The 71,311-nt window shown below is 48.5% G+C and overlaps 1 protein-coding gene and 2 long non-coding RNA genes across 4 annotated transcripts; 1 reads left to right on the top strand and 2 right to left on the bottom strand.

The window, feature by feature from the left end:
• The first annotated feature begins 12,629 nt into the window (after positions 1-12,629).
• On the top strand, positions 12,630-19,256 carry LOC130684965 (uncharacterized). The gene is made up of 2 exons (XR_008999406.1): positions 12,630-15,637; positions 16,450-19,256. It is a non-coding gene; the product is annotated as an uncharacterized LOC130684965 (long non-coding RNA).
• A 3,933-nt stretch (positions 19,257-23,189) lies between these two features.
• On the bottom strand, positions 23,190-30,515 carry LOC118925983 (uncharacterized). Its single transcript, XR_005030270.2, has 3 exons — positions 30,364-30,515; positions 29,573-29,889; positions 23,190-29,326 (listed from the first exon to the last, which is right to left on the bottom strand). It is a non-coding gene; the product is annotated as an uncharacterized LOC118925983 (long non-coding RNA).
• A 13,366-nt stretch (positions 30,516-43,881) lies between these two features.
• On the bottom strand, positions 43,882-67,083 carry CD34 (CD34 molecule). 2 transcript variants are annotated; one of them, XM_036912404.2, is made up of 8 exons: positions 66,926-67,083; positions 57,204-57,386; positions 56,163-56,416; positions 55,046-55,126; positions 46,842-46,992; positions 46,542-46,594; positions 46,039-46,203; positions 43,882-45,359 (listed from the first exon to the last, which is right to left on the bottom strand). In XM_036912404.2, the coding sequence occupies exons 1-8, from the start codon at positions 67,002-67,004 to the stop codon at positions 45,174-45,176; spliced, it is 1,152 nt and encodes a 383-aa protein (XP_036768299.2). In that variant the 5' UTR covers positions 67,005-67,083; the 3' UTR covers positions 43,882-45,173. The 2 variants fall into 2 exon arrangements, with proteins under 2 accessions (XP_036768299.2, XP_057363996.1); XM_057508013.1 differs by having other exon boundaries at positions 45,217-45,486.
• Positions 67,084-71,311: the final 4,228 nt, after the last annotated feature.

The following is a 71,311-nucleotide window of genomic DNA, read 5'->3' as shown; positions in this document are numbered from 1 at the left end:
TGCCTTGGGGATCTGTCATGTGGTTCTCTTTTCTCCGTGGCACCATGTAAGGCTGAGAATGGAGGAGAAATCAGCTGTCTTCATCTCAGAGGTGGAAAGGCCACCATCAAACCCACCCTCATCCAGAGAATCCAAGACCAGACACTCTAACAGCCCCCCACGGCTACTAGCTAGGTTTTAGCTAAGGAAAGGGGAGAATGCCATCCTCACCTGATACAGTAGCATATGAAGAGAAACGAGTGCCATCAGGAGGTAGGTGGAAAGATGGAGCCTCCCCCGCCTTCAGATGCCACCTGGGATGGGCTGAAATTCTTGCTGTTATTGTGAACATGCAGCAACCAAGGAAAAAGGGGGGCAAAGGCCTCTACCTTGTGTGTCCAGTTCCAGGCATGTCACAGACGCTGCTGGGTCCCCGGAGACAGGGAAAGTAGTGACTACACACAGCACACCTACAGTCCTTGGGAGGCTGGCCGAGCCACCAGCTCTAGTTAACTACTGAGCTCTTATCAAGTCCCTCTGATTCTTCTAAATACTTCCAACACCTAAGACAACACCAGACGCACAGTGTATGTTCGTGCTGCTACTAAATCCAGGACAGGAGGAGAAAGAGAATCAAAATTAAATATAAGATATGGTTCATAACCAAAGGACTTCCTAAAATAGCTTGCAGAGCTAACATTATTTGGGAACAGTTATAAAACAGCCTGACTGCAAGGAAGCTTCTCGTGGACCGGGACTGCGTCTCACAGCCCTTTATGCCCCCACAGGTGGCATGTACACGTCTAGTCATCAACTGCCATCTGAGCGGGCAGACAAACGCGGGAATGGAAATGGAGTACGACATCTTTGGGGCTTATTTCTAAATATCCGAACTATCAATGTTTACCTTTCATTTTCAGAACCATAAAATGCCCAGATACTACTGAACTGACCACTTTTAACCATGAGGCTATACTCAGAATTACTATCACCTTTGTGCTAGAAATAATGTGCCCCAGCAAGCCGCTTCCAACATCTAACCTCTGTCCCACCCTGGGCTACCGTCTCTCTTTTTCTCTCTCATGCACAGAATAAGTTGCAATGTTAAAAAGTGGCAGGAACTCTTTGTCAGTAAACTTTGCTCCTTGGCCGAGATGATAAAGCCAAGTTATGCCATGGAATGCACCCCTCATCTTGCTCCTTTGTAACCTGCTCAGACCCCTAGAATCCGGCCAGTAACCTCTAAGACACGGCCACCTCCCTGGGGCCTTTAGGAGGACAGCAGGCAGAGGCGACCTCCCTCTCCCACAGCCCTGACCCCCACTGACTGCCAGATGAGGAACAGCAGTAGGGCTTCCGTTTGGCTTAGAGCCCTTAACAGAGGCCTGGCTTCCTACCAAGGTTGTCCTCCGTCCCACCAAACATGAATGCTCCCTATGTCCCCGTTCTGAGAGTGCCTTCAAATAAGGCCAAGCCCCCATCTTTTACATGTCCAAACAGCATCCTTCTGATCAGGAACATGGACCACAACATCCATTAAGCACCTGTCAGATGTCATGTCTGGTGTGCAGCCCTCAGAATGCATCACAACCCCACTGAAGTCTTCACAATGGCTCTCGTAAGCCAGAACTGCTATTCCCTCCATTTTACACGTTAGGAACTGAGGAGGTTGTTCAAGGGTGAACAGCCAGCAACTCGACTCACAAGCCCAGTCTCAATCACTGTGCTGGACACGCTAGCGACATCCCTTTCTCTTTAGGGGACTTCCTCCGAATTCCTGTCCTTTGTTGATGAACTACTTCCTATTTTCACACTTGACGACCCCTGGTTGCAAGGCGGGGCTAACCATGCTTCCTTATTAAAAAAAAAAAAAAAGTGCTCAACATACATTTTTGGTAAGTATTTTAAAAATGAGCAGTACATTAACTCACTTAAATGAGGCGTAATGCATGTAACACTCCTTTCAGTTCACAAAGTCGTTTTATGCCAAACCATCCCATTTCACCCCCCTCGAAGCCCTGTGACGTATATACACAATGACCCCCGTTTGCAGACGAGCCAGGTGAGCAGCAAGGCGAGGGGAGTCGGCCAGGACGGCCCAGCCAGCAGGTGGCGGAGCGATCCACGGACCCCGGGCCTTCCGGGAGCCAAATCCCTGTGCTTGGGGGCACAAGAGGTGGCGGAGCGTCAGGAGCCACAGCAGGGGCTCGGGAGGCAGGAAGACACATATTTACAGCTGCGTGACCCAGGGCAAGTTAATGAATCTCGTCTCAGTTTCTTCATCCATAAAACAGTGCTAATAACAACTGTGACACACGGTTACCTTGAGGATTAAATGAGGTACCGTATGCAAAGCACTTCGCGCGCTGGCCAGCACCGAGTACACTCTCGTTGAATGGCAGGTGCTCTCATTACACTCCTACCCGGGCAGGGGGGGCTAGCATCTCCTGAACTCCCTGTGCCCCGAACAGCGGTCACCACAGACAAAGCTCCGCACAAAGCTGGGGCTTCACAGGTGGGCCGAGCGCACTGTCCCCGGACCCAGCCCCTCGAGGAGCTGCAGCCAAGCCCCCCAGGACCCCTGGAAGTAGGCCGTGTGCGCCTATTTGCTCTTCTCACCAAGGACGGGCCTGTCCCCAAGCCCCGGGAGCGGAGCCCTGGAGGCCCAGGGCCACAGGCAGGGCTGGACAGCCACGCAGGTTCACACAGGCCATGACCTGCGCTCACCGCCAGGAAAGCTGGGGCCGGGCGCCCCCAGGACCTCGGTCCCCACCGGCAGGGGCCAAGGAGCCGAGCAGCCGCGCGCAGGCCCTGGCCACCCACAAAATGGCCTCCACAGTCGGCCTCACCCCTCCCTCCCCCGGGCCGTCGGGGCTCTGCTCCTGGGGCTTGAGAACAGGCCCGTCCTTGGTGAGAAGAGCAAATAAAAGCGCATGGCCTACTTCCAGCAACCTCACTGTTTCTCACTTGGAGATTAAAATAATAAATACACAGGCACATGGAGGCTGGCGAGCGCAGGGGGAATTCGGTGGCATCGGAGCTGGGCCCAAGGCGTCACGCAGCACAGGGCCACCTGCGGGAGGTGTGTCAGGGCGAGCAGAACCCCGCGGACAAGCAGCCGGGGACGGTCAGGGCTGGGCTGGGGGTCCCAAGGGCCGGTCCGGCTCCCCTGGGGCTGAGAAGGGAGGGGGAGGGGCGGAGGGCTCCCTGCCCGCTGCCCACACGGCTCGTGACTCCCGCGGGGCAGCCCCACTGCCTCCCAACCGCTTGCCCTGCTAGCTCCAGGCTCTCCCTTCTTCAGCCCAGTCTGGATTCCACTACCAGTATCTTCCCCAAAGTCCTGTACCATCACATCCCTCTTCTGCTCTGAAGCCTTCCATGGCTCCCCAGTGCCCAGCCTAGGCATTCTCCTAGCCTTTGAGGGCCCCTAGCATCTGGTCTCAACCCACCCCTCCAATCCGTTTTCCCATTTGTCCACACTGCACCCTCTAATACTGCCTAACTGCTCCTTCAGTAAACCTCCCTCCTACACATCTCCACATATAGTGCGTTTTCCCCTCATCTCAGCCCAAATCTGAAGGCCACTCACTGTTCTCTGAACACATACTTGCTGAATGTCCACCATGTACCAGGCATGGGGCGAGGCACCATGGTCAGGGGGTCGAACGAGCCCACCCACACTGCACAAATGTGGCAAGTAACCTAAGATTGACACAGAGCACTTAACATGATCCAGACGCTATTTTAAATACAGGCTCATTTAATCCTTCCAGTAACCCTATGAGCCAAGCGCAGTTACTACCAGTCCCGTTTTATAGATGAGGAAAATGAAGCACAGCAAAAATAAGTAAAACTTACTCAAACACCATGAGACAAACTTCCCTGGACATTGGGCTTCCTCAGAAGGGGGGTTGCTGTGGGCCCTGGGGCACAGCAGGGCAGCCAGAGGTGACCAGTCATGATAGAGCCGAAGGCAAGGATGGCCCCGGTCAGAGCACCCTCACTTCTCTCAACAGATACCCCAGAAGTGAGTACTTCCCATACAGAAAAGAGATGATTGGAGGGGAAGGTAACCACCACCCAGGGCCGTCCTGCCTCATTCTAAGAAAGCAGGAAGCAGGAAGGCGTATGAGTATGAGCAGTAGCCGCTGCCATAGTGTGAGGTCAGGACGGGGAATCCAAATTCACTCAGCACCTACATTTACCCCAGGCCCCTCAATGCACAGCTTAACCCCAGATCTGTTGCGGGCTCAGTGACTTCAGCGTCTGACCTCTGGCAACAGCTGGGGAGGGGGGGTTCTGGAGTGTGGCAAATGGCATCTTCTTTCTGTGTCTGCATGGCCGGGAGCCTCTGCGTGGCCAGAAGATTCCGTGTGCCCTTGCTGCCTCTGTGCCTGTGACAGGGAAGCCCTCCCTCCACATGGGAGGGCAGCAGGGGGAAGCTGGCATGAGGCACAGGCAGGCGTGGAGCTCTGGGGCTGCAGCCCTCAGCCAGGGGCACGGCCACCTGGTACCAACCCTCCTGCCCGCCAGGGCTGTGTGTGCGGTGGGAGGGGGTCAGGCACAGCAATATGGTGGGGGGTGGGGAAAGAGACCAACCCAAGTGTCCTTTCCTCCTCCTCCTGTTCTCTCTCAGTAGAAATCCCAGCCAGGGAGTCCCTGCGCCCCACAAAGGCCCGGGCAGCCTGTGTTCTACTGCAGCCCCACTTCTTCCAGCAACTCTCGGGGGGCTCTTCCTGACCCCGGCAGGAATGTGAGCTCCGTGGGGACACTTTGTAAATTGATGAATCCCCAAGGCCTACGATAGTTCTTGGAATACAGTAGGTACTCAATACACACTTGGAGAAAGCACGCATCATCATGTCCACCTTACAGGTAAGAAAAGTACATTTCCCAAGGTTACACAGCTAGTATGTAACAGAGCAATGATTCCCATCTAGGACTTCCCGGGCACAAAACACACCATATCGTGCAATCACTTGACACTAGCATTTTCTGAGCACCTGACACAGGCAAGATGCTCCACAGGATACACAGGATGGTCCCCCAAATCAAAGCATGATTGGAGGCCAATTATGTGCCAGGTGCTGAGGAGCAAAAAGTCATGGCCTTTCTTTAAAGACTGTGTGTGTAAACACATATGCATACATATGCATATGTATGTACAAGCATATATATATATACATACACACAGACACACACAATGTAAATGCTCATGCAAACACATGCTCCCTGTATACATAATATATGTAAATACCATGTATGTACACAACTAAATGCATAATTCTTTTAAGCCACCACTAGGCAGTATGGGGGAGCCCAATGATTAAAATAGCTAAGAAATGCAGTAGGAATGTGGAGGGGTCAGAATTCACTGTACACGAAGTCTTCATGAAGGAAGCAGAAGCAAGGGGGGCTCAGAAGAATCCAAAATTTCCAATAAAAATGGAAGGAACAAAGACGACCTGAGGGGTAGGAATGATGTGCAGAAAAGCATGGAAGTCTAACCGTGCAGGCTCAGGGAACAATTTGTAGAGAGGTCTGACTGGCCCAAGGTTTTTTTATTCCCTTATTTATTTTTTTAAAACATACACCTCTGCTTTTAACTGTTTTATATTCTGTGCCTATCAGTAATGTTTTATTTGAAAAAAATTTCCAGTGTAGTAAAAAAAATTTCTTTGGAAAACCACTGCTCCAATTCCATGTTACCCTACAGGTGAGAAGCTGGACTTGCCTACGGCCCCAGAGCTAGACTGTGGCAGGACTGGGGATGGGCCCCAGGTTTCTGGGCTGCCCATGAGGTAGGTGTCCAGGACACTGTCAGATCTCATGTGGTAGAATGAGGGGAGCAGAGAAGGTGGATGGCTAGAGACTGAGCATCAAGTGGGCTGGGCCTCGGCACCCTGACCTGTAAAGCAAGGGGTGCCAGGTCCCTCTCGGCAATGCAGGCCTAGACTGGGACATTATCTGGGATACTCGGGTCTCTGCAGCAGAGGCCTCCCCTCCTGCTGGAGAAGCCAGAGCTTTTTCTACTGGAAGTCATACTTGTTGGTCTTTTTCCTGCTTGGCTTGTTCTGACACGAGGAAGAGGCTAATCGTGGCAGAGCTGCCTAACACACAGGGCAGCAATGCCCTTCCTCAAGCAGGGGGGCAGCCGACTCCAGAAAGGGAGGAACTGGATCTAGGAGTCTGACTGGTGAGCAGCTGACCTCTCTCCTCTGGCATCCCACGGGAGCTGCCTTCCCTGAACAGTACTGGCTCTGGAGGCGGACAGGTTCCATTTCCACCTCCACCTGTTACTTAGCTGAGTGATCTCAAGAAGCGTCTATATGGCTCTGTGACTCAGTTTCCTCATCTGTCAAACACAATTATCCCACAGCATTAATGTAAGACTTAAATGAGTTAATACATAGAAAACACTACAGTAAACAGTTACTATTTTATAGTTTGTACATAAGGTTCCCTGAAATGTGATCTCTTAGGTGCCAGGCCACACTAGGCCGGATGCTGAGCTCTCGTGCTGTGGGTTGGCATAAACAGTGATGCCAGGGATGACACAGGCACAAGCTTGTACAGACCCAAAGCCTCCTTTGGGGTCTTGGCTTCCCTTTCAGCATCTGAGAGAGAGCTGGAGGTGGAAAGGGTGATACTCCAGGCTTCCCAGCTCTGTGAGGAAAACCCTGCTACTCACTCGGCAGGCAAGCACACAGGCCTCTCCTGCCTCGTGTGCTCTGCCTGGATCCTGCCCGGGGAGGCATCATCTGGTTCCCAGGACTGGGGAGCCACGTTCCACATGCTTGGATACTCCATTTACATCCTGTGGGAATGCTCTAGGCATACTCCTCGAGATAAAACACTTCCAGGCAGCCTGGATTTGGGGGTGTTATCTGGATATTATCTTTAAAAGCCATTTCTGCATATTATCTTGAGATCTGGAGCTGACTTGTGGGTGTACCCAAGAATTTACCAAGTTGCTTTTCTCAGAAGGGAACATGTATGAGAGCATACAGAGTTTTGCCTGCCTCAGAGTAGAATGTCAGCAGCTGGGCATTTGTACAGAAGCTACCAAGAGTAAGATGGTGGCAGACATGGCATCCGCTTTGTGTCCTCAGCCCAGTGGAGCCCCAGGTTCTGCAGAAAGGGAAGTCTTCAGGACTCAGGTAAGTTTAGGAACAGCCCAGGCTCAACTCTTGGCTTTTAGATTGCAGCCTCTTGTCTTTATATTCCAGCATCTAGGGCCAGGCATGGTTCTCCACTGGAGCTCAGTGAATACCTTCTGCATTGAATGGGGACTCTGATTCTCTACCACAATGACTCAGAAATAACTACCCTTGTATTTGAGCCAGGTGTGTCTGTCACATGCAGCCAAGTCTCTACAACTACCAGTGTCCTCGATAGAATATTCTACTGCACTTACAGGGTGACGGGGTTGTCCTGGGGATTTTCTGGTGTCAGTCATTATGACTGCTGAGTTAAGTTAGATGTAGCATTTAGACAACAGATTACTCAAGCTTCCCATGTACCATCTCTGAATTAATTTTAAAAGGGAGGAAAGAGCAGAAGTGCCAAGCACATTTCCCACCTTCCCCCGCATATCGTCTGCCTCACTGATCTGGTCCCCCTGTTGTCCCTATGCATGCGTTCCCACTTCTCATTGCTTCCTCTACTTGAGGTACCCTTCTCTCTCCTCTTTACAGCTCAGAGCCCAGCCATTTTGCAAGGTCTCGCTCAAGTTCAAGACGTCCACGAAGCCTTAGAGTGATCTGTGCTGCCTGGATCTGTCTCTGCTGGTGTTTCACCTTCACCTCACCTGGTACCCAGCATTCCACAGCTCAGGCTCTTTCAGGACTGCTTCCCCTCATCTCCTGGATGGCCTGTATCTCCACTGCCCCTCTATAGAAATTCCTTTCTGAGGTTTTGAATCCATTACTATTTGCCAGTTGCAGTGCTCCTTCCTCAGACCTCATCCTTCTGGACTTGGATTGCTCAGTACCCCCTTCTTAAAACCTCTGTCTCATTTTTAAGTACATGGCACTACCCCCAGACCACCTTCCCTGCATCCGTCATGACTCTGCTCCCACCTGTGTGGACCCCAGGCCTCTGCTCGTATCACTTGGCCCGTGCCCTGAAGGGCCTCCATGCCACTGGCTGCATCCCTCCCCTCTCCAGTAGTCCTGAGACACCTCAGAACACCCACTGGACATTCTACTTGGGTATCCCCATCACCTCATGTTCAACATAACTAAAATGCATTCAACAATTATTTGCTGAGCAACTAAAAAGCCAGGATCTGTCCTAGTCATTGGTCAGCAGACCACATAAAAGGTCTTGCCTCAAGTGTCCATTAATGGATGCATGGATAAAGAAAATGGGGTTTTCCATGTCATGGAACATCATTCAGCCTTTAAAAGGAAGGAAATTCTGGCCCCTGCAACTACATGGATGACCCTGGAGACATTATGTTAAGTAAAACAAGACAGTCACAGAAAAGGCAAATACTGTGTGATTCCACTTCAATGAGGGTCCTATGGTAGTCAAATTCAGAGTCAGGAAGTAGAGCGGTGGTGGCCAGGGGCTAGAGGAAGGCGAATGGGGAATTATTTAATGGGCACAGAGATACAAGTTTGCAAGATGAAAAGCATTCTGAAGGTGGATGGTGGTGATGGCTGCACAACAATGGGAGTTAGTGAAAACTAAAAGCCTCTGAGCTGTATGTACAGTTAAACATGGTCAAGATGATAAATTCCCTGTTATGCATATTTGCCACAATTAAGAATGTCCTCGCTCTCTTTGTGCTTTTCTGCCTATCATGCTTCAATAAAAACGAAAAAGACACTGTCCACCTGGACCTAACGTTCTAGAGTCAAGACTGCACGTTCATCCAGGCAGCGTCCCGCCTCTGTGCTGCCATTCCCCACAAGGCCCCCTGGTCACCCGGCTGCTCCTGCTCGCCCACGTCCAGGTACTCTCCGTCACTGCTCTTTAAGCCTTCACCTTAGTCCTTCCTTCCTCCCCATATCACAATCGCCGCCACCTCTTACGTTTGACAGAAAACAGGAGGAGATAGAATCAGCTCTGCAGGGCCTGGTTCCTGTGCAGGCTCTACACTGGCTCTGAATAAAATTAATGCTTCAGCTTTCATTTCCTTGTCCCTTAAAGGATGAGTTTGACAAGACATTCGCGAAGGGTCCTCTGGCTCACGTACAGGGAACGAGTCTCTGGTTCACCCCATCCAGCCCGGCCTGAGGTCTGCTGTATTCCTCGCAGGCATCAGCAGCCTGAGAAGAAAGGCCTCATTCAGGAGGGGAACCCGGCCGGCTGGGAGATGGCTCCCTCCACGCGCTCCCTGGCTCCCTTCCCTGCCAGCCTGAACTTTTACTGCCTGCAACCTTGTGACTCTGGATTACCTGACCTTGGATCCTGCCAGCCCTGCACTGAACAGGGACTTCTTCTGACCTGCCTGCCTGTAACTGGGGCAGCTCGCCTGCTGATGCTGGACCCTGTTCTCTTTCCACAGACTGGGCTGCCCTGTGGTTGTACACCCGGGATGCTGCTAGCCAGGCTCCAGATCCCTCTGGGCCATCACCATGGCCCCTATGGGTGTGCCTGCCTGGTCCCTGGTCCCTGAAGTGTCCTCTGAGTTCACCCCTGCTGCTAAGCAGGATTTAGTCTGTTTGTGATTGAGTCATTCACTCCACAAACGTCCACTATGATGTCTACTCCATGACACTCGCAGCTCCGAGGCAAGGGATTTTTCAGGATGGAATAGAAACACTTCTCATCAACACATCCCATTTGCCAGGACAAACTTCCCTACTCAACCAAGACGTCATCCAGCTCACCACTGTCAAATTCTTTCACTCATTTATTGGGCATTTATTATGTGCCAGGCACTCTAATAAAATATCAATTCTAGGAAGTGCAACTTCCATGTAGTACACTGGTTATTTATTACACAGCCTGAGCTCTGCAGCCAGAACCTCAGTTATGGGACCATCAGTAGTTACAAAATCTCTCTGAGCCTTAGTTTTCTCAATTGAAAGTAGGGGTAATAGTATTAACTAACTGCCAAATGTGTCAGAGGAATAATTGAGACAGTCCATGTAAAATGCTTTGAATAGTATATGGCACACAGCACACACTTGGATAGTAATAACTTTTATTTTTATGTGACTCCTAAAGGTGCCAACAACTAAATAAATGTGCCAAGAACTTTGAGAGTCACCGTTCCACTTATACAACCAACATCCCAATGGCGCCCTTGTATGTGAATATTGACAAAATGAAGCCCCAACTTCAACATCACTAGCAAATAAAAGACCCCTGTGCCAAGGACTATATATCACCTCAGTGCTTTCACATGGGCTAACCTTGGGGATATCACTAAAGACATGGACACCATAAGCTATTGAAGGGAGAAAACATTTGCAATATGTACATTCAACGTCATACAAAGAGCTTCCTACAAACCAATGAGAAAAAGACAGGCAACCCGATAGAAAACTGAGCAAAAGACCTAAACGGGCACTTCACGAAAAAGGGTATGCAAATGACTAACATCATGAAAATGTAAATTCAGACCACAGGGCAATACAACTTCATGCCCACCAGAATGAGTACAGTGAAAATGGAAGATATTACCAAATACTGACAGGGAGCAACGACAACTTCCCTACTCTGTTAGTAGGAGTATAGTTAGTACAATCACTTTGGCATTATCTACCAAAACTTATGATCCAGCAGTTCCCCTCCCAGATATATACCCAACAGAAATATATGTATATATAATGTATATGTATAGATTCAAACACAGTCATAGTAGCAATGGCTGTAACAGCCAAAATCTGCACAGTTCAAACATCCATCAATCATATAAGAGGTAATAAACTGTGGTCTATTAATAAAATGGAATACTATGCAGCCACAAGAACAGAAAACTACAACAGCACATGGCATGGATGAAAGCCACAGACAAAATGACTGAAAGAAGCCAGATATGAAAGAGAAAATATTGTGTGACTCCATTTATGTGAAGTTGAAAACACAGCAAACCTGATCTGTAATTTTAGCAGGCAAAATAGCAGTTACCCTTGGAAGGAGTGTTAGTAACTAGAAAGAAGCACGAGGTGTTTCTGGGAGGTTTGGTAATGCTCTACTTCTTTGGTTGACCTGAGTGCTGGTTATGGGCCGTGTACACTTTGTGCTGAACTCTCAGGATCTGTTTACTGTCTGTATGCATTATATGTCAAGTAAAAATACACTCACAGCAAAATAGCTAACAAGAAAGATTTTTTTTAAACCCTAAGAAAAATGGACTTTCATCCACATGGGTTGTTATCCCAACACCAATAGATTTTAGTGCCTACAATCTCTGCTTGTGAAATTAAATGACACATATACATTTCTAATCACTTTCCTATTGCTTGTAATAAATGGCGGAGACATTATTCCATAAAACCCCAAAACTGTATAAAGTTAGCACTTTTCCAAAATTCCAGGCTGATTTATCAAGCTGCATGCTGTATGTGACTGTGAAAATGTATTTGGGTTTTATAGACACATGTTCAAATGGCATCATTTTTATGAGACACAAGATGTTTCAGTGAGATAGAAGTGTTGAGGGCCAGGGTAAAGGGAATGAAAACCGAGAACCCTGAGGAGACAACACAGCTCCAAATCAGCAACCCAGGGCTTACATTCCCAGTGCTCGCCAGGGCAGTGAAGTGACTCTGGGCCTAGAAGCCAGGCAGTCTAAGCAATACTCAGGATCTAGAAGCAAGATGGTAGCTAGGCTGGAAGAAGGCTCATGGACACTGGAGAAGGAATGCAGAATGCTGGTACACAGATGACTACAAGCTACCCAGAGGTCATGAGAGGAGTGACCTGCGCTTCCTGACCCAGTGCAGGAAACAGTGGCTGGGTGTGGGCAGCCCTGGACACATAAGGAAGTGACTTCAGCCAATCATGGAATAAGAGGATGTGACCCTGGGTGTGCTCAGACCTGTGGCGAGGATGAGCAAGCTGGGTTTACCCAGAGGTTCTTTCTCTACTGAGTATGATCTTCTAAATATACACACATTCGTCTGCTCAATCCATTCAGATGTTTACCATCATGGAGTAGGACTTGGGAGGCTTTTGGCTTTGACTGTCCTAGCAGCCAGCTGAGACAGCAGTATTCTGGAACCTGGTTCTGGGGCACACAGTCATCATCCTAGTCCTTTACATGAGAACGAGGGAAGCAGTGAACCCGACCTCCAAGAACATCAGGATTTGCCTGTTTCATCCATCCCTCAGGGATTTCCACCAGCTAAGGGAGATGAAGAACTCAAAATTTAAAAAATAATAATAACCCATCATCATGTGCATTTACTCCCTTAAGTAGAATTATATTCCTAACTGTTTAGCTTGGGCTAATCCAAAAACGTACTGGTCTGCCTCAAACACATGACTGTGTTGGGGCAGGGGAACAACACTGAGACATGAACTGGGGGAGAGGAGGTCAAATGCCCCAGGAGAGTATCTGTACATCTCCCAGGTCTTGCCAGGCTTTACCTTGGTTTCTGCCCTGCCAAAGTCCTCCACCACCATCTCACCATTTCTTTCCCCATATCATAAAGTCCCATTCACACACCCTAAAGAGTCCAGGCAATGAGTATGTTTCCTGCATTTAAGAGAATTTAGCAGGCAGAGCTCAGTTCTGCAAGGCAGAGGCAATGCCTCAGTGACCGGGAGAACCAGCTCCAGGCTAGCCTCCTGTCCTTCCCACGTGATGTCTGCTCGGAATGGCTTCTCTGGTGCCCTTCAAGTTCATCTCAAAGTTATCAGCATCTAAAAATGCCAACATCGTGACTTATTTAGGAGCACCAGGAACAGAGCTGCACAAACCCCCTGCCTGACCAGCCTGGGACACACAGGTACTTAAATGGCGGGATCCTGTGGGAAACTGTTCCCTGTGAGGTTCCAGCAGCTCCCCAGAAACATCCTAAACACAGTGATTATGGGACACTGTACATGTTGAGGAGAGGGTGGGATAGGGGACAAAGGGAGAAGGCAATGGCTTAGCAGCTCTCAATATCAAGTCCTTCCCAACAGAAGCAGAGATCTGGAAGAAATCACCTCTCAGGGCCATTCTACATGACCGTCCCCCATGCCAGGGTTTCTCAACCTCAGCACTATGGTATTTTGAACTGGGAAATCCTTCGTTGTGGGGAGGGCTGCCCTGTGCACCGTATGACATCTGGAAGTATCCCTGGCCTCTCTCCACTGAAGACCAACTAGTACCCTTCCTGCTCCTCCACTGTGACAAGCAAAAATATGTCCGGACATTGCCCAGTGTCCCCTGGGGGCACCCAATTGTCCACCTTGAAAAGGGCTGAGAAAATGTAGTCTGGTTGCTATCTCCTAGGGCATTAGGGCAACAGGGACTGCCCCAGGTAAGCCACACCACCAGCCTTGAGGAGGAGAAGGAGGTCCAGGAGGAGACGGTGCTCCAGCGCCAGCAGACCTCCTCTCTCCACTGCCACAAAACCCACCTCTTCACAGGTCTGGTCCACATCAGGCAGGAGACCTCAGCCTACCAAAGACATCCCCGCTACCGGAGAGTCTCAGGGCCCACCCGCCATCACTCCACATGACAATTCACTTCGGGTATTGGGTATATAAATACCACGTACTTGGCGAAGTTGTCTGGAAGGAAGACACATACTTCTCGGTCCCTCGAAGCCTTGTTCAACTACCCATCCCAGCTCTACCCTTTCCTCTATTCAACAACCTTGACCAAAAGGTATCCTAAGGTGCCAGATGGCCTAAGAAACATCTACCAAAGTCTTGCTCTCCAGGACCTTGGGGAATCAAGAGTGGCAACACCGGCCAAGTAGCATGGAGGCATTTACGGGCCAAGGGACAGATGGGTGGAAGGCCCAAGCCAGAAAGGGTGGTGTGGGCGGAGCCAGGGAGATCCCGCAGGACAGGCTGACAAGCTTCCGGGCTGTAGAAAAGCAAAGATCCTGTGTAACCACAGCTTTGCCCAAGCAGAGATGATGCTGGCTGCGCTGCTGACTATAAATCTTGTCTGCTTGGGGCTGGGTTTGGCTCACTAGAGACCCGTCCCCCACCAGCTACAGTTTTGCTAAATTTAGTGCCGTTGCCAGCCACCCAAACGACTCTGCTCTTCGTGTCCATTTCAGGTTCACCCGGGGACAGGCGGAGACTCGTCAAGAAGAGATCTGCCCTCGTGTGACCCTCTCCCTTGCCCACTGAAGTCAGGGCCCAGGGGAGCAGACCATGCGAGACACCACAGCCGGAGGTCTCCAGGGCTCCAAAAGCAGTCTCTGCCCCAAGATGGCACACGGAGGGCAAAGGGGTTCCTGAGTCCAGAACGCCCCTCCCTCTGCCTATGCCCAACCACCCAGGCTTCACTCCTGGGGAGTCACAGATGCTGTGGCCTGAGAGGGGTCCTGCTCCCTCTGACAAGAGGCTGGTGGGCAATGGAGAGACACACACCCCGGACGGTCCTGGGGGAGGGCCCCACCACCTTGGAGATAATAATGTATTTAAATAGTCACAGGCCCTAAAATGCAGAGGTTAAGATAGTGATTTCTAAACCTTGTTGCTCGTTGAAATTACCTGGGAAGCTTCAAAAACTACTGATGCCTGAGTGTGACCACCCGAGACTGTGATATAATTAATCTGGACTGTGATGTAATTGGTCTGGACTGTGATATAATTGATCTGGGCTGTGATGTAACTGGCCTGGGCTTTGGAAATTTTAAAAGATTTCCTGGTGGTTCCAATGTTCAGACAAGTTGAAGAACCAACAGATTAAGAACATGGGCTTCTGCCTTCCAGCTGCCCCAGGTGGACTCCTGACCCAACCTGTGTGCGATGGGACCTCAGGCAAGCCGTTTAACCTGTCTATGCCCCAGTTTCAGCAGCCTGTAAAATGCACGTAACAACGTGTATCACATCTCTCAGAGTGTTGCTGGGAAGACTTATGAGACAATCCGTGGAAAACAGACAGAACAGTGGTATGCAGTAAGTGCTCAACAAAAGTTAGGAATCATTACTATTATGGTAAGAGGAAGGGAAATGAAAGGAGACCTAAGAGCTGTCTCTATGAGGCCCAAGAAGTAAGAGTTTCTATAGAATGGAAATTGGGACGATTTCAAGAAGTGGGCAGGAGGGAAGCCTCCACAGCCACCTGTCCTTAGGAGGAGGACCGCCCACTGCCCCTGCCTCTTCATGCTTGTCCCCCTCCCCTGCCGTCACGGTCCTCCCCGCCCCCCACCCTTCTGACTCCCACCACTCAGGGCCCAGCTTTGACTGCCCCAGGGCTCCCTCCTCAGGTCTCTCACACTACCGCCCCATGCCTCTGTGGGATGAATGAATGCTTTGATATTTACTAGTCCAGTCTCCTCAACAAGACAATGAGCGGCTTGGGGAAGGCCCCAGTTCTCATGCTTCTGTGGGTCAGCACCATGCTGATCACCCAGCTCTGGATTAGTATGTACGGAATGAAAACACATTTTGAGCCAGCAGAGCTAACTGCGCACCAGCAAGGATCCCGGCTCGGTGCCCAGGAGAGCGGGGCCAGCGCTCAAGAGTCATGGAATTCTGGGCTCTTCCCACAAGCCTCCACCCACCCACTCCCAAGGCCTGGGTAAGTGCCGACAGTAAAAGGAAGTTTGGGCAAATAATCTGCTTCCCTGGGATCCCTGCTATTCCCAGGCCTCGTGGGGTGATTCCACATGTCTGGCTATTCCTGCCACAAAGCCACCAACCCTGTGTTATTCCCTAAACACAACAACAGCCAGGTAAAGCCCTGCTCGGCCCACATGGGCGTCCAAGAGCAGCTGGCCACCCAACAGGCTGTAAGCCTCTTACAGATTAAAGGTCCTAATTTAAACCTCTATTTGAGGTACGACAAGTGGGTCAGCGCTCTGCAGGCTGGTTGGGGCGGTTGGTGGAGGAGAAGCAGCTAGGATCTGAGAAAGACTCCTCTCCTCTGAGGACAAGACAGAGCCAGAGAATCATGGGGCTCAGTGGAATCACTGAGGGGAGCGGGCTTCTTCCTTCCAGTCTACCAGGAATCTCCCCAGATCGTGTGAACTCTAACATCCCCAGCCAGTGACCTGAGGAACAGAGAACAGGGCAAAGTGATAATTCGGGCAGGCCTTCCTCTCCAGGCCCTAGCTCCCCGAGGGGTAGGACTAGCTAGCTAATAAGCACAGGAAAGGGAAGAAAAGGCAAGGGGCCAGATGCACTGCCCTCCAGGGAATCCCGCCTGGATTGAGGGGAGGCCTGGGAGAAGGGTGACTTCCTCCCATCCCTGGGGAGGTCTTCCTGGCGCTGCCTTGCAGCTATGCGGCAGGAAACACAGGGCACGGCAAGACAAGTCGGTGAATCATGGTGTGAGAGCCTGACTCTGTTGCTCTTCAAAAAGAAGTCCTCTCACCACCTCTGTCTCCATAGAGATGGCCTCTGGGGAAGTGGCTGGAACCCGCTGTCTACGCCAAGGGCCAAGAGATCGTTCCAGGACAGTTTCTCAGACATTTTGGACCTTGATCCACAGCAAGAAGTAAAGTTTACTGAATGATCCTGTACAAGATCCGTGTGTACTTGTGTACAGGCAGATATATACCTATATAAAACCGTAACACAGTTTCATGGAATCATACTCATCTTTACTACATAGTATGTGATCTAGTATTTTCTACTATGTTCTTTTTTAAAAAAGCATTGGTCTCAACACTAAGTTGACTTCACAACCCCTCCCCACTAATTAAGGTGCCTGGACTTGCAGTCCAAAAACCACTAGGGGGAAAATAGGAGGGGCTCGAAAGAACTTTGAAAAATCACTCACAGACGCACCTCCCCACAAAGCAAAAATCCCACCAAGCACATGAAGGAGGACCTCCGCAGAGGGGAGGGAGGCCCTGCATCACTCTATCAATCAAGGCTGCTCCCAGGAGTCCACAAGTCGGCCCTCAGCTTTGCTCTGCGGGCAGGAGCCCAGCCACTCCCCACTTTCACCTCTGGCAGTAGTTTCTGGGGCTGGGAACCACCTAGCTTCAGCGGGGGGCAGGACTGATTCTCAGGGAGTGTTGCTCACTGGGATAGAGTATCGTCTCACCACCCCTCAACCTCATCCTGCCTCTGGGTGAACTTCTATAACAAAGGCAGAAATGCCAACACAGGGCTGCCCACGTCGGGTTTTTTAAATCTCCAAACATCCTATCCATATATCAGATACCCCACAAAATCTACAGATACATATATCAGATACATATACACATATCAGATACGCCATAAATTGGTTTTTAAATGTACTGTTAACTCAAGGTACACAAATACCCTTTATATTAATTTTTATGACACTAGGAAGAAAACAGTCCATTTTAAACTACCCGAGGACCTGTCTTTCTCCTTTTTCAAGCAGCCCCTGAAATCTTGCTGCCCCTCCCTCCGGCAGCCCTTCTGATGGAGTTCTCCAAGCCTTTACCACCGTGATGTGAACCTCTAATGACTCCTTTCCACAATCTCTGTTCCCAGAAATGCAAACACTGCTTTTCTGCGTCTGTAATTACTGCTTGTCTGGGTATCTGAGTTGGAAACTATGTCACAGAGAAAAGTTAGCAGAAGCATTCCATATTCTGAATTAGTATTAAAGGTTCAGTTTGTTTTTTTTCCCCAGGTAAACTTTGCTGTTTTGTCCCAAGCTAAAGGAGCACACACTGGATCTTTCATGTCAGTGCACAGGGACGCCTCCCCCAAACTCCACTGCTCCCCCAACCTCAGTGGGGCCACTACTGTGCCTGCCACTTACCAGGGCCATTAACACCCCGAATGCCTGCAGAGCACACACTCATCTGAGTCAATTCCCAAAGACTCCAGGGAAAAAGGTGTCTTCTCCCTGTTTTAAGAGCTCATACGCACTGGCAGTGCCCCTCCTCCCCACCAGTCTAGAGCAGGTTTTATAACTTGGGATCTGTGAGTCGTCTCCCAGATCACGTGCTGTTGTGATTTTTTTTTTTTCTTCCTGGAAAAAGAGACTATAAGTTTCCATGCAATTCTTAGTGAGAACTGGTGCAACCAAAGTCATATTCATAGCAGTCAGGGCCTCCTAAGACTGCCCGTACCTGCAATACGTAGCCCCGTCTGCCCCATACACCCCCCAGAGCAGGCAGACCATGCTTCTTCCAACAAGCCATTTCCTCCTTCACTCTGGGCCTTTGTGTTGTACCTTTGGGTGAAGGCTCACTCCTCCAACACCAGCTTTGACAGAAAAAAATCAGAAAAAAAAACCCACAAAAAATGAACCTTTAATACTAATTCAGAATATGGAATGCTTCTGCTAACTTTTCTCTGTGACATGGCTTCCAACTCAGCATTGACAGGGACCAAGCGCTGGGCTAGCCTCTGAGGACTCAGTCCTGAGCGAGACAGGCAAGATCTTTTTCCTCCCGTTCCAAGAGACATCCTCCAATTCCCGACTGCCCCCCTTCTGGCTAATATAACACTTTCTTACACTCTATTCACATCCCTTTTATGCTTTGTCTTGTAACCATTAGCTCTCTGAGGACAGAGACCATGTCTCATTCATGCTGGCATGTTCTTTCCTTTCCCATCCCTTCCCATCCCCATCCAGAAAGACAGCGCCTTTCACATAGAAGGCCCCATACAATTGCGCACCAATGAGGCATGCTGCCGGGCTAGCTAGTGGTCTAAGCAGCCAAGACTGGTGGCCCACCAGGCACAGCCATGCTCATCGATGCAGGGTCGAGGGGACGTGGGAGATGGTCTCTACTGCAGCAGGGACTACACAGGCCTCTGTTCCCAGCCACAGCCTGTAGTGCTCCTTCTGGCCACTCATCTTGTAAATTGTGTTCTGTTCACAGCAGTTGGAAAAATAACTCCAAGTGTACGTATCCACCCGACATACCTCCTAGACTGTCAGATGGATGCAGAGCATACTTGCACAACATTTTCAGCATATAGGTGAGCTGACGGACAACAATGCTTCAAAGATGTATCTCCTCTCTCTTTAAGAAGAGAGCTGGCTCTTCTAGCTACCTCGGCCATTTCTGCCAGCAGTCGCCGCCAGCTCACTTCCAGAGCAGGTCTGAGCTCTGGAACTCCGCCGTCACAACATGGCTATGCCACAAGTCACTGCCTACTTTGCTGCCTGTCAGATCCAGAATGAGGCATCCAGACTCATCAGACATCAAGGCTACAATGCTATTTTCCCCAGTGGCCCCAAAGCTTTCAATAATGTTAAATTAGCAGCCACCGAAGAAACTTTTGTTGTCCAACAAATATAATCAAATGGTACTGAGGTCAGAGAATGGATCTATTCCCCAACACTATGCAGTCAACAAATACTTGTGTAACCTAGCACTATTAGGTACTATGAGCAACAGAAAGGAGAGACCCAACTCTCAAGTGGACTAAAGATTGGATGGGAGGTAATGGTAATACAGAACCATTTAGAGCAATCACCCTTAATGTGACACCTACAAGATCCATCAGGATGAAGAACGTCTTAGTAGTTTCCATGTGCCTTTAAGTTAGGCAACTTAAAGGATGTCGTCTTCCATATAATAAATGACAGTCCGTCATTACGGGGAGGCAAGACCTGCCAATCGTTTGATCACACTGTCTCCTGGCAGAGTACCTGAGAGAGCTGCTCAGCTTAAAAAGAAATTATACTGTTTTTTTTACCAGAAACAAGGTCCCCAAATTTGCTGACCTCTTCTGTAATGAGTACCTGTCAGCAGAATGCTTCTTAATGAATATTTTTAAACAAAGAAATATGTAACCTGTCCCTTTAAGGTAAAGGTGATGTTTTAAAAGTGCACACGAAAGGCTTTACTCTGAGAGAGAATTAAGTCACAGAAAGAGCATTTTAAAAATGGGCATGTGGAAATCATGACCCCTGGTATGTGATGATGTTACCAAATCTGATTTAAGGGTGTCATCTCCAAAATCTCATATCTATGCACCCACTTAAAACAGAATATCTAAATTTGTCTAAAAATCTGAGTGAAATTTAAAAATGAGTGAAATGCAGTGTTTCAGAGGCCCTGAATACATTTATATTACACACTGAACCGATAGTAACCTCTTTATAAAGAGGTCTCTTTCAAAATACCCTGACTTGAACCAGACCTCCAAAATGCTATATGGCAAAATACAACACCAATCTCTACTGAAACAAGAAAGTACATTTAACTGCATGGTTCTTACTAAAAGAAAATAAAATCATTCTTAATAATTTATTCCATTTAATTCTTCAACCGCAAACACACCAATCTCATAGGTGCCATGCACTGCTCCATACTCTAGAGATACAGCAGGGAACCAAAGTGACAACATTCCTGCACTCACGGAGCTCACATTCCAGGGGGGAGAGAGGAAAACACACAAAGTCACAGAAACACATAGTATGTTAAATGTTAATGGCACTATGGAAAAAAATATCATAGGAGAGGGATGCAGGAAATGCTAGCAAACGTGCGGTGTGGGGTGGGCACTGGAAAGGTAGTCGCTGAACACAGTCAGACCCAAAGGAAGTTAAAAGTCAGCTATGGGGCTCTCTGGAGAAAACCATTTAGAGGTAAAGACCTCAAAACAGGAAATGCCTGGTTTATTTAAGGAGCCACAAGGAGGCCAGCGTGGCTGAAGCAAAGTGACAGAAGGAAAACAGGAGGAGATAAAGGACACAGAAGTAAAGCAGGGCCAGATCAGTTGGGTCCACAGTTGCAATATGGTAGCCACTGGGTCCAGGAGGCTACTGAACACCTGAACTGTAACCAGTCCAAACTGAGATGTGCTATGAGTGTGACTCAGTATGGAAAAAACAATTTAATATATATCAGAAATGAAAATATGTTTGACATACCAGATAAAATAAGTCACTAAAACAAATTTCACCTGTATCCTTTCCTTCTTTTAAATTTAGCTACCAGACTATGTTAAACGACAGATGTGGCTCTGTGTGTAACTCACGTTAGATTTCTGCTGGCCAGTGCTTACAGGCTGCAGGGTCCGTGGACTGCTCTCAGGACCACGGCTTTCCCAGAGCAAGGAGAGAAGCCACTGCAAGGTTCGGGGCACGGTGGGGCATGATGTGACCAGCGTCTCATGGGATCCTTCTGGCTGCTGTGAGGACTCCAGCCTGGAAGGGGCACAGGAGAAGCAGCTGCGAGATGACGGTCGCTTGGACCAAGGTGATGGCAGTGGGAATAATTCTGACTGGTTGTTTTCTAGATGTTTTTTTTGCAGGCAGAGCCAACGAGATTTGCTGATGGATTGGGTGAAGAATATAAGAGCAAGAGAGAAGTCAAGCACGACTATAGGTAATCTGGATGAGCCACTGGAAGGACGGCGTTCCCACGATCAAGAAGGAAGAACACACTTGGGTGGAAAACCAGGAGGTCAGTTTTGGGCACATCAAGGGTGAAGGTCTACGAACATCCAAGTTGAAACGTTAAGTAGGCAGATGGATACACGGGTCTGTACTTCCAGAGAGAGATTGGGTTTGAGACAAATACTTGGGGGTCACCAACATATAGAGTTTTTTAAAAGCTTTTCATTATGGAGAATGTCAAACATAAATAAAGCTAGAGAGAAGAGTCTAATAAACCCCTAGAGACCCATCACCCAGCTTTAACCATTATCAACTCATCACCAATCTTGTTCATCCTTCAGGATTACTTGGAAGCAAATTCTAGACCTCATTCATGTAGATGGTATTTAAAGCCATGAGCCAGGAGAGGATCATAAAAGTAAAAAGAGACGATGGAGAGAAGGGCCTTTAATGTTTGAGGTTAGGGAGATGAGATGCTGAGAAGCAATAGCCAATGAGACAGGCGGAAAACCAGAAATACATGGCTTGGAAGCCAAACGAAGACAGCTTCAAGAAAAAGGGTATGACGAGCAGTGCCGAATCGTGCTGACGCTATTAAGATGAAGACCGAGAAGAGGCCACTACCTTTAGTGACCTGGAGACCACTGGTGGCCTTTCCAAAAGCATTTGGCCCAGAGTGCTGGGGACAAGGCTGACTGGAGGGATTCAAGATGGGAAGTGAAGACAGCAAGGCCTGAAACCTGGGGGCAGAGAAATGGGCAGTAGCGGTAAGAGGTGGGGTCAAAGGAGAGGATGAGAAAAGCAGCAGCATATGAAAATGGTCCAGTCCAGCAGAGAGGGGAAAGCTGGTGAGGCCAGGGAGGAAATGGCTGGAGCAACATCCTGAATATGCAGGGGAGGAGGACTTCAGCGCACAAAGGCTCTGCCCTCAGACAGGACCGTAAACAATTCATGCTAGAAGGAAGTAGAAAATACATTATATCGCAACCACTTTTAATTTATTTTGCATTTTATATATAATGTATTAGTACAGCAATGCTGTATATAAATTATAAATATACAGGGATTTGCTCAAAAATTTTTGCCAACCTGGGTACATGCACAGAATAATTAAAGACCATGTAAGTGAAAGATTATAAAACATGATCAAACTCTAACCATGTAGCCTTCAGTGACAAGAGATCTATATCATGGTGTATTTAATATATTTTTTGTTATCTTAAGCATATAATAAAAGACCTAGGAAGGGTGAAAGAGTACTCATCTTTGGTTTAAATACTTGTCACTTATTTTTATTAATGAAGATTTTTTAAAAGGCCCAGACATTATAATCCAAGAATTGCCATACAGCAGGATTTGCACGGCAAATGGAAAAAATATGAGAGTCATAGACCATTCTCAAAATCAGAGTGTCACAGGGACCAAAGCTGTGTCTGATTATTTACATAGAGAAATGCAAATCAGTAGTTTTATTAGCAAGACAGACCAAAATTGGACCACCAGATTCTGGTACTGAGGCAGCATGGCTACCCATCACCAGACTGTTTGGCAAAGAACCACAGCAAATTGAGAAAGTGGGTCTAATTAGGCAGGTGGCCTAGTCCAAACAGGCCAAAGCCCCAAACCAACCTGAAGTCCACAAACTCATAAAAACCTCCAAGCTGCTCAAAGAACATACCAGCACCACTGGGTGTTTGCTGAACCCTTTCACAGTTCAGAGCACCTTTCAGGTGTTTGCTTGCAGCCTTTCTACAATCCACCAAGGAAGCTCGCCCTCCATTTTAACCTGCTTTTAGCTATAGACTCAAGCCCAAAAGTGCTCAATGGATATTTGCAAAGTCAGTTGGTGACACTGATGGACACAGAGGCCTGCCACAGAAGCTACACCTGGCTTCTTGAACAGTTCGAGAATACGTTTATTGTTATTAACTAAGATTTTTTAAAAGGCTCAGACACTATAATCTAGGAACCGCAACATAGCTGCATTTGCCCTGCAGATGGAAAAATTACAAAAATCATAGACCATCCTCAAAAATCAAGGTTAGGGGACCAAAGCTAAGTCTGATTATTTATTTACAGAGAAATGCAAATCTCTGCATAAGGGACACCTCTTATCAGCCACATAAAACAACAGCACAAGCCCACGAATAACCAGTCCAAGAACATGGCAGATCTCTCAGCACAGAAGGGACAGTCATTGTCCAAGGTCAGCAGGGTGAACATGGTGGGGAAGACAACAAGCAGACCCTCAACAGTGCTCAGGTGATTAGACTGTAAGCTCCATACGAGCAGGGCTGTCTTTTCACAGCTGTATGCCCAGTGCCCAGTACAATGTCTGGCCCAGAGCAGGCTCTCAAGAAATATTCAGTGAAGGAAGGAATAAATGAAGAGTCACCTTAAACCACAAAGGCAAAGGGACAGGAGGAAAGCTCAAGAATCACAAAAGGGCTCAACAAAATTCACAAAAGCTGCTGATGGCCGATGACACTGGAGTTGGGGGTCGGGAGGTGGGGAGCAGCTAAGGAAATCTAAATGGTAGAACTCTGAAACATGAATTCCTTAAAGGATGATCATAATCTTTATTTTAACAAGAGAACTTGAGATTAGTCATCAATTAAATGAAACATGTGGACCTTGTTTGGAACTTGATTCAAACAAAACCATTAAAAAAACTGAGAGAAGCAGGCACTTTAAACACTGGAAGACTGGAGAAATTTAGGAATGACTGCTTCTGCAAGGGGCGATCCTGCAAGCAGTTAGGTTTTTCAAAGGCATTATCTTTTAGAGACCCATAATAGGGTATTTAAGGATGAAATAACGATGTCTGGGATTTGCTGTAAAATAATACAAGAAAGGAATAAGGAATAAGGTGGGTGGGGATCCAAGGGAAATGCAAGGGGCCACGTGCTCACGATGTTGAAGCTGAATGATGGCAACACCAAATTTGCGCAGACCAACTTTCTACATTCACATGTATGGGACCACTTCCATAGCAAGGATTTTAAAAAGGAGTGACTGTGATCTCAAATGCAGTCAGTCTCCTTGCATCTGCCCCACTGCAGGGATGTGGTCTTTGGGTGATACCCGGACACGGTCACTTCTGAGGACACCTGCAGAACAGAGCTGAGCGCCCTCCTGTCATCATTACCACCACCATCTTCATCAGGACTCACCTGCTTCGGCTCTGCTTTCTCCCTGGGCCTACAGACACCTCCCGTTTCCTGTCACATGGGTACTCTCCCTCCCGAGCATCACCTTCCCTGCCCCTGGCTGGTTCTTTCATTTTATTTTTTAGCCTGCTGTTTCATCCAGCAGGGTAGTGTGAGCTGTCACCACTTGCTTCTTCATACCTGGCCCTTCCCCTCCTTTCTCATGGTCTTAATGCCAAGGACTCGCTCATTCCCAACGGTGGTAACCCTTCGATATCCTCCTTCTGTAATAGCAGGCACACCACTGGTGTGCCCATCTTCCTCCCAGTTTGCTACACTTGCTGCCATAACTCTCTTCTCCTCCCTCCACTTACCTACTCAGATCGCTCCTACACATTTCCAGGACAGACCAAATAAGGACGGGCTCTACAAGTAAACATGTGCATGCTGACCGGGTGCCAAGCACAATTCCCATGCCAGGGTGGCAGCAATGACCAAGACAGACACAGACATGCTCTCCTGAAGCTCAGGATCCAGTGCAGATTGTCTTAAAATTTGTTAAACTATCCGTACACCTTCCAGATCAGACTATCAACCTTTTATTTTCCTCTGCATCTTCCGAACTTCACACGGTGCCCAACACATAATAGATCCTTAATAAATATCTGGGAAACGGATGTTTCTCCAAGTCAGTGCACTTGTCTCAACGTCACTTTAAGCCCAGGTAGTATGGGTCACCCTAAGCTCTACAAATGTAAGGTATTCACAGAAGAATTATGATGAGAACCTTTTTTTCTTTCTTTCTTTTTTTTTTTGATGGGAATAGTCAGACCCGGCCTCTGGGGAAAATGTGTGTAGGGGAGGTGTGAAGTCAGATCCCAGAGCCAGGCTTACCATTATCAGCTAAAAGCAGCCCTGAGTGTGCTTAGCTTCTGTCTTCTTTGCTATTCTGGGTTGTCTGCTCCCCCCTCCCACTGCCGGCCTCCTCCCTTCCCGCTGCAATGGGAATAAACCTCAGTCACACCCCCTCCCCCGACCCCACTGCTCCAGAACACGCAGTTTCCTCCTGCGACTGAAGTGTCTCACTTCCTATCTCAGCTCTGAGCAGAAGTGACCCAACGGCTGCGCTGCTGCTGTTCCGTAGCAAGAAGGGAGGGTGGCCTGTCCTGTTCCTGCCCAGGAGTTTCACCAGTACCCAGTTTAAGAGCCAGGTCACAAAGGTGGAAACCTGGACAGGAGAGGACCCCGTAAAGGTTGGCTGCAAGAACACTGAGTACTCATTCTGGTCCCATGCCCACACACACACACACCCTGAGACTCCAGGGCACAGGGTCTTGTTCTGACACAGCGGCTACGGGCCAGGTTCAGGCTGACAAAGTAGGCTGGGCTGCAGGCTCTCTCTGCAGATACATGTCCAAGGGCCTTGGTGCTGAAGGGGACAGTGAGGCCTGAGGTGATAAAGCAAAGATATACGAGAAACAGGCCACAGGCCTTGGCAGAACCAGTGAGCCTCTCCTGCTCACCAGAGACCGACTTTGGGTTGGTCCATTCTCCTCTCTACAGGCCTGGGAAATCAGGAGAAAAGGGTAGCTTGTCCCACCAAGGCCACACCCATCCCTGTTAAGGAATCCAGGCTTCCCAGCTCAAAGACACCCTCCAGGCTCCAGGGAAAGGGCTGAAAATGAAAGGGGTATCCCAGGTAAGGACTACTATCCTTGAGCTGACTCCAATAATCTACTACCTCAACTGTTTCAACATCCTTTCATGGCATCACAAAAGAAGGCCCAATGCAGAATCTTCAAGAACCCTAGGCATCTCAAATGGCCACAGGAAGCATCTCCAACAGAGATTCAAGCACTTTTATGATGGGTTGGCAAATTTCTTAAAGGATAAGACAGTATATATTTTAGGCTTGCAGGTCATATGGTCTGTTGCAACTACTCAACTACATCAGTAGCCTGATAGCAGCCATATACAATACATAAACAATGGGCATATCTGTGTTCCAATAAAACTTTATTTACAATAGCAGGCATCTGGCCCATGGGCTTTAGTTTGCCAACTTCTGAGCACTGGGAAAACCTCCTCTCCTGGCACTTCCATGATACCAGGAGGAGCAGAGGCCACCTTCCACCCGGAGAGCTCTGGAGACAGGACCCTACTCTAGGGACCAGACCTCCATTCCGCCTACTCCCTCCCACAAGACACCAAAGAAATCTGGGCTACTTGTGCACAAAGCCTGGCCAGCATCAGAAACCTAGGCAAAGGTGTAAAAAGCTTTGGACATCAAATTCAAAGGCCTTTGAGCTAGAAGAAATTAGACCCATTCAACTAGGCTCTAAGGCCTGGAAAAGGAAATGACTTGCCTGCCTATGACCATGTAGCTAGCAAAGGCCTCCTGACTCTCTGTCCAGTGCTCTTATTCTTCTGGAGTGATGACTGGAAAGGAACCAGAACAAACAGCCTTGCTGGGGGAGGCTAAGAACCCATGGCCTGACTTTACAGCACATCTTAGGGCCTCTCAGTCATTTATAAGTGAACAGTACAGCAAAGGTCAGGAAGGGAGCTTGGAGAGGTAAGCGTATATATCTATTTTTCCAGAACATACCTCCTGGACATAGTTACCAGGGAGAAGAAAGTTAAACAGAAACATGAACTTCAAAAAGGGGTGTGGTTTGGTAGAAGACATGGGTATTCATTAGCAGAAACTGGTCCAGCAGTCTGGGCAGACCCTGGGATAATAAACAAGGGCAAGACATACAGCCTTACCCAATTCTAGGCCAATGCCCCAGGCCCTGGGTTTGCTCTACATACCTTCTCAGCAACCTCGTACCTTCAAGGCTTCACAGTACCATTCCACTAAATCTCTTCCCAGAACTGACTTCCATTGCAAACTTTGTTTGCCTGACCATAATCTTTCTATCCACTCACCCTGCCATGTCTTGAAGCATTATGTTTAAAAGCCAATCAGACATGATACCTCCAAACAAGCTTGAATCCTGATTTTTCTATTTCTGTCCATCACCAAGGCTCAGAATGTCAGCACCTTCCCTTCTGGAATACTGCCAGCCTTCTGCCAGGGGCTCCAGCTTCCAGGCTTGTAACAATGCCAGGCTGATGTTCCTCAATATAATCATCCTGCTCCCATCCACTACCATCTCTTCAAGGTCAAGGCCCAGTCCCACCTACCTCTGTCTTCCGAGCCACCAAAACCTTACTAATATGGTAGGCATCCGAAAAATGCTGAATGAACAAATAAATGAGTCCCAGCTTTCATCAGGGGCAACTCGAGAAACCTCCAGGCCTCCCTATATCCTACCACCGCAAGCCCATTCTGCCAGGCCCTGCAGGCCCTCCACCATTTCACCTGCCCTAGCCACCCCCAGCGACTACGATCCCAAGCAGCAAGCTCCATTGAGCTGATCAATGCATGACCCTCCCTGTGTGCCAGTCATTCCTGCACGCACATCTCTGCCCACGCTCTGCTCATCTTGCCCTGCAGTGACGTCCACACCCTTCCCCCTCCATCCATTGCAAATCCTACGCAATTGCCGAGCTCTGGGGGAGACAGGTGACGCAGGAAGGCGAGAGATGATTTAAAAAAAATTAAAAATTGGAGAAAGGGGACCTGACAGGGGGATATGTTGGGGTCTCTGATCCCTGGAGCCATCACCCTCCCAATGGGTCACAAGCGATGAGAGAAGGAAGAGGCGGGAGGAGGAGCCAGATTTTTCCACTGAAGGAAAGGCATGATTTTCATCACTGCTTCTGTTGCCCTGGTAACCAGGGACAGCCCAGTGGAGAGTACAGTAAAAGAACACCATGTTTATCTTTGCTGTCTGATCCACTTCCCGGTACACCCTTCCCTGACCATCCTCTAGTTCCCAAGCCTGCTCCAAATTTATAATGCCACTACCACCCTTCTAGTTACTCTTGCACAAAACCTCAAAGGCGGTGTTAACCTCTCCCTCTCTTGATCCAACCCTATGTGCCACGTATTCTTCCACTGCACCATGCTGGGGGTCATCTCACCACACCTACCTGCCATGCCAGGGGCCCCAAGCACAAAAAACCGGCCTCAAAGTGCAAGAAGGGCCTTCACTCCACCAGACAGCCCATTGGGCCAGAGGGACCACAGGGACAATAAGGTGATGAGGGCTGCCTGCCAACCCCTCTCTCAGCCCCGGACAGCTGGCGTGGAGTGGGCCGCTGTTCTCCAGTCCCCCTCCTATGCCTGGGATCAGGAGACGGAGCCGGGCTGAGGACGGGGGAGCAGGCCCACCCACAGGCTTCCACAGATCCTGCCTCCTACACGGACACAGTGTCTGCGTGACCTGGGAGCGGAGACACAGTGCTCGCCTTGGAGATTATATAAGCGTTATATAACATGGTGGCACCAATAAGCACATAGACGCAGTTGCTGAGTGCCAGGGACAGGCCAGGGGTGGAACCAGACCCTGGGGGCTGGAGGAACAGCCCTCTCGCCACCCATGCCAAAGCAACACCAGGCCCTGGCTGCCCCAGCCCTGTCTATACCTGCTTCTTCCTCCCCAGAGGACACAGAGAGAGACTTGCCTGGCTCTGCATTCTTCTTCCCACGCTGGGCACAGGGAGGGGCTGCAGCGCCATCACCACCCTGGCCCACAGCAGCCTCTGTCTAGGCGCTTGCACAGCGAAGCCAGGGCTGCGGGCAGGGGAGGCGGTGTGAGCCAGCGGCCCCCTCCTCTCTGTTCTTGCACCAGAATGTGTCAGTTTGGGGAACAAGTGCTGCAGCGGCTCCGGGATTGGCGGGGCCAGCCGTCCCTCTGCTCTGTTGTCATTTGCCGGTCCTCTAAAAAACAAACCAAACCGAAAGGGAAAGAAAAAACAATTAAGCACATTTGACCACCGCCGAATCTCAAATTTTGGTTTGTGGCTGCAAAGAGCTGGAAGGAGGGCGTCCTAGGGACGTGACCCTATTTCCCTACAGCCCTCACCTCCCACCATTTCCCCGCCAACCCACCATCTATGAATTTGGCCTGTAGGCCTGGAGACACCCCCTCACCTCCAGCTCCACCTTGCTACCCCCAACCCCTACCTGTGGAGCTGCCTCTGTTGCTGGAGCTTCAACCGCGGGCGTTCCCACCCCACAACCCCAGCCTCTGCAGAGGGCTCAGGACATGCGGCTCCTGGGTATGCACGCGGGAGCCAGGCGGCCTCGGGGCATTTCAGGGCTGTTCCGGGCCGGGTCTTCATCAAACTCCTCCACGTTCACCACCACACCCACTTTGTTAATTTTCGGGGGTGGGGGGGCTGCCTAGAGATCTCAGGGGCATCTCCAGCGGCTCCTGGCCTCTCCCGAGCTATAAGCCTCTGGCCTGCCCGCCTCCTCCTCCACACGCACCTCCGCGCCCCCTGAGGAAGGGGGGAGAAAGAAATACGCATTAAAATCACGAGCCTCGCGCACCATCCCTCGCCCCCTCAACCACCTGTCTCTGCGCTCTCCCTCCCCCACAGCCTGCCTCAACTCCGGGCGCCCCCTCTGCAGCAAAGGGGCACCACGCCCACTGCGGAGCGCAGAAACGCGTGGTGGGGGACGGGCAGGGGCTCCGGGCCGGACCCAGGGCGGCTCTCCCGCCTGCCCCTCCCCGCTGGCCCTGGCCCCGGCGCCCGGGGACAGCCCGGGGCTGCTCCGGTCGTGATCCGCTCCCACCCACGCGGCGCGGGCAGCTGCGCCGGGAGGCCACGCCGCAGCGAGGGTGGGGCGCCCCCGGCCCCCAGCATCGCCCCCGGGGAGGTGGGGGCCGCCCCCCGCCCTGGGGCTCTCGGGGCCCGCCAGTAGGCCAGGCCCGCGGCGCCCCCTCCCACCCGGCTGGGCCCTGCTCTTACCTAACCGCGGCCTTCTCCTTCCGGGGGGACTGAGCCACCGGCCTCGCCGCCCCCCGAGCGCCCCGCGGGAGGCAGAAGATGCGCAGCAGCTGCGGACTCCTGCTCCGCCGCGGCCGCTTCCCGGGCGCGTGAGCTCAGCCGGCCCGCGCGCCCGCGCTTCCCACGCTCGCCGCCCGGCGCCGCGCCACCCAGCGGCCGCGGTGGGCACGGCACGCTCGCGTCCGGGAAAATCTGCCGCAGGCCTGCCGACCGATTTGGAAATTCCCAGAATTTGACCAGGGGTTTGTTGTGGGGCGGGGGACCTGACAGGCCTTTCGGACCGTCTCCAACCTTAGGGCAGAACGGCTCCCACCCATCCTGTCTCTGACGGCTATTCTACACTCTTTGCATGATTCCGACTCCCCCTGCTCCTCTGACCTTGCCTCCCTAATTTCTCTCAAGGCAATGGAAACCGTGGTGAGGGTGGTGACTACTCCTGTAAAAGGTGGGTGGGGGTCACGGGTGAGCAAGAGCAGAAGCTCATGAGGTGAGCCTTCCAAGACCTCCTGGGGCCTGTTTGGAGATCCGAGGTGTGCACAGGTCCATCTCCGACTGAGCTTGTTTAAAAAGAAAGCACAGATCCTCCAGCCCACCTGTAAATTCTAATTTGGGAGATTTGGAGTTCTGTTTTTAGCCTTTTCTCAGGTCTAGACCCTTTTGAGAAGTGGAGGAGAGTTGTGGGCCTTCTCTCCAGTAATACTTGCCTACAACACAGCTTTGCATAGTTAGGCGGCTCTCAGACTTTGCAAAGCCCCGTGGACCTCAGCATGAGAACTCCCTCTCTGCAGACACCCTAAGACAGCAGGAGACCGATCACCCGCACCCACTGCCATCTTTGCTCATGCTGTTTAATCCTTCAGGAATATCTTCTCTTCAGTCCCCATTTCTTTCTACAGAAATTACACCTCTCCTTTTAGACCAGGCTGAATGCCTCTTCCTCCCTGATTTCCCATTCCAAAGTGGCATCTATGACCTGGGCTTTCTAGGACAGTGTTTTTTATGCCGTATAGGACTGTTGATACCTATACATGGACCTATGGCTATGTTTATGGTTGGTGGTCTTACTGTTCCTAAATTATAAACTCTTTTAAGATCAGTTTCCCCCTCTGCCACTACTGAAGTGCCTTACATGGTATGCCCTTAACAAATAGCTCTTAAATAATCAAAGAGAAGTCGAGGGAACAGGAAGCCCTCCAGAGACCCATGGGAGGCTCAGGGAGATGAATGTTTTTGCTCCAGAGGAACCTGATGCCCTTGTCTTTCTGGATGCTCCACCACAAACATATATACACACGTGCACACCTGGGTGCCTGGCAAACAGATCTCGAGTTGGCAGAATTTTTCATCCATTCCTCCTCTGGCCAAGATAGTCATAATCTAGAGGTTCCTGGGCAAAGTTGTATAAAAATTCATTGAGGAAACACTTGACAGATAGCAGATATAATACTCCCAGTGTCCCCTTCTCCAGTAAGGGACACTGTCACCCACCAGTAGCACAATCCTGAAATAAGCCCACATCATCTGTGACTCCTGCCTCTCACTTCCCTCCCTCTATGCATATTCTCCATCAATCACCATGTCTTGATTTTACTTCCTAAATCTATTTCAAAGATTGCCTTTCTCTACATGTCCCATCCCGAGCTCAGCCCACCATTATTTCTTGCCTGGATATCTGTCTCCATCCTAACTGGTCCACCTACCTCCTGTCTCCCCAGGCTCAGATCCAGTCACCATATCCCAGCCAGAAGGATCTCCCAAGAATATCAATTGTGTCCCTGCTTAAAACCCTTACGTAGCCCCAATTGTACTAAGGATGAGGCCTAAATGCCTTCACCCAGCTCACTAGGTCTCCAAGATCTGACCCTCAGCGAACCCTCCATCCTCCTCTCTCACTACTTTCCCTCCTACCCTCTGTGCGTCACTCATCCTAAACATCACGCTCTTTCCCACTGTGACGTGAGAATGCCCTCCTTCCCTGACTTCGCACGAAGCCATGTCCTACTCTTTCTCTAGGTTTCCCCATTGTCTCCTCCCAAGTCTCCTTGTCCTGTCCTTCCCTTGCTCAGGATTGCCATTCTCTTATGTGATGTCTGCTCTCCCAGCCACACAGGCGGCTCTGAAACGGTATCCTCAATGCCTAGCACCATACCTGGTGCAGGTGGGAACAAGACAAATATTTATTAAATGAATGAAGGCTTTGACCCCAACACACACCCCTGATGAGAGACTCAGGGCAAACGTCGTGGTGCTGCCTGAGCTGAGAGTCAGGCGTGGTGGGGCCGGGCCCACTGATTCTGAATAATAGCACCACTCACCGTTCACAAGTAAAATTTCAATCTTCCTCAATCTTTGATTTCCTTGACTGAAAAACGGGGATAATAATACTCAGGGCTGCTCTGAAGGTTGCCAGAGGTATACGTGCGAGCGCTGTGTGGTTTTGAAGTTCTTTCTCTCCATATATACAGTTAGTATTGGATTTCTTCCCTTGATTCTCACAATAACATTTCGAGGTAGGCAGCTGACATTTCCCATTTTGCATATGAGGAAACTGAAGGTGGACAATTTCAAGCAATTTGCCTAAGGTCACTAGCTCGTTGCCAGGGAACAGAGGCTTGTCACTGGATTCTGAGCCAGGCTGTCTCCACACAGCACCACTGCTCCTCCCTCCCATCCCCAAAATAGGAAACAATGCTGGGACACAGACATGTTGACATCCGGAGGATCATGCAGCTCAGAAATGTCACCACTTACCATTTCTGAAGGGTTTTTTCTTTGGGGGGAGGTGGTAGAGGGTTGTTGGTAGAAAGTGAACTATGTAACAACAGGTATCAGACAGGAAGAAGCGGGGTTGGGAGCAATTGACTTTGGAGTCAGTCGGGCTGACCCTATATGCTCCATCTCCGCCCCTTTTTCCACCCTTGAAGGGTTACCTGGATTGACAACACCTTTTAAGCCCACCGTTGGACCCCTACAGGCTTTGAGGTTCCCAGACACTGGAGATCTTTGGTTGCCTCCATATTTCCCATTCTGTCTGTCAGCAAATATGTGCAGAGCTCTTGCTAAATGCTTTGTTTACTGCCTGTGTGAAGCCTGCCAAAGGACTTAAACTCTCTGAGCCATGATTTCCCTATTCTGCAAAATGGGATTGATAAAAGCCGCTCACGTGGCTGTTGTGAGGATTCAACAATGTAACAGAACAACTGCTGGTAGGCTTTTGCTGGCGGAGACCCCGGCCTCAGCACCCCCTCCTGCCGCCCGCCTAGCATCCCCCTCGCCTGCTATTTGTCATTTGAATGGGAATGTCTGGTAACTACCAGAGGAGGAGGGACGCAGAGGGGCAGGAAAAAGAGAGGAAAATAGGAAGACCACCGTGCTCCCCACCGTGCTCCTCCCAGGGACATGAAGAATGCTGTGGGGCTCAGGGCTGATTTGAACTGTTCAAGAATGACTTGTGAGTTTGGGGGCCCTTTGAATTTGTATGACCTGGTCAGCCACAGTGATGAGAGGCTTTTCCAAGCTTGTGGTGGACGGGGGGCACGGACTACTGAGAGCCAGAGCAGAGCCACCATCTTCCGCTTTTGCTGACCACACCTGTGAAGGTTCATATGCGGGCCTTTTGGGGAACCCCCAGAAACAACTCCAGGTCACTCTGAGAAGATCGATAGAGTCATCAAACAAGATGTAAAGTATGGAGGGGGCGCCTGGCACATAGTAGGAATTCCATGTATGTTTATTCCCTAAGATATTCACGCTTGAGCATCAAGGTGGAGAGTCCCTGGGCTCCTAGGCCTTCTGATAACGCTGCCTTTACAGGAAGCATGTTTGTTTCTCACTGTGTCCGTGGCCCCAGGGGACACCCAGTGGAACTGCCCTTCACAGATCCCCGTGTGTGGTTACAGTGGTTTTTCTCTTTAAAGATTAAATCGTTTTTTTTTTTTCCCTTTCTGCTCAACAAAGACAACAGCCCTTTGGTTTTTGATAAACGTTCCTTTCCTACTAGCAGGTGGATTTGCCCCAGGCGCTGAGAGCTGTGCTTTTAAAACACACACATGCCCAGCTGCTGGAATCTGCTACTTCTGTCTTTTTTTTCTTCCTTTATCTCCTGCCCCCAGGGCTGAGTTTTCTCTGCCTTGGCAGGCTGATAACATGTGGAAGGAGGAGAACAGTTCTAATTAATAGACTAATTAGTGGTACAAGCCCTTAATAGCTGATTACAGGAAAGTCATTCCCCTGCCCCCCAAGTGATTGATTGATTGATTGCTGATGTACTGCATTATGGCAAAATAGTCAGCATCTAATTGCCTGTTGGTTGGTTCAGTGGGTCTTTTCCTTCTCTCCTTTCCCTCCTCCCCTTGATAATGGTGGGCAGGGAGAACAGGAGAACTCAAACCAGCGAATGAGCAGCTCTGAAGGGACATAAGTGCTGGGATCCTGATGCCACCCCCATCTTGAGAGCCCAGAGCTGGTAAGGGAATGGGAGGGAGCAGGAAAAAGAAGGCAAGAAAATCCTACCCATACTTACAGGTTATCTTTCTGTGACCCTCCCTGCCCTTGTGATTCCTTCCCCTCTGCAGGCCGTAACTCACACACATGTCTGCTGCGTTCCAAAGCAGTGTGGTGTGGAGCTGAAGAGGCTACCCTGAAATCTGAATGCCCAGGTTCAAGCCCTGGCCTCCCCACTGGCCGGCTCTGTGGTCTGGGCAAATCACCTAACCTGACTGTGCCTCAGCCTCCTCATGTGTAAAGTGGGAATATAATTGTTCCTCCCTACGACTGCTGTGAGGATGACATGAAATGAAGCAAATTAGCACAGCCCAGTACATACCCAGCCCTCAATAACATTAGCGATGGTCGTCGCTACTGCCTGAAATTATTGAATTTACCTGATACATAGGAACTTGATAAATGTCTGTAGAAGAAATGAATGACTATATCATAATTTTCAAGTAGATTGTGAGCTCTTAAAGTTCAAAAGGTGAAGAAAAGAGGAAATTGCATACTAAATCGTAACGAGAGGCTACCTTTGGTTGAGTGCTTATCACAGGCTGGGCTCTGAGCTAGTAATTGCTTTATGTATCTGCTCTCATTCAATTCTTATGTAACCTGATTTTTACTAACCTTCTTGGATCATGTTTTCCTTAAATAGCTGAGTCCCCATACCAAATTTTGTCATTGTTCTCCCCAAGATTTCCAAGTTTTCTTGGGAGATGGGCTGATCTCCTTATGATCACTTTTCCTTATGGATTCCTGCTCTGGCTGAATTCGAGCTCTTTTTCCTGCCTACTGGCAATGTCATCCCCTTGTCCCCTCACTTGCACACTCATTACAAGCTGAGCCCGTTTCCCCCTTCCTTCTATCCCCAGAGCTCCCAGAACAGAAAGCCATTCTGTGTGCAAGACTTGAGAGGATAGTTTTAGCACCACTTTGAGCAAGTAAGAGCTGGAAATCACCACACACCACCCTCCTGGCTGTCCTGCCCCCCAGGGCCCTGCCTGCATGGGCTTTTCCCTCCCATGATCCTACCCCTTGCTCTCTCACCTGCTCCCCACCTGACAGCCAATGGGTTTCAGCCCTGGAGAAGTTCACTATGGATTCAGTGTGACCAAAGAAATTGACAGCAAAACGTTCTTTGGGGTGAAAGGGTTTCTTACTGGCTCGTTCTCCCCGCGGTAGGTCGAGCACTAGCGTCTCTGTCTCCACTCAGAGCACTGGGCTGAGCTCTCTATATAACGCAATGGCTTATTGCCTAAAGGTGTGGGAGCAGTAGCCTAGCAACAGGCCAGTTACATCATCAGGTGGTTTAAGTTCAGTGAGGATCCTGGCCATGGGAACCCCAACTTCCCCATACCACCTCTCCCTGAAAACAACAGATTCCTATTACTTCATTGCACAAATAAATGTATCTTTTTTTTAACAAATGTCTCCATTCTGGGCTATTCTCAAGCTGGTGTCAGAAAAGGAGATAAGGGGATGGATGAGTGTGAGGATATTCAGCTGCCTTTTTTAGCCACAAAAGTTTCCCTAAGTGTGTTCCTCAACAAGTGAGCTAAGCACCTCTGAGATAAATCCCAACCCAACCTAGAATGAGAAACTATGGCAGTCATATGTTACTGTATACAATTTTTCTCTTCCTGTTACACTTGTGCATATGCTGTGAGGTCGATGTTACCATTCCCATTTTTTCCAGATGAGTAGCCCAAAAAGGAAAAAGGTTAGAAATGTAACCCACTCAAAATCATACAGATAATGCCAGAGCCAGACTCCCCATGCAGGCCTGTCTGATTCCAAAGTCAAGGAGATTGTCCACCACATCATGGTCACTGAAACCTCAAGCGGGTCTGAGGTAGATTCTATTCACGGGGCAAAGATTTTACCGGGAAAACCTAGTGGAGCCAGTGTGGGTCATGGGAAGGTGAACTGACTGACTGAAGGTCAAAGACATTAAAGCAGTTAGAGCTAGAAATAGCTACGTGTCTGTAGCTTTCACATATGAAAACCAAGAGGCGTTGTTGCCATTAATCACCACCAAATGATTACTCTGATTGCTTCATTTGTTGAAGCTGCCATTGCTGTGGTTTATTCAGCCTTGGGTCCGAATAACTAGGGCCTCCTCCCTAGAAAGATAAGGCAGATTTTCTTTTTCTTGTAGAGTGCTGACTTCATGTACAAAACATTGTACATTGGTAGCCCAACCATGTCTAAGAAGGCTGGCCAGGTAGCCGAGCCTCTTGTAAAGAGCTCAGAAAACAGCAATGGAATGAATGAAAGAATGGCTCTTAAGTCACTTCGATTAGTCAGGTCTCTTCCCCCGGACTTACCTAAGGCAAGAAGGCTGAGTTTGGCAGAATCAGACAAAGGAACGTCCGTCTTAGCTGGGCAGTTACCCAGGGTACAAAATTATAAGGGATGCAAAAGACATCACTGGAAATGAAATGAGGTTACCAAAATGGAATTTATCAGAACTCTTCCCAGAAGGAGTAATGAGCATAGTTAGAAAGAATTCTTTAATAAACCTTTTGGAGCAGGGCAGCAGGGGCTGGTGCACAGATGATAATAGCACATAGAATGTGACCTTGGCTTCCTCATCCCTAAAATGGGGATTATTGATACTTTTTCCCCAATTAAGTGTGATAATTGAAAAATTATAGCTTTTATTATTACTTAGTTTCAGTCTTCTATAATCTGATTTCTGCTCTCTCATATTCTATTGATTGTTTTGGCCAAGGTTGCCAACACCCCTTTGTTGAAAATTCCATTTCTCTACCACCTGGTAGCATTTGATACTTTATACCTTCCTCCATGAAATATTCTCTTCCCTGTTGCCCTATGACACAAAGTTTTCTTATCTCCTTGATCACCCTTCTAAGTCTCCATTGAGGCATCTGTAGTAGTTACTTGTTGCTGTGTAATAAATGACTCCCAAGTTTAGCAGTTTAGAACAGCCTTGATTTTCCCCCATAGTTTTTTAGGGTCAGAAATTTGGGAGCAGGTGAACTGGGTTGTTCCGGCACAGGATCTCTTATGAGCCAGCAGTCGCATTCATTTGTTCATTCTTTCATGAAGAAGATTCTCTTCCAAGCTCCTCCAAGCTCCCTTACATGCCTGCTGGCAGGAAGTCTCAGTTCTTCACCCCATGGATCTTCCATGGGGCTGCTCATGACATGACAGATCGCTTCCCTCCGAGCATGTGACCCAAGGAGAATGATTGTGTGTCGATGAAAACCTCAGTGTCTTTTATGAGCTGATCTCAGAAGTGGCATACCATCACTTCTGCCCTTGTCACACAGAACAGCGTATGTCAATGAGGGAAAGGACCACACAAAGGCAGGAATATGAGCAGGAAGTCCTGGGGGCCATCCTGGAGGCTGTCTACCAAGGCATCCTTCTTTGCTGACCCTTCGAAGTCCGCATTCCCCAGGGTTCTATCCTCACGCCTCCTGTGTTCTCATTCTCCACATACACCCTTGATGCTACTATGTTCTCCAATACCTTCAGCCACTACTGCCTGGATTCTAATCTAGGTCATGCCTGGCATCTACAATCTGCATCTCTACAATAGCTGCCTCTAAGAAACTTCAGAAACACTGCCTTTGCATCGATCCCAAAGGCACCTGCAAGCGCACACTCTCCATACTAAACTCATCATCATCCCGTGATCCTGTTTCTCCTCCTGCATTTCCATCTCGAGAATATGATGACTCTGAGTTGTCAAGAGCAAAACCAGAAAATCATTCGTGACTGCCCTTTAGCTCATACCCAATCAATCAGTTACAGCTTTTTGTTTTTCCATTTTTCCCCATTTTTATTCTGAAAAATTCCAAGCATACAGGAAGGTTAAAGGAAGAATGAAATCTCCGATCTCCCAGATTACTTCAGTGAAATTCACGATTACTAATATTTTATGTATGTCACATTGACTTTCTCTACCTCCTCCTCTCTCCATGTACATGTTTTTTCATAATACTAAGATGCTATTTCCTATTTCACTCTCCTTCTCTCTGATACACAGTGTGTGCATGTGCATAAAGCTTCTATGTGAATGTGACGCTTCATCCTTAAAGATTTCTGTGTGCATCTGCTAAGAATAAGGACATGCTCTTATATGACCACAACGTGATCATTACACCCAAGAACCAAAGCCAGTTGATTTTATCTTCCCACTATGTCCCCAATTTAGCCACTTTTCTTCAGGCCACACGTTTCCCTTATCTTCAATAGCATAATCATCACCTAACTGGTTCTTGCTCAATCCATGCTCTGCACTGCTGCCCAAGTGAGCTTTCCTAAAAATGCAAATTTGATTACATCACATCACTACTTTGAACCTTCTAATGGCTCCACAGTACCTTCAAAACAAAGAATAAAGTTCACAAGGCATACAAAGCCTTCAGCATCTAGATCGTCTATAATACTATAATAGCACTGCCTGGAAGAAATATAAAGGAGCTATCCATGTAGATTTCAATTTATAGTAGCTACATTTTTAAAAGTTAACAAAACTACAGGTGAGGTTAATTTTAAAAGTGCATTTTATTTTACCCAGTATATTCAAAATATCATCATAGCAACACAAACCCAAAATAAATTATTAATGAGAGGTCTCATGGTCTTTTCCGAAGTCCTCAAAATCTGGTGTGTAGTCAATGTGAATGGTACATCTCAATTTAGATGCTAAATTTGCAAGGGTTAGCATGAAATGTATTCATACCAAAATAATAAGGTTATATTTAACAATAACAACAGGAAACATTGCATACTGTTCTGGTTATGAGATTTAAATGAATTAAAATGAAATACAATGGAGATCTCCATCCCTTATTCACACAGCACTTCATGTGCTCGGTAACCACATGCAGATGGTGGCTACTGAAAAGTGCAGTTCTAAAGCAGCAGCTCTGAAAGTGTGATCCCGGGTACCCTGGGGGGTCCCCCCAACATTTCCAAGGCATCTCTAAGGACAAAAATATTTTCACAATAATCCTAAAATGTCATTTGCCTCTCTTCACTTTCATTCCCTCACACGTGTGCACTGCAGGGTTCCAGAAGCTATATGACATGTAATATCACAGCCGACTGGACGCAGAACAGAAGGGGATCAGCAGTCTCCTGTGAAGCCAGATCATGACGGGATTTGCCAAAAGGTAAAACAATGCCACTCATCTCCTTGGTTTTGCTTTGGAAAATAGCATTTTTCATTTCAATACCTGTTACTTAACCACTCATGTAATGACATAATTATTCTCTCTTCAAGTGAATTAATGACTATGTTTAAATTTTCTCTGTTTTAATTTCTGAAGCAGTAATTATTGATAGATAATAACTCTCAAAATCTAAAGCTATGTGAAGTCCTCCATCACTTTCAGTGGTGCCCTAGGGCTTTGAGAAGTGCTGGTCTACAGCCTGCCTCACTCTCCAAGCCTTGGGGCTGGTAATTCCCTCTTCTCCCTCAGATTTTTTGCAGGAACTTCCAGTTCCAGACAAGATGGAGCAGACACACTCCCTATTCCAGCGAGGATTCCCTATTATAAATAAGCACTCAAAAGTATCTGTTGAACAAATGAAGAAATCAGTGACTACATGGAAACTCTTCAGTGGCTCTTTACTACTGAATGCAATTAAACTCTGTGGTCTGGCTTTAAATGCTCTGCACAAACTGTGACACACACCTTTGTGGTACCGGCTTCCCTTCATACACTCTACTGCTCCACCACACTGGAAAGCACATTGCTTTAAAAGGACCTTTTGTTCCCCCATATCCCTATCTCTACATGCACTTAAGTATGCTCTTCTATCAGCCTCAAACTTACCCATTTTTGCCATCCCAGTCTTACCCACCTTTACAGCCCCCCTCAGATGCCACCTCTCCATGACCCCCCCCCTGGGCTCCCCAGCTGTAAGAGTCCTGCCCCACCCTTGGGCACACAGCACTTCACATCGTCTTTTCTTGTGTTATTTCTCATTTCCAGGCTTGCGTTTGTTTTGTTGGTCTTAATACACTTTAGTATTCTCCCCAAGGTTAAAAATCTGTGGGCTCAAACAAATTCAACTGTTCTCATCTTGGCCTCTGACACTGAGCCTCTAGTATGGTTTCCTTCTTACTCCCTGAATTTCAGTTTCTTTTCCTGAGATTGGAAGGTTTCTGTGAATATTAAATAAGGTACGCTATTTGAATTGTGGTATAGCATCTCAGCTGTGATACAGTAAGGGCTCAGTCAGTGTTAGCTGTTATCATGATGATGAGGATGATGATTTGAAGGAGTAAATGGACAGGGCAACCTGTTAGCTCTGCCTTTAGAACATCGCTGGAATTCTACTTCATCTCCCTGCTTCCACTGTGATCGCCCTGCTCCCAGCCAGGCCCTGGTGATATCACAGTAGCCTGCCTGCTCTCCTTCCTTCCCCAGTCCTCTCTTTACCTGTTCTCTACTCAGCAGCCAGTGTGAACCTTTTAAAACATAAATCAGATCACATCACTTCCCTGCTCAAAGCCCTCCAGTGGTTTCCAGATCTACTAATAAAACCCAGACCCTTTACTGAGGCCATAAAGGCCTAACACCATCTAGCCTGCTGTCTCTGTCCCCCTCACACATTGTAATGCAGCCTCAGTAGCCTTCTTGACCTCTTTGACCGATAGCTTCTTGCACTTGCCAAGGTTTGCATCACAGAGCTTTGTGCTTGCCCGAGGTTTGCTCTGCAAGGCCTGATTCCGCCGCACTTCAAATGAATTGTGCTTTCAGTGCTTACCTCGATACCAACCATTACTCTCAATCTGTTTTATATTCTTTGTAGCTCTTAATACAACCTGGAAACATATGTATATATTTACTTAGAGAAATGTGTTTATTGACTTTCTCTTCCTCTAGAATTGTAAGCTGTGTGAGGATTTGTTCTCTGCTCCATCCCCAGCCACCAGCACATGGTGGGTGTTCCCTGAGACTTGCTCTGTGACTGAATGCTGGCTGTGGACTCCTCGGGTGGGGCTGTTAGGGGCAGAGGCAGCATCCCATCGCATAAAATTGCTAGATTTGTGTGAAGAGGAAGTGTGGGACTGATCTACCTAGAGGGGACGGGAGGAAGATAACCTACTCATCCAGACTTTGTGGATACTCCTGTTTGTCCATTTTGAAGAAAATCTGTCAGAAGATATGTCCAGTATGCCTCCCATAATGAACTCTGAAATATTCCAGAGTTACTTCTTCGGGGCTGACTGCAGGCACAGCAGAGAGAATTGAATCTTACAGCCTCCCCGGACCTATGTCCCAAGGCCCAAGGACCTGCTGGGCTGGCCAGGTCTGGAGGTACACTCATTGATGAAACGCTCCAGAGGTGGGGCCCAGACCTGTCCTCACACTGCGCTCACCAGCCGATGACATGCAGCCGCAAGAACCCTGAGGCCCCAGCCAACGAATAGGGCGATGTGATGAAGGGGAGAGCTTTGCATCCAGGTCACCTGCATTCAGGTGATTTGGGTAAGCCTCATCCCCTCTCTGGGCCTCAGTTTGTCTTTAATTCCTCTTCCAGGGAGTTGAGTTGCTGTATCTTTAAAGTCCTCCCTAGCAGTGCCTTTCTATAGTTGCATGAGTTTCGTGTATGAGATCAGCGGGACCAGGCTGGTAAAGGTGGAGAGGCAGCCAGCGAGAGAAACCGAATGGAAGACTACTGAACGGAAGCTGAGCGGTAGGTGCCCAGCATGGCCAGAAGGTGGAGCCGTTGCTGCACCAGGGTGCTCAGGCCAAAGGGGGGAAAGTTTTTCTAGAAAGTATTGAGTCCTCCAGGGCAAGCTGTCCAGCCATCAGAGAGAACCAGTCGCCACGCAGCCCCCGCCGTCCGCCAGATACACACACAGCACATATGCGCGCACGCACGTGCCCCTTTCCCTCAAAGCCTATTCCCTTTGACAAACTCCATAAAAGGCTATAGGTTTCTGAGCAGCTGGAGGCGTTTCAAAGCTCCAGTTGCCTTTTCTCCTGTCCCATTTTCTGGGAGTCTGTAGCCTGTACCCACTGCTTCTCCCCACCACCCCTGACTAGCTAGACCTTCATCTGGCCACTCTCATGGCAGCATGTGACTAGTGGGGGCCCAATCTGGCTTCTCTTGCTGGGTTATAGTCCTCCCTTCTCCAATGCCCCACCCCCACCCCCACCCCCAATCAACCATCGGTTTCTAGCGAAAGCTCTAGATCTCATCCCTTCACCTCCCTAGTCCTGGGGAAGAACCTTTGGTTAGAGCAGTTAGGGAAAAGCAAGGGGGAAATGGGGGTCGGGGGCAACGCTGCAAGGAAGGTCTGGCTTTGGCCAGATAAGAATGGAGGGGTCCTTTGTTTGCCCTCAACTGCCTCTGCCACTGTTGACACACTTGGGAATGTTTCCTGAAGCTACTCAAGAGTGTCTGGCAGCCCTCCCTCCCCCACTTCCTATGGTCTGGGGGGTGTCTGGGAACTGGGGCGGGGGGCGGGGATTGCACTTAAAGACGTTTTTTGCAGTTAGGCTGCTTTCTTAATGCTGAGAATCCACCCCCTCCTCAAGCAGGCAGCCGGGACTCTACTAGAGCAGAAGTCCCCCTCAGCGAGGGGCTGGGGATGTGTGCTAACAGAAGGTGCAAGGGACAGGGCCCCTTCCCTTTGTTTTGCATAGTGACCAAAATGTGCCTCTTTGCAAAAGGTGTCCATGCAGGGTACAGCTTTAAGTCTTCAGCACACCACCCTCCATCCTGAAGGTGTCTGCTGCATTCTGGTCTGCGTTTCTTTCTACAACTAGAACCAGCCAGCTTCCCTGAGCCTCCCTCGTCTGCCTCTGGGGAGGGGAGCAGTTGTCAGACTTAGCTAAAGGGCAGCATCCTGGTTGGTGCCTGTGTCCCCTGAGATGGTCTCACCTGCTCCCTGGCTAGCCCCTCCCCACATCACTGCACAGCCCCGCCAGGTCTGATGGTGAGAATGCTCCGACATTCACACACCTCGCTGAGACAGAGCCACAGAACAGATGGGCTTCAGTATTACTTTAATTACAATATTTACACATACCATTTTTTATTCAGAAAAAAATCCACCCAATCTCCCTATCTCTGGAAAGTTTTTCCAACCGTCATTCAAACCAGGATCCCTGCTCAACCCTCTGGAAAAAACAAAGACAAAAATGAGGGCCTGGGTCACAAACAGAGGGGGCTTCTGGCAAGGGTCCTCTGGAGATGTCCTGGGGCCTTGACCATGCGGGGGTGCAGAGCAGTGCAGGGGGCCCAGGCGGGGGAGGCAGAGACAGAAAGGAGTCTGCTGGGGGACTGAGGCCACAGCTCACCCGAGGAGTCGGGGAGAGGAAGGAGGAAGCCATGGAGACCCAAGGACAGCCTGAGAGCAGGGAGCATCCTCGGAGTGCTCAGGCCAAGAGGCTTGGCTCAGGGATCTGGCCCTGTGGTCCTGTCCACTCTGACCCACAGGGAGGAACAGGAGCCCAAGAAGAGGCTCTGTGTGGTCCCCGAGAGACCATGACTGGGCTGTTTGCTGCCACCCATTTGCCCTCACAGTGGGAACACGTGCACCCATGCGTCCCCACCTGTCCCCCAGACAGACACAGGACACTGTTGTACAACTTGGGGCCTCGTTCCAGACTCAGCCAGAAAACCGCACAGGCCTCTGTGCACAGATGGGAGAGGAACCCGTGGGGCTCGGGGGACCTTGGGAGGCGAGAAGGAAGCTGGTGACGGAACCTGCAGTGACTTGTGGGGGAGCAAGGGAGAGGGCATAAGACAACAAGCTTTTCTGGCTATGGCATCACAGAGGAGCAGGTGCTACGGGATGCTCTGGTTTTTCCAACGTAGGGAAAACTAAAATAAGGAAGAAACAGAAAAAGGCAAAGTCCCCTGGGAAGGAATTATAGCCCAGAAGAGCCCAAGCTTCCCTCTGGGAGCTCCCGTAACATGGCAGAGGAGGGAGGAGGAAGGGACCCATGTGTGAAAGCCACAAGACCATCCACCGTCCCCCACCCCCAGGAGCCTCTCTGCAGCTTGGCTTTAGCCCCCCATACCTTTCCTCAAAGAAGACCAGAGTCTGGGCTCAGGCAGCTGACTATGTCAAGGGCAGGGGTTACCTGCCTCTCCCCAAGGTGGAGAACCCCTCAGCCTGGGGCAGTACAGGGCCCCAGGAACAGCCTCCAAGGCTGCATGCAGCGGGAAAGGACAGAACAAAAGGGTGGCACCTTCAGTGTGGAGACGGCGTGCAGCCAGATGGAGGAAGAGGCCCCTTCCCCAGCCCTTGCCCAGCCCTGCCCCACCCAGCCGAGTCACAATTCAGTATCAGCCACCACGTGTTGTCTTGCTGAATGGCCATTTCTGGAAGTGGCCTGGCCGGTCCCGTTCTCCTGAGCCCCTCGGTTCACACTGGCTTTTCCCTGAGCCTCAGGGGCGGCCCCAGGGCCTGAGTTATAGCCCTGGCCTCCACCGTTCTCCGTGTAATAAGGGTCTTCACCCTAGACGGTGTATAAATAAAGGAGCATTATATAGTAAGCAGGGGAGTGAGACGGTGGGGGGAGAGGAAGTGGTTGCAGCTGCCGTGAAGACTCCTTGCTTCCTGAAGAGCGGTCAGGGCTCCAGCTCCTAGAGGAGAAAGGGTAGAAGAGAGGCACTGCGCCGCGCCACCGCAGCTCAATGGCCCATTCCTGCCAGGGACTGGGCAGGCCCCAGGGTGGGATGACCTCTTTGGAGCAACAGGCAAAGGCCAAGAGTCAAACCACAGCCTGCCCTCCCTCTCGTGAACATTTCTAAAGTAGATTTTCCTTCCACGTGTCCCCTTCTTGTGAGCCAGGGGGCACCCATGGACATTTAATTACATGCAAATAAGTGTGGCTCACTTAGCAGCCTGTCTGGTTATACCCAGCTGAACTATCCCAGGAAAAGTCCTAAATAGATGAAATGAAATATCTGCTACCACAGTGAGCAGGTGGACTGGCCCTAGTGCAAGCACCCTCCTTAACCTGCTAGGTACTGTTTTGACTCACCCACGGACATGGTAGTGTACATGCACGCCTATCCCCGTGTAAAGGCGCAGGGGTGTCCTTTCTAGTATTTCTCCTCCCCCTCCATGACATTTATGGACCTCCCCAGAAGCCTGCTATCTTCATTTCCTTTGCCATGGACAACAGAACTGACCAGCCTTTCCCCTGTGGGGCTCCAACTGCGGCGTTTCATCAGGAAATAGCCGGTGGTGCCCAAGACAGCCAGCAGGATCCCCAAGGTGACCAGTGCAATCAGGGTTTTACGGGAATAGCTCTGGTGACTCCCAACATCTTGTTCAGAGAAGCCACGGATTCCCAGCTTGAAGAGAAGACACAGAGAAGAGAGCCTGTCACTCATGAAGCACAGGTTCTTGAAGACAACACCAGCGCACACTAGACCCTTATGTGTGACCCAACAGTGAAATCACACAAGAAGACACTGACTTCACGGATTTTCTAAACAGGATTTAAGACTGACATTTCTTACTTAAGCTGCACCATAAAATTTTGGTCCAAGCATGGAAAGGTGAGGACTGTCAGAGGAGGATGCAGGTGGAGGAAGGGCAGGTCTAGAGCAGAGAATTACTCTCTCCCCTACTCTGGTCACCTCCTCGGACCCAGTATTCCCTCTGAGTCCCCTCATTTCAAAGCACTTACCTTACTCAGCTCGGATTTGTGCTCTTTCAGAAAATGGAACTTGCTGTGAAGTTCTAGAATTAGAAACAGGGGTTGCTGAATGAGAAGCTGGAAGAGCTCGTCCTGGTCTGCCCTCCTACACACTGTTCTAGAAGATGCTCGGAGGGCGAGGGCAGCTCATCTCAAGAGGGCCTCCCCTAGTCAGCCCAGCCCTTCCCCAGCACCTGTGCTCTCTGAACTAAGATGCCTCATTTTTTACACAGCATCCTCTAATCTCTGCCCTGTTCCCTCCCTAGACCCCAAAACAGAAGTGCCCCTTACCTGTTATGTTGGCAAAGACCAGCAACAGGCAGCGATGCCTCACCTCAGACTGGGCAAGGAGCAAGGAGCACACCCCGGCCCCAGCCTCGGCCTGCTCCTTCCCACACAGCACTTGGATCAGTTCCTCTCCATGGTCCTTCTTAAAATTCTCCTGGGAAGCCCAAAAACATGGTGAGCAGGAGGTGAAATTGCTCATAGACCCTGAACTACATACAGGGTCTCAGGCAATCATTCCGACTAAAGTCACACTGTTACCCTCCAAAAAGAAGAATGCTTTTTCTTAAAGTTCCAACTGGAAAAAGAAAAATCCTGTGAGCTGTGTATGTGCAAAAACTCAATAGAAAAAAAGCTCAAAACCTGTCCAGTACTAAAACATAAATCTATTAGTGTCTTAAAATGCCAGAGGACAAATTTAGGAAATATCCTCTTACTTAAGGATTGCCCGTGTCCTGATATACTATTCAAATTAAATTTGAAAGAAATTGTCAACACAGAAAATACTAATAGTGCAATACTAATGAAGAGAAAATCCTTTGTTTCAAGGTTACAATAGTCACAGATGTTGGAGCAAAAGCCAGGGGAAGGGGGAGGTAGGGAACAAATCCATGATTATAGACTCAGTGCAATCCTTAGTCCCTTCCCTCCTGCTCCACCAGTGAGCACAGCTCCAACTGAAATGCTGTTTCTAGCTTTCCACCCCCTTTCCCACTGAAAACATGGAACCCCACTTTGCATGAGGTTCACAGATTGTTCAGGCTGACTGTCCATAGGACCCAGACACTCGGACCCAGAGGGCTGGCTCGGATAATTCTTCAACAGAGGAGTCCCAGAAAGCACTGGCAGTACCCTTCCTATATCCTGTTCTTACACCTCCTGGGATTTATTCCAGCGGCCTCCAATCAAACCGGCCTCCCTGCACAGGAAAGGACTGAAACCAAGACTCTCTCCTCTGTCCGGATGGCAGATGGCGGAGGAGGAAATGCCTGAGCAGCTCTGACAACTTTCCTGTGAGGGGAAAGCTGCTAGGCGTGTGGGGCCCGTCAGGACTGAGCCTCCGTGGAGGAGAAAGCTTTCCTGTTTGTGGGGCAGGGCTGCTCCTCATGGCAAGGCCGGGGAGCCCTCCCAGCTGGGAAAGCAGCCGGGGTATTTTCCTACTGCTGTGGCCCAAGGCAGGGTCAAGGCTGGCTTCAGGCCCCAGCTTTCTTGTATCAGCTGGAGTTTGAGGGAGTCCAGAGCAGCCCACCAGCCAAGGTCACAGAGGGATGGATTAGGCCACTGCGGCTTCCCCCCTCGGAGAAAGGACTGATCCTACAGGTGTCTGAGGACATCCTTGGATAGAAGCTCTGCTTCTGGAAAAATCCAGCTCTTCAAAGTAGCATTTGCTGTAGGAAGTCTGGACACCACTTTGGATATGACCAGAGGCCTCTTTCCTCTCCAGGCCCATTTCTCGTCGGACGGCCTTACATGGCGTTAGTGTGAGCACCGCCCGCTCCCTAGCACCATGCCGGGTGGGTGAGGAGGAGCAAACTCCGGGCTTCCGATGGGTGTCTTTGAAATGCGTGTCCTTCCTGACAGAGGCAGAGGGAAAAGCTCCTGCGCAGTCTAAACAAGCCGTACAAAATGTCACCCGCCTCCACCCGCTGGGCGCTAAGAGGCTGCACCTCAAGGGCAGCCAGCTGTTCTCATGTTTATCGAGCCTTGAATGGAGGACACTCTGTGAAAACCCACGTGTGCATCCTGTGTGGTGCGTGTGCGGCGGGAAGGGGTCACTACGAATTCCACATGGTCACCGTTCTCAGTCTGTATGCATGGCATTGAACATTACTCTGTCGCTGGTGCTGTTCTAAGGGCTTTACACATTGATTCATTTAGGCCTCCCACCAGCTATGAGATGGAGACAATTATTCTCCTCATTTTATAGATGAAGAAACTGAAACACAAAGACACTAAAAGGCGGCAGAGTCAGTTACACGGTAAGTACCGTAAGCAGGGAGGAACTCAGGTGCGGTGGGCGCTGAGTGGGGTTGCGCACACGTCCGACTTGTGGTTATCAGAAACAGCTCTGCATAGGCCTTGAAGCACGGTACAGTGAGGGCAGGAGAGGCTGGTGGGAAAAGGCTTTTGGACTGGGGACTACCACCACCAGGAAGCCCAGGCCCGCAACATTCACAACCCTCGTCGCAAGGAGAATGAACACTGCTTTCCCCCTTGGGGTCCCCATCCTTCAAGCGCAACTCAGATCCCCCCTCCCTGGGGAAGCCAGGGCTGTCTTCCATCAGACTGGGCACCAACCCTTGCTCTGCTATTTACCACATTCTTTGCAGGTCATGCAGCCAGTCTGAGGGTCAGGTTTCTGAGCTGAAGACTGCGTTGCGGCACCTGAGGAGGTGTTGTAGGAGGAGTTACCCAACCAGGTGTTTGGAATGAATGGGCCCTGGATAAGTGGCAGCTGTTATTACCACTATTAATAACAGTAATAACCTATATACTACAGCATGTAGAATTCTGAAGGTCAATCATATTCTGCCTTACTGTTATTGTCGTTTCTCTCCAACTAGACTGCAAGACCTCTTGGTGCGGGGAGTGGGTGTATATTACATAATTTTGAACCCAGACTGCACTAAGCATAGCACCAAACAAAAGGACTCACTGAGCTGTTGTTCAACTTAACGTCCTAACAGGTTTGGCCTCTACACTGGGTCCCTCCACCCCTTGCTTAGTTTCTTGGACTAAATTCAAGGGAATAACAGTGGCCAGCCTCCCACTCTGGAATCCAACAGCATCAGGGAATTGTGTTTGAGTCTGGAGAGGAGCAGGTGGATCCTGAACAAAGCACAATGCTTCTCCGGATGTTGGAAATAAACATCCTCCCCCAAGAGAGGCCGTGGGCAGCCCGCATAGGAGAGTGAGCAGCAGGAAGCCACAGCCTCGCCACTTCGCTCATGGGAATCGGATTTACAAGCCCCTAACTGCATTTGCTCACACGTGTTCCTTTGCAAAAATAATAACCACAATAACGAAACTTCCAACCTTCTGACAGTAGCGCCCTCAAACTTTGTAAAAACTCTTACCATGTTAAAAAAGCACGTTAAGCATTAGAGTCAGCAGAGAGAAGCACAAGTATTTTTCAAAACGACCATTAAGATATTTTCCAGGGTAGAGATTCTACCATTCATCTCTCTTCCTCCCTGTCCTTTCTCTCTCACTCTCTCTGTCAATAATTTTATCTACTTTGGTGTGAGTTTGACAATGCAGGTTGAAATCTCTATTTTCATACAGAGACTGGTGTAATTAATGGACCTGTTACAAGTCATGTAACAAGTGGGCAGCTGACCAAGCGTGAGAAGCTAGGCTCTTTCCAGGAGACACGCTGTCTCCCTCAGTCCTCCATCTGTAAGTTATTTTTTCTGAATGGAAACTGACCTTTGGTGTTTGGGAAGAGGGTAAGGAAGGCGTGGGCTGGAGGCATATGATCTGGACGCTGGGGACAGCCTGCCTCAGATGAAGTCAAAGTGACAGAATAAGGGCGATGTGAGCAACCTAGTAAATACAACCCCTGCCCACAAACACATGTGGCTCTAAAGAATGGTAGTTCTAAAAAACAAATTGGGGCAAAGACTTGAATAGAGATTTCTCCAAAGAAGATATACAAATGGCCAAAAAGCGCATGAAAAGTTGCTCGACTCATTAATCATTAGGAAATGCCAGTCCAAAGCACAATGAGATACCACACTATGCCCAATAGGATGGCTACAATAAGAAAATAATAATAATAGCAGACTATAACAAGTGTTGGTGAGGTTGTGAGGTTGCAGACAGGTTGGAAGCCTTGCATCCCAATGGTGGAAATGTAAAATGGTGCAGCTGCTATGGAAAACAGTACGGTGCTTCCTCCAAAATTTAAAAAACAGAACTACCATATGATCCAGAAATTCCACTTCTGGATATTCCCCACCCCCAAAATGAAATCAGAGTGTTAAAGAGAGATTTGTATACCCGTGTTCGTAACAGCATTATTCACAATAGCCAAACGGTTGAAGTAAACCCAAGTGACCACTAGTGGATAAATGGATAAGCAAAATGGAGTAGGAACACACACAATGGAACATTATTCAGCCTGAAAAAGGAAGGGAGTTCTGACACAGGCTGTAACACAGATGAAACTTGAGGATATTATGTGAAAGTGAAATAAGCCAGTCACAAAAAGATAAACACTGTATAATTCCACTCATGAGAGGTACCTAGAGGAATGAGATTAATAGAGACAGAAAGTAGGATGGCAGTTGCCAGGGCCTGGGAGGAGGGGGGACGGGAGTCAGTTAATGAGTGTAGACTTTCACCTGCAGAAGGAGACAAGATTGCACGACAATGCGAATGTCCTTGACAAAGTACTAAACTGTGCCAAACATGGTTAAGGTGATAAATCCTATGTTTATTTTACCACCACTATAAAAAAAAATTCTTGGTGGATTCCCCTGGATAGATGCATATAGCATAAGGGAATAAAGTAAGCTCCCGTTTTGGAAACTATTTGGGAAACTACCACCACACCAACTTAATAAGCCGACACTGAAGCAGAGAGAATGAAAGTCAGACTTCGGGGACACATTCTTCTACTGAGGGTTCTGGGATGCTAACAGGTCCTGGAGAGGAGTGTGGGATTGCCTTCCCTTCTCCTGCCTAGGGGTAAAGGACGGGGAACATCAGGAGAGGGGTTGCGAGACCAGGGTCTGCAGAACGCACATACAGACGACAGGCCGGAATGATCCACAAATCAAGAGGTAACAGGTTGGGTACTCAGTCTACACCAGTACAGATGAGTATCTGCATAACTGAGAACCAAACACGCATTGGTCCTGTCATGGGAATATGCTAGATGCAGGAGCATGGTGCCACTACGTAACTACTCGAGGATGTGACGTTAGGGGAATCCAATCCTTCCTGCTTCTCATTAGGCAGTTTCCCACAGTTAGAACCAGTGCGTAAGGCCCTCTGACACCACAAGTACAAATGCAACCGAAGGAAAATTAGGAGGCACTACATTACTCACGACTTTTGTAACAGATTGATTATCAGACAAGCATGCGGTAGGATTCAAGGAAGAGGAATCTAGGACACAATCAGGAGCTGTGGCTAAAAGTTCTGGAGTAATAATTGTTGACCAGGAAAAATTACCTTGGGAAGGAACAGGAGGCACTGCTTCTTGGGGGGCTGGGGAAGAGGAGCCCTCAGGAAGAAAGGGGCATCAACAGTGGTGGAAGGACCCGGGAAGCAATACCACGGCACAGGTGTTACGTAACAGGTGACTCATTGTAATGTCCAGTGGGAAGGCTTCTTCAGGATATGGGAGTTGCTGCTGTCTTTCCACATCCCCACTCATGGCTCCTCCCCAAATCTCAGAGGAGTGTGCAGACCTGCTCAACTGTGGCACAAAATGGATTGGACCACAGAGAGAAAGAGACCACAGCACAGTAAGGGGAGTGACTTCTAGAACAGCAGTAAGTTTCTAGCACTTGTCTTTTATGATGACCCTAGTTAAATGTGAACATTGAAGAGCAACGGACAGACACTTAGAATGCTCTGCAATTAGCTCTAAGGTGGTGGTATAAAGAAGTAGATTTCAGGTGCACACCAGTTTGATACACAAGAAAAGAAGTGCTCAACCAAGATGATACTAAAAAGAAAAGAGGATTACATAACAGGTGTTACATAACAGGTGACTCATTGTAATGAGGGATACAAACAAAAAAGAGGGTTAATTGTCCTTAGCTATCGTTTGCAAAGAGGTTGGCAAAAAAAGTTTTTGCATCATAAAAACAGAGTATTACTTGTCCATTGTATATTCACGTTTAAGTTAACTATTTTGCAAATTGCGCTTAAGTATTCCATTGTGTGAATGTATGCCTTCACAATTCCTGTTGTTTTTTAAAGTCCTAGGTTAAATAATTCCCTTAGGTATAATTTTAAAAGATCTGTGAGTTTCAACTCCCCAACTGAAAATTAGAGGTAACTTATCAGTAGCCAGAATGGACAAAATAAGTAACTTAATGCCCTCTACAATCTACAGAATTAGCTTAGATCACATATACGGTTCCTTTCAATGGATTCCCAACTTGTAAGAAAATGGATGGTTTTTTTTTATAAGTAAAGACCATTCTTCCTGTCATCCCACCCTTTACCCAGGAAGTTGTTACTGCCAAGAAATTGCATTTACTGAAACAAAGCAAGGACGTCCACTATCACCATTAAAAATGAATATTGTGTTGTACAGTCTTACCAATGCAATAAGACATGAAACTCAAACGAGGTATCACTACTATAAAGGAGAAAAACAACATAATATTGAGACAGGGACCATAGATGTAGTCAAAGTAGAGTGAAGGCCTCCGGAGGGGGCAGGGCAGGATATTTGCAGTCAGAGCAATGTAACTACATGCAAGCAAACCCCCCTACTAAAACTCCTATGTTGAACATTAAGCTCTAGAATCATTCTTCAGTGAGATCAGTTAATGTTCCCCAGATAAAGAAGAGTAGCACATGTTTTATTATGCTAATCATTCGTAACCATGTGTAAGATTTACTTTAGCATTCTAAAAGGCCCAGGCCTATGTGCTGTCTTTCCTCCTTCAGATCTGACGAGGTGATTTTGCAAACAGAGCAACTAACTTAGCATGCAGACCCAGCTGTAGACGGCATAGTAAAAGGCAAGAAGAATTCCATCTTGAAGATAAGATTGCATTTTAACACCCAGGAAGTTCAAGAGGCAGGATTCTTTAGCAAGTAGATAACACCTCGGCCCACCTTGGGGGCTGGGCAGGCAGCCTTTTGATATGCTCCCGGTCCAAGACGCCGGTGTCCCAGAGAAAAATCAAGGCAGGAAATTCCTTATGTTAAGTTAATTTTTAATATTCAGGGACCACTGAACAAGTCCCCACCCCTAAACTCTTTTTCACATTCTCGAAAAATCCTCAACTGTCTATAAAACCCCCTAGACAGCGCACCAACACGGACTCTCTTGTCCCCTCCTGGCGCGAGCCCGGAGCTCTGTCCTTTCACTGTATCTCTAAATAAAAGCCTGTACCTTGCTCTCCTACCTTGACTGTTTGTGAAGCTCATTCTTTGGCTTCGTGAACAAGAACCCCGGCGTCATTATGATAGATAACATGATAGCTGATTTTAAAAGCAAAAACAACAAAAACTATATAAAGACCTCTTATAATTACTAACGAGGTTAAAGAAAATGGATAAACACAAAATAATATTCAAAACTCAAGCTAACTTTCTGATATTACCAGCAATATTCAATTGGAATATATAATGGAAAAATCTATAATATAAATACTCTTAAGAAATCCATAAAACCAAAAGGAAAAGAACTAGTTTTTAATTTTTAGAAACTAAAAAAAAAAAAAACCTGAACACTAAAAAACTAGAAAAAGTATAGAGGGATTTTACAGCAGTTCTAATGAAAATTTAAATGAGGTTTTTCGGCTGGGAGGGTTTAATCTCAACAAGATGTTCCTAAAGTTTTTCTGAAAGAGTAGATGAAAAAAATACTTTACAGTTTTTATACTGTAATGAGCAAACACCTGCCTGGATGGATATTAAAAGTATTATAATGTAAAAGTATAGTAATTTTTAAGAATTTAAAACAGGCAAAAAAGACAAATTGAACAAATAAAATATCTGAAGAATATGCTCTGGGACATAAAGAACATCACATAAGCTAAGAGAAGCATTCCAATCAACAGAGGGAATCATTCAATAAACAATGTTAGGAAAAAGGGTTATATGGAAAATACAGCAGTATAGCAAACAAAAATCTACATGGATTAAAGAGCTATATGTACATAATAATAATAAACGAATTGATATTTTAGGTGACTAATTTATGTTTCACAAAGGACTTTCTTAACATGAAAGCAAACGGATATCTGACAATTTATATATTGAAGTGTACTACAGAGGGGAGAAAAAGTAAATTTAAATAAAATTGTCTTTGCCTTCTTTGTCCACCAGATGGGGCCTCTTACTCCCTAAACCCAACACTCAGCATTGGAACTAGCTGATTCAGCTACTGTACCCCAACCCCCAGCAGAGTCCCCTCCAGGCCACCAGAGCCTAAGAAAGCTCCCCGGGGACTGTGGGAGGGGGGCGGGGGAAGGAACGGGTGAGGGTCGCGGAGGCGGGGTAGTTTGACTTACACAGCTGGAGGTCTCATTTAGCTCCAGGCAGATACCTTGGGGCAATTTCACTTCTTTGACTGGGGAACATTTGATTTCTCCCTGTATTAGAACAGAAAGTAAATAAACCAGTGTCTTTGCCCCTCATATTTATCCCCATCTCTTGTCTAGCTTGATTTCTGCGAGGTATTCTCTGAAGAGGTTTTGGAGAACAGGAAATTTAAAATTTTGTTTGGGGCCTAGAGATCTGTAATAGTCACTCTCTTCCTGTATCTTCACACCTCCCACCACCCCCCACTAACTCTCCCCCACCCGCCCCCCATTTCCATCCAATACTCAGAACTTTTGTCACTAGCCTGGGCTTGCAGGCAAGTAGCTATTTGCAATCTCTGTAAACACTGGCTGGGATGGTGCAGAAATGAGAGGGGAGGATCTTTTCTCACAGGGGCTGTTTTCCCTCTAGTGAGTTAGGGACTTGCAGTAAGGCCACACAGCCAAACAGATAACGGGGTGGCCAGACAGATCTTGGGGACACTCACTTCCTCCTGGCTCCGAGGACTTTAAAAACAGAAACCAGGCAGGCACCCCAGGTTCCATGCCTTCATATTTTCTAACCTTCCTGCTGAAAGCTGTTGACAGCCACAGGCCCCGAGGCTGAGAAGGGCAGGTTGAGCTCACCATCCCTGGTCCACCAGCTCCTAACTGCCTCTCTGTGCCTGGCACAACCACCCAACCCTCTCACATAGAGGAAATGTTTTGACCTAAATATTTGGGGAAAGGAGCCCCATTAAGTGGAGGATGGTCTGCAAATATGCCCAAAGGGAAATGGTACCTGGTCAAAGCCCAGACCAAGAGGTACTAAAAAGAACCACAGAGGATTGGATAGACCCCTGAGAATCCCCTTTACTGTCTACACCCTAGAAACGCAATGCCCATGGCACTGATCAGCCTTGCCACCCGACTCTGCCCTCCTTCCCCCTTTTGCTCCTTTCCAGCAATATTTAAGCTCCATATTTTCCATGCTAATGCCTACAAACCCAAATCCCACTTGTTGGGATGAGGGCAGGTTGTGGGGAAGGGAGGTTGTACACACATGAAGTAAAGGAACAATCTGCCATTTTTGGCCCAATTCACCCACCTTGATGGTCCTTGGGGTAGAAGACAATGATGTATAGGTTTCAGTGGGAGTTATCACAGAGCTGGTGATACTGTATGGGGGACTGGAAACATTTCCAGGTGACAGGCTGGGCTTCAAGGTTGTCTCTGCAATCGAAAAGTTGACTGGGGTAGAAGATACTGTGGTGGCTAAAGAGGTCTGAGATTGCACAGAAGAGTTCATAGTTGTGGGAACTGGGGTGATCACAGAGGTAGACGTGAGGTTAACTGTAGGCTCTGGAATAGACCAAAATACAAGTGTGCGTGTGAGCACATTTGCATAAACACACACACACACACACACATATTTCACTCACTGTCTTGAATTAAGACCTTATAGATAATCACATAGGCACGGACTGGAACCCAGAAAAGGGAGCTTGAGGAGTGTAGAGCTGCAGCGTGTCACCCTTACCAAACTCATTTCAAGCCAGCTGTTGGAACCACAGCTGTAATCTAGGATGTGTAAGTGGCGTCTTCAGCATTCTGAAACTGAACTGGGTGCTGGTCCAACCTAGAGAAGTCACAGATCCCCAGTGTGAACCTGTACATGCCTTCCTTTACTTAGAAGAGAGCAGAGGTCCCTAGGGTGTCCTCATCTGATCCCTGTTCTATCAATAAGCTGAATTCAGCAGGAGAGCAAGGTCCCAGGAGCATTCCTGATCAGAATTAGCCACCAAGGCACTGGCCTCAGAAAGCTGTCACTACAGGAAGAATTATCTAGACCTTATACTTCAAGGTTCCCCAAGCATGATGCCCAAGCCATTATTAGAAAGGGCTTGAATATTCCTATCTGCCCGGGAAACAGAGATTTTTCCTGAGGAAACGGGAAATGCTTGTATGTACCAAGGGTCTGGTGTAATATTATTTCTAGGAAGGCAAAGCTGCAAGCAACTAAATGAATTACAATATGTTAAATGTTATATGCACTTAACATACCATGATCATTTCATGAGTGGAGGCATCGTAATGCTTTACCCAGGTACCAGCAGCATCCCTCCGGGGCTTGAGGCCAATACTCTACCTGAGACGGCTGCTGTAGTCACATTGCTGTCCTGAAAGACAGGATGGGAGGTGGTATTTCCAAGAATATTTGGTGGTGGCGTCTCCTCGTTGGATACAGTTGTAGCCACAGTTGAAATTATTGCTGTGGGAGATGATTTTGTGGCAGCAGAAGTTGAGTTTTCCAAACCTGTGAACCCAGAGGCTATAGGGAGATAAGGAAGAAAGGTCAGAAACTAAATCATCCTGGAACCTCATGATACCACCTGATTCAATTTCTTGACTTCAGGTAGAATCCATCTAGAACGTCACTGCCACCATTTGTAAGGGAGTGGCCACAAAAACATCCTCCTGGACAGGCAACTGGTTTCCCACTACTAGATTTTTCCTGAGGAAACAGGAAATGCTTGTATGTACCAAGGGTCTGGTGTAATATTATTTCTAGGAAGGCAAAGCTGCAAGCAACTAAATGAATTACAATATGTTAAATGTTATATGCACTTAACATACCATGGTCATTTCAAATACAAAATTATGAAAAAAAAAACTGTAGCACCATGAGAACACGAGGCAATGCTCATAACATGTTAAACAAAATATTCAAATATCAAATTGTTCTTGAATAAATACTGCAAGGATCTAAAATGTCGGGGAGGATGTGCCTTCATTTCCTTTTTAATGTGCCCTCTCTTTGTGTCATTCTCCATCCAGCATATTACCTCTTGGAATAATCACTAGATTCATACCATCTCTATGCAATCCCCTTAAAAATCCATCCTCCCCAGACTTCCCCATTCCCAAACTCCCTTCATTCTTTCCTTCATGGCCTTCAAACCTGTCCTCCTTTCCTTGCACAGAGGAACTGCAGCAAGCAACTCCAAGATCTCTTTCTGGAAGCTCTGACCTGGGAATGCAGCTGATGGACTAGACAGCATAAGGCCTGGTTTCTCTTCTTACATTGTGGGAAGATCAGAGAGTTCAGTTCTGGCTCGGCCAATAGCTCTGTAATTTCATGTGTGTGTGTATCTCAGTTTACCAGTCTCTAAAGTGAAGGTCTTTCCCTACACGGACTGTTGGGAGAATCAATTGTTAAATTGTTATAATAGAGTGTTCCTTGTTCTCCTTGTTCGCTGAACATCATCCTGTGGGTCCTTGCCCTTCCGGGTTTCCTGGGGTCCTTGCCCTTCCGGGTTTCCTGGGATCCTTTCCCTTCCGGGTTTCCTGGGGTCCTTGCCCTTCTGGGTTTCCTGGGATCCTTTCCCTTCCGGGTTTCCTGGGGTCCTTGCCCTTCTGGGTTTCCTGGGGTCCTTTCCCTTCCGGGTTTCCTGGGGTCCTTTCCCTTCCGGGTTTCCTGGGGTCCTTGCCCTTCTGGGTTTCCTGGGGTCTTTGCCCTTCGGGTTTCCTGGGTAGCCAGGAGTGCCATCCCTAGACCGAGGCAGGAGAAGCTCCCTGACCTGTGCTCTACTATCTACACTCTGTTCCTCTTCTTGCTCTGCCCTTCCCCAAACCATGAAGAGTCCATGGGGCCATCAGAGATGTACCCTCTCTTCTAGATCATACGCTGGGGACCAGAACTCCTAGGACTTCTTGCTCAAATGGCTCTTTGCCCACTTGATGCCCTGCATGGGCCTTTCTTCCAGTCTATCCTTTGGAAGGTGAACTAAAGAGCTAGTGTCTGCACCTCCAAGGCCCAAGGGTGGCCAAGGGGTGGCTTTTTCTAGGGAGAAGGGTTAGATATTAAGTGTGTGAGTGGGGTGTCCCTTGCATGCATGCAAGTTCCCCTATAATGCAAGCTAGAGTCCTGGGTAAGAAGAGCAGAGGAGTGGGCTGGGGCCACGGGCCATCTCTTCCTGCTCAGCTACACTGGGCCACTCAATCCAAGACTGGGAGAGTCCCATATTCAAACCTGGCCTTCCAAGGAGGCATGGAGGTATGTTTTTCAAGATAAGAAGATAGGAAATATTTTATTTATCAGTTGGTTGGTGTGATTGATAACTTTGAAGTATTTAGACATGGAGTACGTGGGCCTCCACTGTACTCCTGGCTTGGGCCCTACGGAGGTTAGGGGTGGACTTGGTATTCAGATCTCATGCTCTGTAATACCATCCTTAAGGAAAGGCTCCTGAGGGTCCCAGGCCCACCCTAAAGCTTGTCTCTAAGTTTTCCTGATTAGATCCGGGCCTATGTTTTTCAGAAGTTTCCAGGTAAATAGCACTGTAGAATGACACCACTTCTTTCCCTTAGCATCAAGAGGGAAGTTAGGCTTGAGTTTCAGGGCAATTAATCTGGAGCCATGAATGCTTCCCCAAAGGTGGCAACTAGTCTCACTCTCTCACATCTGCCTCCCTCCCCAACCTGCTGCCAATAAATTGTTATTAACGGTGAGCACAGAAATCCTATAGTATCTTACATGTCAGGTGAACAGGAAGAAGTGTTGCCAGTATCTTCAACTGAGAGGTTAAAACCTGGATCACCAAGGTCTTGGCCAGGAGCGAAGGCCATGGTTCATACGGGGAGAGAAGCAGTGGGGCCACTAAGGTTTAGCTGACTCTCAAGTAGCAGCAGCAGTGGGTCGGGGGGTCTACACTGTAAGAACCGGAATGTGTCCCCCACCCCTGTGGATAGAAAAGGATGGGTCCTGTTTGGCTTAGGTCGGTGGGGGGTAGGGGGGGGTTATCAAAATAGAATAGTTAGGGAAACAGGTCCAGCCTTCTTCTGTCCTTAAATAGGACCTGCTCAGCAATCTGACTATAAGGTATGACTTCATTGTAGGGACAGGTAGGGGGCGACATTTAACATCTGGACACCGACCTGAAGGACACCCTCTCAAGGCACCATTCCAGCATGCCCTTGGAATGCCCCCTTGATACCACTCTCCCTGCTCACACCTTCCTCTTCCCCCCCATTACATTAGTAACTGGGAATCCCATCTGGCCCAGCCCTTTCTCCCTCCAAGGGAAGCTGGGCCTGGCTGAGGTGATGTCATGCTTTTGAACCCCTCCACCAGGGCCTCCTTCACCCAGACAAACAGACCTGAACTTTTCCAGATGTGAAGAGAGACCTGCTGCTAGTTCTGAGGACAAAAGTGCCTGTGCCAGATGGGTGAAGCGACCCTGGAGCAAGGCCAGCCTCCACCCCCCAGGGGTCGGGCTCCTGGCTGCGGCCACCTCCCCCCACCTGCCACTTGGCCAAGCACTGAGCACCAGGTAGCAGGGTCCCTGTGCAAAGCCAACAGACCCCTGACCTCCAATTCATGTCCCCGAGCCTAGGGTGACCAGGAAAGCCTCTGAGGCCCTGCAGAAACAGGACAAAGAGGGACAGCAGAAAGGCAAGGCTAAGTGCAGGGCTTAGGGACAACTTGGTATAAATCAAGGGGACACCTTGGCAGGGCTCAACATGCTGCAGCGTAGGAACCGACAGTGAGGGCGCCTCTTGGGCTCACAGTCCCTAGGGCTCCCTTTACAGAGCCCCCACGGAGACTGGATCTTGGAGGAATGACATTTACAAGAATCAAGACGGACCACAGGTTTCTCTGTTATCCTACCTCCCCCAGTCCCCTAAAACACACACCCATGGCATTAAACCATCACATGCTCGCCTTTCTTTATATGAGTTTCTTAACCCCAGGGGAGCAATACCAGCCTATCAGTCAGATTCTAAGAGACAGTCCATGGAACCTCTGCTCCATTCCATTCCAGACTGGTGGAATAGCCTTTCCCCCCAGCCCAACAGAACATGAGAGTACAATTCAAAACGGAATGGAAGGCTAGCTTCTACTGTTCACATCTCATTCCACCTTCATGAACTGTGTCTCCCTAAGGGCACTGTTGGACCCTAGGTATCCTATTTGATCTCAGCTCATGAACCTGGAGCAAGGGGAGGAGACAGGGTATCAGGAAGTTAGCAAAATGAAGATTCTAAAATGCCAAATAGAATGTCACATAATTCATAGAGTAAAAGGCAGGGTCCTTATTCAGAGGCAATTATTCATGTTTTGCATACAATTCTAAAAAGCTTGGTGAACTGAAAGCTCAGCTAAAGCTAAACATTAAAAAGAGGCTATTAGAAGCAAACAATTAGAAGCAGCAACGGCTGAAATGAAGAAACAGAAATAAATGAAAAACATACATAACTATCAAAACCCACAGCAGTCTGGAATCATTTATGGTAGGAGTAAATAAATATATACACTTTAACAAGCATGAGCATATCACTGAGTTGCACCCTAATCAAATTATTTTCATGAGACATCTGAATCATTTTTTTTTTTTGGTACTCTAAGGAAGGAGAGGGGTGTGTAATACATTTTTAAGAGATTTCTAGCTACACTTAGTAAGCTGAAGCATCTTTTAGTCTTTAATGAGGGTGTACCAATCCTCCAATCCAGAAAGTTCTGCTAACTGAATAACTAAATTCCCATACTTTCAGAAGCAGGATTTTCCTATAGTTGGTCTTGCTTTTCAAAGACCTGCTTAGGTTGTTTTTTTGGTGATGCTATTGCCTGATCCCCTCACCAGCCCCATTCTGCTCATCTTTTGGAATATTCTAGCACCTGGCCCAAGAGAGGTTTCTTGGAGGAGTGTTTTGAGTGTCTCAGCCCATAGAGAAAGAGTGCTAGAAAGAAGAAGAAATACACTGGCCTCTGCTGGGAGCCCACAGCCTGTTTGATGAGAAAACAGCAGAGCCTGGGAACAAAGAACTCGGGTGTTAAAATTAGACCATGTTCGAAGGTTCCTCTACATTTTCTACCTGTGTGGTCTTGGGAAGCTTCTGTTAACTCCCCAAACCTCACCTGTAAAACGCAGATAAAAATAGTCTCTCTCTCTTAGTTGTTTTGAGGAATACTGGAGATAAGAGGTGAAAGCACTTAGTCTGGTAAACACTCGTGAAATGGTGGTTATCTTCAGGACAGGCCCTTTTCCTTCTGCTTCTCAGAGACCTTATGCCATGTATCTCCATCACTAATCTGGCACAAAATCATATATGCTGTCTCCTGAGGAGAGGTCTTGTAATCTCAGTTACATGATACATTTGAGTGCCAGGACCACCTCTTATACTTGGGTTTTACTCAGGTGCTTAGCACGATCCTGAGCTTGGAATAAGCACTTGGACTGAACGGAGACTGTGTCAGGCAGGTTCATACCAACCACCTGTAGGTAGAGGGGTCTTATTCAATGCTGTATTTTAAGGGGAAATTTATTAAATTAGGGAATATCCATGGGAGGATAATTAGAAGTAAGTGAGTTTTAGAAACCAAGTCATATGCTTGAGGGCCTACTGTTATTTCATCTAGATCAGGGGTTGGCAAACCATAGTTGCTAGACCAAATCTTGCCCGTGGGCTGTCTGTTGCACGGCCAGTGAGCTAAGAATGGCTTTTGTGTTGCAAGTGTTGTAACACAGAAAGGAGCAGAATATGCATCAGAGATGCATATGGCCTCCACAGTCTGAAATATTTACTCCCTGGCCTTTTACAGCAAACGTCCGCTGACCTCTGATCCAGAAAAGTAGAATTTGAGGAGGGAGAATGAATATGTTTCAAGATTCACCTCATTGATTTATTCACACTTATTTTTCATAAGCACCAGTGATGTGCCAAGTGCTGTGGGAGCACAAAAGGAGAGAAAAGTCTTTCCCATGGCTTGGTGATCATGTCATTAGAATTTAAATAAGACCCTGACCTCAAGGAGCTTATAGTTTAATGGGGCCAACTAGAAAGATCATTAAGGATTGTCATGAAGAAGAGTTCATGATTAGAAATTATAGGAAAGCTACTCCCACTCCAATACAAGAAAAGCTTAAAATGACTATTTTTTAACAAAATGGAAATGAACTACTCTGGGAGACAGCGAGCCCCACATCTTTCCTGGGAGCATTCGGGACGCACCTTTGTCTCAGTGAGTCTGGGCCATGTTGGACTAGGACAGACATCAGGGTGGATGCCTGCCTTTGGTGTGAACATAAACCAAGTGTGTGTGGCCTGAGTCTTCCCAGTGTACTGAGATTTCCCTTTAATCATCAAATAGCATGTCCTGAACCCCATCCACGTACTGTGGAACCTCAATCCCTGAGCTTTCTTTGGGGCCTTTGTCTCAGTCACCTCTTCTCCCATTTTCCTAATAGCCGCCGAAACCTGTTTCTCAGCTCTGTGCCCCTCTGGTCTCAGGCTGCAGCGGGCTAGCCAAGCACCATGAACCGAAGCCAGTGTGTGCTTCCTGAAGAGGTGAGATACAGCCCAGCCAGCAGGGACAACGGCGTAACCTGGAGATATTAGAAATCTCTGTTCAACATCCATGCCATCCTGCAAGGAATTTCTCCTAGCCAAGGCTTTCCTATCCTCCACTCAGCACTGTTCCGTTACTCCAGACACCTCCCTCCTCTCTCTTGCTCTTCCTGGGCATCCTTCCATCTCCTGGGCCCATAAAATACAAAGTTCCACTTTATCATGTGTAGCGATTCTACCTCCTGTCTGCTCTTGTACATCCAAGGTTTGTGTGGTTTGTGTAGGGGTCTTGTTCCTCACCCCAAACTCGTTAAGGCATTTTCTTAAACAACAGAACTGGTTACCTCGAGATGCCATGCCCCTAGAAGGTACCGGTTGTGGGTTCTTTGGATTTTTCCCCCCAAATGAGGAAGGAGCAGATTTCCCAATTAAGTCAAAAGGCCTTTTCCTTTACATCCAAAAGGAAGTGATTCATTGCTCAGTGGGCTCCAGGGTCCTATGAAGTACACCTAGTATACATCCCGATTCATTTGTACTGCATTCTCCCCACATGCATGCATCGTTCTTAGCAAAGTTGGGAGCCCTTGGGACTAAAAATCTCAGATAATGTGTTTTTTCTTTCTTAGCTGAGGAGAGAAGAGAATGTTCTCATTAGAGACGTCAAAGCACAGAAAAATGGGAATTTCTGCCCTGGCGACTCTGAGCATTTTCTTGAGCAGGGTGGTGTTTTTATTCTTTTTCCATACCTTCACATTTTCAGCTCTGCACACTCAGGGCCATTTAGTTAGACCCAGGAAAGTCAATGAGAGGGAGGCCTGAGCATCCTAGGGTGCATCTGGATAACCATCAGCCTTGAAGGTAAGCCCAAGCCCTCCTGGCCCAGGGTGCACCGGAATACAGGCAGTGAGACTGTAGGAAATGGAATTTGTTGCTCCTTTGGATTTGTTTTGGTAAGACTCTGAGCCTGAGTTTATCTGCTGTTACTCGGCCCTCCTTGCCCTGAGCTTTTGGAGACAGACTCGGGGAAGGAAGGAGATGAGGACCAGTGAGCAGAAAGCCCAGGAGGTGGAGCCAAAGGGATAAGAAAGATACCCGCACGCTTAATCAGCCACACAGGGATGCTGCTGAAGACTGACTTTTGCAGAGGGTGTGCCAGCTGGACTGACCCTGCAAGGGAGGGCACTGGGGACCACGGAATTAGTCACAGGTCCTAAAGGCTGCCCCTCCTTGGTCGCCATGTGGCAGAGGTTCAAAGGGTGGAGTCCTCTCTCCTCCGGAAAATATCTGATAAGATTCTTTTCCTTTTTCTTTTTTCCCCTCTTACATGTAGCCCCAGACAGGATATGGGTGTGGGGTCAGCAGGCACGAAGGACCCAAAGGAAGAAGAGGAATGTGAAGGGGCGGGAATGAGGGGTGTCACTAGGGAGAGAGGAAGGACATGCCGCGGAGGGCTTGCAGGGAAGTGATACCCTGAGCCCGACAAATGAGATTCCCTCATGACGCATTCCCTGCTATGGCAATGCTACCTGGTGGCCTCTCAGCCCCCACCCCGACTCTGGTCACCACCGAGAGTCACCCCATCTCCAACAAAGAGCCTGCTTTCGGTTGGCTGCTGTACCCATCCCCATGTCAACTTCTCACAGGGGCAGAGACCTTCCCAGAACAAAGTTTTCTCGGGGTTAATAATGAGAAAGCCACAGAACCTTTTCCACCCTAAATTTCACAGTGGTAAGAGCACACGCGACTTTCTTCAATGTCCGTTTGTTAGCATTTCAAGGTGCAGTCACTCATTTCCCCACAATGTACCCCAGGACAGAAAATGCCTCCTAGGAGTAAAATAAATAAATAAACCACACAAACCCCACAAAGCTTCTGAGGCAGATATAAAGCTGCAAATTGGCCCAAGGAATCTGGCAAGATTAAGAATAGAGACCCATTCCCCAGCCCTCACCCCCAGAGCAGACACTGAAATTCTCAGCATATCTGCTCAAGGTTAAGTTGCTCCCCCACCCCCAGGGCTGCAGGCCAAGGCGAGACTGAGACCAGCCAGCTGAGGAAATAAGAAAAGGGTGGGCCTCACTCAGCCCAGGACCAGGTCATCACTAGCTGTGTAGCCAAGGGAGACTGGAGCATCTGATAGGAATTGGAGCACTTGACCCACACACCCCCATTAGGAGGGTGCAGTCTAGCACCCAGAGGACTTACCCATTCTAGGCCTTTCACACCCGTGGCAGCTTTTTCCCTGCCCCAAAGGGCATGCATGTCTGGGGCTTCCAAACAGGTCAACCCAGAGGTGAAGTTTAGAGTTTCTTCCAGCCCAGTGTCTCTCTCCAACTGGGCAAACCCAAAGGGGGACAACAGAGGAGACTGACAGCCAAGAGGCCTAGCTGACTGGCTCGGGTCATTCTGTGGGGCCATAGTGGGTGGCCTTTAGGACGCAGTAAGAATAGGAAATTGGGAGCCCTGGAGGGCTGGCATCAGAATATGGAGCAAAGGGGAAAACAACTTAGTATGTTTAAAATCTTCCAAGGGCAATGAGATGTGATGGAGAACATTTGCCCCCAATACAAGCAATTAGGAATACATGCTTGCTGAGTTCCTTTTTTTTTTTAAAGTAAGAACAAGGGCTTAGTAATTGGGGCATGTGCGGCTGACTGGAGGAGTGTCCACTAGCCTGCTGATCTGCCCACTAGTCTTAAAACAAAAGGGTGCAGGGGAAGAAAACCCCAAATGTAACAGGTTTGTTCCCTGGTAAGGGGTTCTTGTGGGGAGAGGGAGGCAGGGCACGGCACACATTCCATCTACCACCACCTTCCGCCCGGTGGGTGCGTGTGGGTGTCGGAAGGGGGAGTTGTAACTGAACTTTCCGATCTTAAATGAAAGGCTTTTTTTTTTTTTTTCCACGGACCGCTCTTCACTGCAAACTCCCCTGATCACCGAAGTTAGCCTGCTCGCGGGCCTCCTGGGCGTTGGACCCGGGGCCTCGTCCCGGGTTGGCTTGGCCAGCATTCCGTGAATGTCCAGCGCCCGCTGCCCCTGTCCCGGTGGTCGCTGGGGGGCCTGCGCGCCCTTCCCCGCACCCTGCGGCTCTCTGAATCAACGCTCAGCCGCCAATTCCTCCTACTTCTCCCTCCCTCTCCTGGTTCTGGCTCCAGTCTTGCGCTCCGCACCTCTGGCAACGCGAAGACACACTGGCATCTTCAAAGCGCTTTCTTTAACGAGGCAACTCGAGCCATCGCGGAGTCCGGCTGTGGGAAGCCCGGGGCGCGCCGCCCGGTTTCCACCTGGGCTGGTTCACGCTCCCGGCGCGCGCCTTCCCTTCCCGTGCCAGCCCGCCGGTTCCAGGCGAGGCGCTGGGCTCAAGAGGCCTGGTCCCCGCACAGCCCGCGGCCGCCGTGGGCGCGGGGGCGCGGGCCGGGCCAGGGGTCCCTGCCCTGCGCGCCGCGCCGCCCTCCTGCGCGCTTAGCTCCGGGGGCGCGTCCACCCTCCCGCCGCCACGCCGGGCGCGCGGCCGATACTCACGCAGCAGGCTCAGCAGGCAGAGCGCGGTCCAGCCCCGCGGCATCCCGCGCCCCGCGCGCGCGCCCCTGCGCCCCAGCATCCTGCCCGCGCCGCTGCGAAGAGGTGCACAGACCCGAGACACTGAGCGGCCGCTGGGCGCGCTGCCCCCGCCCCTCCGCCCGGCCGTGGGGTGGGCGATTCTTGCTTTTTCCCCTCCCCTCCCTCTTTATTCCTGGCAAGGCCGGCCCCTCTACTTGGCTGCCACTAACGTGAGCTTGCTTGCTTGCTTAGCCCCAAAGGCGGAGGACGATAGCAGGGAGGCTGGGGTGGCCGCCGTCGAGGCCAGAAAAGCTGGAGGTATGTGCAGGCCCTGCACTACTTGTTCAACTTTTTGGGGAGGCCCCGTCTTACTTTTGCAAGTATTGGACTTCCACTTCAATTGTAGCCCTTTGTGACAGCCTTGCTGGTGGCTGGGGCAGGGGCAAGTCTGCTCTTAATTTTTTTTCCCCTTTCCTTTCCTTTCTGTTTTTCGTTATTTTTAAGTTTTAAGCCAAGAACAGTCTTGCAGGAGGAATCTGTGAGGACGTGAGTTTACAAGTGTGAGCATTTTGCTAATCTGGTAAAACTTACCACCTGTCCCATCTGATGCATTTAATGACCTTCATACCAGAGAATGTGCTGCAGGTAACGAAGCATAAAGAGCGAGCAGGACACGTGAATGACTGTCATTATTCATTTTACCCCTTCAAACCATCCTTGTCGATTTTTCTTTACACTTTTTTTTCCTGCAAGATCTGTTTGTATTAGTTCAGAGGGGTCTTTCCTGCGACAGTCCCTATTTAACCACACAGTTTGTTCCCCTCACCGTCATCATAAAGACGAAGGACTGCCCTAGCATTGGGATACCTTCTCTCCAGGCATTCCCCCCTCCAGCTGTGGGTCTGAGTCTCTGGGACTTCATCTCGCTTCCCATGAGAAAAAAGACTTCCTCCGACTGCTCCCTCTACTACCTGACTGATCCTAGAACGCCTTGTTCTGGATGTGGGTAAACTGAGCTGCAGAAACTCTGTGCTGCAGCATCAACCTAATCACAGATTGGATTGGGGAGGTGGAGATGGGATTGGGGAGCAGATGATGGCACCAGTGAGGGAGTAAGGCGCTGGCGCCGTCTCGGAGAACATGCTCTGACATCCCGCGTGGAATCACAGGATTGCAGATTCCCAGTCCAGTGTCTTCTGTGATGTCTGTGCCACATAGCACCCCCTGCTACTCCCTCCTCTGATCCTTTCTGATTTACCTCCCTGCAGATCCCCTAGCATTATGAAAGCAGATTTTTATGATCCTTTAACCTACTATGCATTTGGTTTGTACAAGAGAAGGGTGACCAGGTCTAAAGACAAACCCCAAAACTCCCTATTCTGAGGTTGTTGCCTAACTTTCCTTTAAATAGGAAACAAAGCCTTTCATCATATAATAAAACCAAAGGCTTAAGATGCAAATCTGATAGAACACCGTGGTATGATATGACTGTTTTAAAGTGCACATAGTGATTCAGATCTGACCACATTGTGATCTCACAGGCCAGCAGCTGGGAACAAAAAGGCCTGCAAAATACATTTTTTAATCAGGCCTTTGTCCTTGGGGCTCCCAATTAACACAGACAAGGAGTTAGCTCCTCCCTTCTTCCTCCCCCTTCTCTACTCTCTCAGCTCCAGGAGCTGGGTTGGCTTCATACCCAATGAAAGATGGTAAACAAGAAGTGGGGTTGCAATTCCTTGCTAAACGTGAAAAACAGCTGGGCCCACTAGGCCCTTCCTTCATTCTCAGTAATCTCGTCTGGTTGCTCCAAATGCCCTTCGCTTCCCTTAACTGGACCACATGAAACAAGGAAGAACTTGTCTCCAGAATTTCTTAACTAGCTTTGGGTGCAGAGAAGAGGGAGAAGGATCCTATGGAGCAGAGCCTCTCCAAGGTTAATCCCCGGGGTTCTGCACTTCTAACAGGTGTTCTCCATGATCTTAACTAATGCTTAAAAATCCCTGGTACAGAAAAAAGACATACTAGATACAAAGTGGATCCCAGACTTTGGGGAGGGAAAAGAAGAGCAGGGGGTAGAAGGCTAACAAATCCCTTGCTCTGAGAAACCAGAGCTGCCCCTCTCTGGCCTGCAAGGGTATGGATGGCACCAGCACTATGACACTAGGTGACAACTGGCTGCTCTTCATGTCTCTGCTGTTGCTAGAAAAGGATGTTAGCTGCGCTGCATGTAGTGGAGGGTGCAGCAGAAATATATGGAGTGGGAGGCTTTGTCAGGCCCCTCATAGACCTTTAGGTCATGACCACTCTTAACACCGAACACCTCCGCACCCCAGCCCCAAAACACACACATGTCAGATCAATCCATTTAAAAGAGACCCTCATCTCCTGTTAAATATAACTTCTTTGATATTAAAAAAATGATTTAAAACTTTTTTGAGTTTTAAAATATGCTCTTCATTTGGTGCTTGTGATTCAAACTTCATTATATGTACATAAAACTGTTAAAAGAGTTGAATTGCAGTTTACAGAATTGGCTACGTTTACCTTCTGTAGACTTTTAATAAAACTTTTGTTCATTTTGACTTTGCAGTTTTATATTTTGGAACCAACCCTTTTTCTTTTTTTTTTTCCATTTGTAAATTTGTTTTGGATCTTTGAAAGCTCTCAGGGTTTGGAACCCAGTTTGGCAGGGTGGGTCCTTGGTGGTGGAGGTGTTCGGACGCTAGAGGGAGACAATGAGCACTTGAAGTCTAACGTGTTTCTTCTTTCCTCTTCCTGCTTTCTAGTCTCTCTCCTGTGCCTCCTCTTAGCCGAATGTAACTGGAAACCAGCTGACGAGGGGATGGAAAATATGCTATGTACCTTCCCAGCCCCAGGGTCCTGTGGGACATGGGTTCCAGGGGAATCAGACCAAGATGGCTCTGACCAAATTTTGATGATCAAATCGCATATGTTATTGAATCTACTTAAAACATACAGCCAGAACCAAGAGGTAAGAGTTGGCATAGTTATCCCACTTTGTATAGGGTACAAGCAAGGTGGAAGGACCAAATTATCTGAATCTTTTGTGCTCTGATAGTGTGGTTATGAGGCTAGGAACTGAGGTTAAGAAAGGGATCAGTAGGTGGAAGGTCTGATTCAGTTTTATGTAATATAAACCCCAGTGTACACATGGGTTTATATTAACCCTATTGGGGGTTGCAAGGGAAGTAGGCTTGGCCACAGGCCAGTGTTCTGGGCAGCCATCCCATTTGTCAGCATTTCTGGGGCAGAGCATACAGGGGCTGGAATGGCATCACCAATAGGTAGGCAACGTAGGGCTGAGCTGGCTGTCAGCCCTCGAGTGGTATGCGCTAGACCGTGTGACTTAGGACTTGATCTTTCTATCCCTTCCTAGCTGTAAGTAACACTCATGTTTCTTCCATTCTTTTTATAATATATTCCATTTATCCTATTTTGTCTTGTCTTGCCCATTAGACACTTGCTCCCTATTCTTGGCACATCTGAAGTCTGCTTATGTCTCACAAATTCCTTGCTTACTCTTGATCTGTAGTTAATGCAGCCGATGGATTTTACCTATCCTCCTGGCTCCTCTTGGCCTCTGTAGCAGAATTGAATATTCTCACCTCCTAGAGCAAACACACATTATACGTGCCATCGTAGAGAGGAGTATAGACGCATGGGCTTGGGACTGAGAGACGCAGGGTAAATAACTGGCATTAATCCAGTTTCATATATTTTTCACAATAGCTACTTTGCCAGTTCAATTCACTGAGTGCTATCTCCTTTCCCTACTCAACTGAAATGCATTTCTGTCAGATGCCAACATTCCGTGCATATGTGGGCCTGTATGCGTTCTAGGGCTCTCTCCACTGGTCACCACAGGTATCCCAGTGCCTTACTGTTGCCGTATTTACTGTAGCTTCAAAGGGTCCTGATACAGGTAGGGCAAGTGAAGACTCTAATTTTCTTCAGAAAACTGGGACCTGAATCTTCATGGCTTTTTACTCTTCCAAATCCATTAGAATCTGTTTATCGTATCTTCCATAAAACGGCCTTTGGGGTTTTGATCGAAATTTCTCTGTAGCTTAATGTAAACTTGGCAGAGCCCTCCATTGTTTGGGTCTTCTTTAAAGTTTATGATTTTCTCTGTAGTAGTTTTAATTCATCTTTTGTTAGATTTATTCCTAGGTAATTGATGTCCTCTAATTCTATGGCAAATAGGATCTTCTTTTTAATTATTTTTGTTGCTGGTGTATGAAAATATAGTTTATTGTTTTATATTAATCTTCTTTTGAATTCTTCCACCTTGTTCAATTCTCCTATTATTTCCGAGTATTTGTAGAGTCTTATAGGTTTTCTATGCAA

The sequence above is a fragment of the Manis pentadactyla genome, chromosome 9 (assembly GCF_030020395.1).
Source record: "Manis pentadactyla isolate mManPen7 chromosome 9, mManPen7.hap1, whole genome shotgun sequence".
In the NCBI taxonomy this organism is placed as follows: domain Eukaryota; kingdom Metazoa; phylum Chordata; class Mammalia; order Pholidota; family Manidae; genus Manis; species Manis pentadactyla.
Note: the sequence above shows the minus strand (reverse complement) of the source record. Positions and strands in the feature narration are given on the sequence as shown.

Excerpts from the sequence above, each read along its gene's own strand:
- CD34 (XM_036912404.2), bottom strand. The coding sequence starts at position 67,004 with ATGCTGGGGCGCAGGGGCGCGCGCGCGGGGCGCGGGATGCCGCGGGGC. Across the intron at positions 46,993-55,045 it reads TAAATGAGACCTCCAGCTGT|GAGAATTTTAAGAAGGACCA; the intron begins GTAAGTCAAACT and ends TGGGCTTCCCAG. Across the intron at positions 46,204-46,541 it reads ACAAATCCGAGCTGAGTAAG|CTGGGAATCCGTGGCTTCTC; the intron begins GTAAGTGCTTTG and ends CTTCTCTTCAAG.